General features: G+C 36.7%; 1 protein-coding gene across 1 annotated transcript; it reads right to left on the bottom strand.

Moving 5' to 3' along the window:
• Positions 1 to 16,827: 16,827 nt before the first annotated feature.
• On the bottom strand, positions 16,828 to 65,074 carry LOC134494110 (cadherin-19-like). The gene is made up of 11 exons (XM_063299056.1): positions 64,840 to 65,074; positions 59,486 to 59,588; positions 49,755 to 49,856; positions 46,846 to 47,004; positions 41,614 to 41,798; positions 37,578 to 37,834; positions 36,621 to 36,757; positions 32,468 to 32,589; positions 22,548 to 22,665; positions 19,035 to 19,286; positions 16,828 to 18,324 (listed from the first exon to the last, which is right to left on the bottom strand). The coding sequence occupies exons 1-11, from the start codon at positions 65,035 to 65,037 to the stop codon at positions 17,825 to 17,827; spliced, it is 2,133 nt and encodes a 710-aa protein (XP_063155126.1). The 5' UTR covers positions 65,038 to 65,074; the 3' UTR covers positions 16,828 to 17,824.
• Between the last annotated feature and the right edge of the window lie 7,015 nt (positions 65,075 to 72,089).

Genomic DNA, 72,089 nt, shown 5'->3' with positions numbered 1-72,089 from the left:
GGTGTAAGCAAAGTGCCCCTCCTTAAAAGGTAGAAACAGCTGTCCTCAGCAAGGCTGCTGTTAGAGTTTACCAGAGATGTAAGGCAAAGCTTCTGCTGTGAGTGCCAGAAAAGTGAAGTGTCTGTGTACATACGTCTATCTGGAGATCTCAAAGCAATTGTGCTGACCCTTCCAGAGAAAATGATTAAGGAGGGATACTTGGTTTGCACCAATGCACTCTGTGAAGTGCGTCTTCAAATGATCTGCACATCTGTATCTGTATCTGTATATTTTACTCTTGCAATCAAATCACATCATACACACATATTCCTACGGATGAAAAGAGAGCAAGTTTTCTTATCGCTCTATTTTCTTAAGCAGCTCATCAGTGCAAGAACCTCTGTGTTCTGCCTCACTATGGTAACTCTTTAGTAGTTACAATCAATAGATATGTGTCTCTCATCTCTTCCTTTGCCATTTCTTCCCTTCTCAACAGCAGCAGCTGCATATGTGCACATAATAGCCTTTTCTTAGGATTATACTCCATTCAGCTAGTGAAGTAGACTAATACAGATAAATAATATTTTTTCTTTAAGAATCAAGTTTAACTTTTCATGGACCTGGAGAGAATCCACTTGTATTGCCAAGCACTGGCCAGGTGCCAGAAAATTAGTTCTTTTAGGATCCAGAGACAATGAATACACTAGTAAGTAAGGAGATTTTAAGTTTTATTGTTAACTCTAGCAGAGAGATTTAAGCAGAAACACAATTTAGATCTGTGATGAAGCTCAAAGCTCAAGAGGCAATACCAGGGTCTTATAAGTCTGGCACTAAAACTTGTGACCCTGTTTCCATGGTACTGAGATTCAGAACTCAACCTTAGCTAGATGATGCACCTGCTCATCATGTGTCCTGACTGAAGTCTGGGATGTCTCAGAACTGTACAGATAACCTTGACGTTCTCCTACAATTGTATGAAGATTCCTCCCTTCTCTTTATTCCCCATAAGAGTGAAAAACAAGCCAGCTGAACATCATGATTCAAAATGAAATTCACTAGGTTGGCTGGCAAATTCTGGGTGTTGAAGTCCACCCAGCTGGAAGTTGCCAAGGTTGAGAAACACTGTTATAGAAGATTTTTAAGATGAAGGAGAAATTAAAAGATGTCACTTCCTCCTCAAAATACAATGGTTTTCTGCATTGCCACCACACCACTACAGATAATTAATTTATTTATTCCCTGAGTGGGAGGGGGGAGTGATAGAAAGTGGAAAAGAAAAAGGTTAGCCTTCCTAACATTTGTCAGGTACACATTGTCTTTCTAGAAGATTCATAGCACCTGCATTCTATATAGACATCCTCTCATTTTCTGTAGATAAGGACCAATTGTGACCACTTTAGGACTAAAGTAGTTGTGTCAACTCATAAAGTTACTAAGCATTTATTTCAGGAGATTTCTTCAAGGCCATCTAGTTTCTACTCCTCTCTGCATAATCTACTTGTTTCTTATTTTATTAACCAAGCTCCTTCCAGAGGGGGAAGCAATTGTGAACCATATTCTTCAGAATTCCCTGCACTGTGCAGTTTGCCATATTAGCTAACATTTCCCCAGCAGACCTAATCAGTAATTTAAAATGCAAGTTGATGAATAGCATTTCAGCATTCATGGAATAATGGTTAGTGCTGTAGGATGGACATTCATGGTGTGTGTGAAATTATAACATATGTGTGATGACGACATTGCACAAATGCTGCAGCTTACATACTTGTGTCAAACAAGAATGAGCAGTTCATGATCTTTTCCCCCACCAAAATGTTAGCAGTGGCCATTATCTTAAATTATTATTATTATTATTATTATTATTATTATTATTATTATTATTATTATTTAATTAAACTTGTATGCTGCCCAACACAACCACTATGTAAGGGATGAATCTTCCATAGGGTAATTATCCTGTTGGCAATGTTCATTCAAGTAAACTGCTGCAATGGGAAACATTGTAGGAGAAATGGAGCTGCATGCAACAAATGTAGGTTATTTCAAAGGTATCCAGAACGCCACTGCAGCAAATTAAGAATAAATAGGGCCAAGCAGCTTAAAATAATGTTCAAGGTTATGTATGCTTACTTACAGTTAATATACAAGAATGGATGCTTTTTAAACAACAAAAACATAAGCAGAACAGCAAAAAGGACATGACTTAATGGCATGGGGGAGTTAATAATCAAAGACCACTATAACTCAGGATAGTGTGACATCTATCCTGTGGCATTTGATTTTTTTCTGTATGTATTTAGATTTACATCCCACCTGTTCTGCAGGAACTCAAGGCAATTTACATTGCATTGCTGCCTTCTATTTTTTCACCCACTCTGTGGATTAGGTTGGGCTATAAAGAGAATCTGGCCCAGATATACCCAGTGAGCTTCCATGATGAAGGCTTCCATGGTACTAAACAATCTGGAGTTTGAGGCCATTGTCTCAGAATATCTTTACAGCTTTTCTGCATCCCTACAAATATGCCCCTTTTTAGGTAAATGCCATGCTGAAGATTCTTTCAGTGAGACCTGCTGATGGTTCAGTTCCACCGTGTCACAATTTTTCACTTACCTGAGATTTCACTAAGGGAACGTTTTCACTTCATGTCCCCAAAAGCCAATAGTTATTCACCTTCTACCTCAGATGACTGGAAGATCAGTAAAATGGTGGAACTCACTTTATTAAAAAAAATAATAATAAAGCAAAGGGAGAAGGAAGAAGCAAAGGAGGGAGAACAACAACACAAGTAACTGCTTGCTGGGTTTGGAACCAGCAATGTGTAGGTTACAAGGAAAGAATTTAACTATAGTATTGTAATAGTCAAGGTTGTTGTTGTTGTTGTTTTAATTGTATGGCATAGCGTTCATGCTGCTTTTTCTTGCTGGGAAATCCTTGTGAGGTCCAGCAGCCAGATGTGTAGACTATTTAGCCGTGACAAGTCACATTGCCTGGGGTGCACCATGAGGAGGCTAGTCTACATTGCACCAAGTTGGGCTGAGAGAGAGTGACTGGCCCAACGTCACCGAGCTGGCTTTTATGCTTAAGGCAGGACTACAACTCTCAGTCTCCTGGTTTCTAGCCCAGCACTTTAACCACTAGACCAAACTGGCTCTCATAGTCAAGGTTAATATGGGTAAAAAAACCCTGAGAAATAAATATAGTAGTAAGAAAGGATTGGGGGAAAAAAAGCTTTTAATTATACCCGGAATGTACTTTAGTCATCTACATCATGACACTTATAAAAAGAGTCTTACATTTGATGTTTGAATATATTTATGCTATGAAATCATGGCATATTCTTTTATGTGTAGCCCATTTAAGATACAGCAGTCACTGCAACTAATGAATAAAATCACCTGCAAACCTCTGCTCAAGGCTTACATTCTGTATACCATTTAACCTTGAAAATGTTTGGTTTTGTTGTCTCAGTGCTGAAAACAAATTTCCTTGTTTGTTTTTTTCTAGAAGGACAGAAATGATTGATGATTTCCTAAAATACAGCTTGCTTATGAAAACTCACAAGTGTTTGTGATAATGGGCCTTGATGCAATGAATCCACTTCTTTTAATTTTGCTCAACTAGCTAGCTCTTTTAAAATGCATTTGTTCCAAATTTATATAACCATAGTGTTCATTTTCTTGATCTTTGCTGTACTTATATGGTAGATTTTCCAAAATAAAGTTAAGAACTCTAGTAAAGCATACAATATATTATATATAATTCTATGTTTAAGATGCATATAGATTGTGTTCACACAGCGATAAGCCAGAATTTTTAAAGCCCTGTTTTGTTGAACAAGTCAGAAAAGTTTGGTTCATACATTAATCATAAGCTTAAAGCAATGAAATATAGTATATTAATTTACTGTTCTGGCCAAAACCTGGCTCACTTAAAACAACCAAATTACTTTGAAGATACAACATACATTTATTAAGCATGCAAACAACATCAGTGTACACTGAGCCCCCAGCAAAACATTGGCAGCACCTCTGAGCAAAAGGAGAACCACAGTTTATGTACCTTTGGCCTTCTACATTTCAAAGACAAGACAAAGAAAAAGGCAGAGACTGTGGAAATTACAGGATGGCATTGGAGTGTTTTTGATGAACCTATCTGGGTGACATTCCTATTATTTATCCCTTCCTACTAGGTCAGCATGCTAGCTGAGCTAACTTTGAGATATGGCCAGACAGTATACACAATGTGGTTTCTTGGGCCACTGGTTCCTGTATGATTCTTCTCCCTGCTGCCACTCAGGGTCAATTTGGCTTTCTGTGAATGTTTTCTTACAAGGGCACTTTAAGTAGTTCACATGTATGGAGTGGGTGATGCATCTCATAGATTTGGTAATGAATGCAGCTCACATGGGTATGGAGGGGTACCTTTCACCACTACAATACTCTCCAGTCCAATCTATTTTGTTTTCTTCAGAAATAAACCACTGACTCTTTTAAACTTCAGCCTTATAGCACAATATTTTATTAACCCGTATTTCCTCCCTCCCTCCCCTCCCTCCCTCCCTCCTGTTAGAGGAGGAACAATCCCAGGTATGTGGATATAACACTGGTGAAGAACTGTAGTCAACCACCAACCATGAGTATCCCTCATTACATTTCCGTACGATACTGGCTGGGACTGATGAGAATTATAATTCAGTAGCATCTGGAGAGCTATTATCCCGACTATAGGATATATGACTGCAGATTTAAATTCACAGTGATAATTAGTTTCTGCTATGTAATATTAATAATGATTATGTTAGTTCTAAAAAAATGACATAGAAATTAAGTAAAATTAGAACAGCAGTATTAGCAAGGTAATGGCTTATCAAGTGCTAGGAAACAGAAACTGTCCTTGGAAATAAGTAAATGGAACAATATGAAGGCGTTTGTAACCATTGCCTAGAAATATGATGAATCTGCATAAAAAGGGAGAGAGAGATTTAAGATGGCAAATTCATTGGCATTCAGAAAAATATGGATGCATTTTGAGGGAAATCCAGAAATCACAATCTTTTCAGCTGAAGGGTTCTTCAAAGAGACTTAATTTTGTTAAAGCCTTCCTTTTTTTTATGAAAAACCCTATGTAACTGCCACTGAAAAGTTAATCAGGATATAAAGTAGTAACTAGATATCAGGATTTCATCCAGTAGGTGCTAATCTGAAAAGAAGGCTTTGCAGCAGCATTCCTGCACTTAACAAACTAAGACCTGGACCCACAAAAAGCCATTCTGAGCTCAGAAAGAAAGAAGGAAAGAAAGAAAGAAACAAACCCTAGTAATCAGAATTTAACCTAATATAGGAACATGAAAGGATCTGCACACAGTAAAAGCAGCTTATGCAGTAATTCTCACTAAGCTCCTATTCCTAATGTCCTTAGAAAAGCACTGCTTAAAGAGATTGCAAAATTATTCTTGCCAGCAGCTAAAATTACTGCCAGCACAACATTATTTATCATCAATCAATCACCTTGATATAGTTGATTTATGCTAAATCAGTGGATTTCTGGAAAAAAAAAATCAAGAGACAAAATTAAAACACACATAGACCTGAAATGTAAATGAAATCACACACACTCACATATTTAAATCTATATTTTAAAATCTCTGCTTCTGGAATATGCATTCTTAAATGTACTTCTCCCTCAAACTGTCCATTTTGGAATGCATTTTGATATATGAGCATTGTTAACAAGGATATTTGTGAAGTAACCTTAACTTTAAATAATAGAGAGGTGCCAAACTGAACATCAGTCAGGAAATAAAAATTAGGTCACTTCATAGTAAGTTGCAAAAGTCAGATGTCTGTTTTGGAGCAGTAGCCTTCTCTAAATTTCCCTCTTGGTGTAACATCATTTCTGTCCCAATAATGTTTATGTTGTTCTTTCATACACATATCTGATAAACTGCCCTTAATCTGGACGAAACATGAGCAATTAGCTCTGGGACCTGATCTAAGTAAGTTTCTCCACAAAGTACAACAGTGAGCAATATATGGTACTCCAAATGTCATTGAATGATAGGACTATCCTTGATTACCAGTCATGCTGGGGTTGATCTAATGGGAGCTAGAACAATTGGAAAACCACAGGTTGCCAACTAGTTGCCAACTACAACATTCCATATCAATTTCCCAAGATCATCTAGACTTAACTTACATCCAGATGACATTTATTTATTTATTTGCTTGAGAAATAAAATAGTCCAATGTTCATGACAATGTAGCTTGTTCCATAATAATGATTTGTGGCTAACTATAACAAGCTGTCAGGATCACCGTTGCGATGCTCGGGACATTGCAACGGCTCGCATGACAATGCAGGGAAATGGGTCCCGGGCGGATTAAGGGAAAAGGCAACTAGGTAACAAAAGAGAGCAACAGGTGCTGGCAACAAAGTATCAACTCTAGCCAGAGGCACAGAAGAGAGAGATACAATGTTGCAAAGAAAGCAATTGACAAGACCAGACCACGAGGCGCGCCCGAGCTGTCAAAGAGGTTACGAACCTGATCGCCTGGCAATGAACCATCACCGGCCAGGGAAGCAATCAAGGAAATGCCCGGAGCACAGGAGGGGCTCCACGACCCTTCACCTACCGAAGACGGAACCGACGGGGCTCAGGGGCACACCCAGAGTAAGAAGGGGTGGAGCGCTGACCGGCGTGGGCTATTTAAATCCTGTTCCGGCACGCTCCACTCACTCTCAGCTTTCTTAAAGGGCACGCATACTGTTACTCAAATAAAACCAGAACCTAAGCCTACACTAGCATCTGTGTTTTTACTGGGTAGCAGGCAGAGCCTGACACAAGCTTCTTTTGGCATTCTAAGAAAATACTGAATGTTCATATGTACTATATTTTACCTAGTTCTTTAACCAAGATATGTTTTGTAACTTACACATGATCTGACTAACCTGACATTATGGATAGTCATTACTTTCTGGTTTTGGACAATTTGCTGTCACTCTTCTTTGAAAAAAAAAACCTTATTACTATTTACGATGGGAGTTACTAGAGTTACTCTTTGTAATTACGATTCTTCCTCAGTCTTGCAAAGTTGAAAGTCTGACTGTGGAAAGTCAAAGTTAATTTTCTCCCCACTATGAAGCTCCCAAGGGCTCAGTCACCACAATCCCAAGCACCATTAGCTGGACCTGCCCACTGCAGTATGAGTGGAACTATTTTTTTATTGTAAACCGCCCAGAGTCCCTTTTGGGAGATGGGCGGTGATAAATTTGATAAATAAATAAATAAATAAATTATTAAAGAATGATGCACTCGACTCCCAACCACTGCAGGTGGACCAGAAGGATACCATGGGTCCAGGAGGCGGGCCTTCTCTGCAATAGCACCTGCCCTTTGGAGTATCCTTCCCCTGCAAGTGAGATTGGCTCCCTCCCTCCTGGACTTTAGGAAACAGCTAAAGACCTGGTTCTGTAATTATGGCTGGGGCGGGAGGGAGAGTAGCCATTCTTGGGGATGGTTAGTTCCTTAGAAGGACCCAGCTCTGCCTGCAAATTATAAAGAACTTTTAACCATCAAGGTTTTTATTATATTTATTGTATTTGTATTATAGGGTTTTATAGTTTTATATTTTTATCTATGTTTTATTGTAAACTGCCCAGAGTCCCTTTTGGGAGATGGGTGGTGATAAATTTGATTAATAAATAAATAAAAATAAATAAAAAATGGTCAGTGGTACAAAACGCCACTGAAAGGTCTAAGAAGATCAAGATAGGCATCCTCCCCCCAGATAGATCCCAACAAAGGTCATCTAACAGAGCAATCAGCACTGTTTCTTTCCCATGACCAGTCTCAATCTTGGAAAGGATCCAAATAATCTGTTTCTTCTAGGATCCTCTGAAGTTGAAGTATATGTTGTTTTCTTGGCCACAGTACAGAAGTATGCCACTGGTTTTCTCGGGATCTTTTGTTTTTTTTTTTTTAAATAAACTTTCCAGTCTAATGCAGAGCTCTGGGATTTCTGGATAGTTTCCCATCCAAGAACTAATCAAATTATTGCTTAGTTTTGAGAGATACATTAAGACTGGCTAGATGCTGCCACCTATTGTGACTATGTGATGTTAGCCAATTAATTATGTGGTGTGTATTTGATGCATAGCCCCAAAGATACACAAATGGCATAGAACTGTTAACAACCTTTCACTAGTATTTAGCCCCTGTAATTTTATGAGCTTATAGAACTTCTTTGATTTTTATTGTTGAATATCAAGGTTTTCTATCGTTCTCTTGCACATGGATACATAATTGTAGGGGTTGTTTAAAGGAATTTACACATCTCCAAGAGAATCTTGCCTATCTACATATTCAGACTAACATTTATTTTTTGTAACTTATCTCTTCTCTCCAGGGCGTTATAACACATTCATTTTTATCACTGAGAAATATTAAAATGCTGTTGATCTCCTTGTTTAGTTCACTGTTATAGTTGAAAAAAAATATGAATCCTGTTTTGCCTTGGTAGAGTTTGTCAAAATCACTTTTTCCCTTATACATATAGAACATCTGATGTTTAATAGTCAAACTATATATAATTAAGATAGATTACTGCATAGGCCAAACTGAAGGCCTTTAAAAAAAAGATAACCTGTGTTTATTATTCTGCATTTCATAACTGAGATGTTATGGGTAGGGTTTCACTGTCCCACCAAATGACTAGGGGCCAGAAAAGCTACTTTCATGGCAGGACAGGATCATATTTAATTGCCAAGTTGATGTTACTCTAAAGAAGTTGAGCTGTGATAGCTTTTGTGCACCTAGAGTTTGGGTTTTGCATTTTTGAATGGCATTATTCTGGTGCCTTGACAAAAATATCTATTGTTTCTGTGAATGCCAGCAATTGCAAGAGACTTGAAATATGCTAAGAGTGGAAGGAAGCCTTAAATGGGGGAAGAAATAATATATTTTCTCTCTCTGTCTTATCTGTTTCTCTATCTACTGCTGGTTGAATTATAAAGAACCCAAAGGAAATGCAAAGGTGTATCCAGTATTAAGTCTACAAACGTAAATTGGCTAATAGAGAGTTTTGATGAGTGGCATGGACCAACTTGAATACTGGTATGATATTTTTTCTCCTGTACATTAACCTATGAGATGTATGACATCTCTAATTGACTCTAGTTCAGCCAATAAACTAGGAGAATATTATTGCAATCTGATCTTGTGGGATTCTGTGTAGGTAGATGTTCTAGATCTAGATAGATAAAAATCAGCAGTGGCTTGCTTGGCTAACAAGTCTGATCTCTATGATACTTTCCTAGCATTTTCCTTGCTCCTTTTTCCTTAGAGGAAATTCCAGGACAAAAGTTTCTGCCTCCTTTTGCTTGAACCACTTTAAAGTCTTCTGTATGTTAAAACAAATCAGTTTTTTTTAAATATTATATATATATATATATTTAAAAAAACATGTTTTATAGTTTGACAGAAATAGGACGTATAAGCACACAAGCATATACTATGTGACACAGAGCAGAAAAAGAGTAGTTGATCCATACATAGTCTGCAAAGGCCTTGTTGATTCCAGCTTTCTATGTATCTCAATGCAAGTATTAAGTAGTAGTGACTTTGATGATTGAAAACTTTTTGTCTAAGCATCAAAGGAGATCCATAAGTAGATTTGATCTTGTAAGGGGGAAGAAAAATTGAGATTGGAGCTATGGTTCAGGGAAAGGAAATCTAATTATTTCCCATGATGCTACAATCTTAATAGAAATTTTCCTTTCAAGGGCTATTATGAGCAATAGAAATAAATATTCAAGTAGAATGACTCCCTTTTGTTTACTACAGAAGCTTTATAAGATAAATAACTGAAAAAAAGTCTGTTTACCACCCTAGCTCCCCTACTCCTGGGCCAGAGTGCCCTCAGAAATGCCTTTGTGGATTTGGAGAAAATGATTTGGTGACTTCTAAATGTGTAATGTACAGGTGGACCCTGTAGAAACAAATAATTTGATACCCAGCTATGGAGGTTTTCAATAAAACTGTCATTTCTTTTAGGTTGTTGTTTATTTGTTTAGTCATTTCCGACTCTTTGTGACTTCATGGACCAGCCCACGCCAGAGCTTCCTGTCAGTCGTCAACACCCCCAGCTCACCCAGGGATGAGTCCATCACCTCTAGAATATCATCCATCCACCTTGCCCTTGGTCGGCCCCTCTTCCTTTTGCCTTCCACTCTCCCTAGCATCAGCATCTTCTCCAGGGTGTCCTGTCTTCTCATTATGTGGCCAAAGTATTTCATTTTTGCCTTTAATACCATTCCCTCAAGTGAGCAGTCTGGCTTTATTTCCTGGAGGATGGACTGGTTTGATCTTCTTGCAGTCCAAGGCACTCTCAGGATTTTCCTCCAACACCACAGTTCAAAAGCATCTATCTTCCTTCGCTCAGCCTTCCTTATGGTCCAGCTCTCACAGCCATTTGTTACTAGGGGGAACACCGTTGCTTTAACTATGCGGACCTTTGTTGTCAGTGTGATGTCTCTGCTCTTAACTATTTTATCGAGATTGGTCATTGCTCTTCTCCCAAGGATTAAGCATCTTCTGATTTCCTGACTGCAGTCAGCATCTGCAGTAATCTTTGCACCTAGAAATACAAAGTCTTTCACTGCTTCTACATTTTCTCCCTCTATTTGCCAGTTATCAATCAGGCTGGTTGCCATAATCTTGGTTTTTTTGAGGTTTAGCTGCAAGCCAGCTTTTGCACTTTCTTCTTTCACCTTCATCATAAGGCTCCTCAGTTCCTCTTTGCTTTCAGCCATCAAAGTGGTAACATCTGCATATCTGAGATTGTTAATGTTTTTTCCAGCAATTTTTAACTCCAGCCTTGGATTCCTCAAGCCCAGCATGTCGCAGGATGTGTTCTGCGTACAAGTTGAATAGGTAGGGTGAGAGTATACAGCCCTGCCATACTCCTTTCCCAATCATAAACCAGTCCGTTGTTCCGTGGTCTGTTCTTACTGTTGCTACTTGGTCGTTATACAGATTCTTCAGGAGGCATACAAGATGACTTGGTATCCCCATACCACTAAGAACTTGCCACAATTTGTTATGGTCCACACAGTCAAAGGCTTTAGAATAGTTAATAAAACAGAAATAGATGTTTTTCTGAAACTCCCTGGCTTTTTCCATTATCCAGCGGATATTGGCAATTTGGTCCCTAGTTCCTCTACCTTTTCTAAACCCAGCTTGTACATCTGGCCATTCTCGCTCCATGAATTGCTGAAGTCTACCTTGCAGGATCTTGAGCATTACCCTACTGGCGTGTGAAATGAGTGCCACTGTTCGATAGTTTGGACATTCTTTAGTGTTTCCCTTTTTTCGTATGGGGATATAAGTTGATTTTTTCCAATCTGATGGCCATTCTTGTGTTTTCCAAATTTGCTGGCATATAGCATGCATTACCTTGACAACATCATCTTGCAAGATTTTGAACAGTTCAGCTGGGATGCCATCATCCCCTGCTGCCTTGTTATTAGCACTGCTTCTTAAGGCCCATTCAACCTCACTCTTCAGGATGTCTGGCTCTAGCTCACTGACCACACCGTCAAAGCTATCCCTGATATTGTTATCCTTCCTATACAGGTCTTCTGTATATTCTTGCCACCTTTTCTTGATCTCTTCTTCTTCTGTTAGGTCCTTGCCATCTTTGTTTTTGATCGTACCCATTTTGGCCTGGAATTTACCTCCAATGTTTCTAATTTTCTGGAAGAGGTCTCTTGTCCTTCCTATCCTATTGTCTTCTTCCACTTCTACGCATTGCTTGTTCAAAAATAATTCCTTATCTCTTCTGGCTAACCTCTGGAATTTTGCATTTAATTGGGCATATCTCCCCCTATCATTGTTTCCTTTTGCTTTCCTTCTTTCTTGGGCTACTTCTAGTGTCTCAGCAGACAGCCATTTTGCCTTCTTGGTTTTCTCTCTCTTTGGGATGTATTTTGTTGCCGCCTCCTGAACAATGTTGCAAACTTCTGTCCAGAGTTCTTCCAGGACCCTATCTACTAAGTCCAGTCCCTTAAATCGATTCTTCCCCTCCACTGCATATTCCTTTGGAGTATTAGTGAGCTCATATCTAGCTGATCTGTGGGTCTTCCCTAATCTCTTTAGTCTGATCCTAAATTGTGCAAGAAGAAGTTCATGATCTGAACTACAGTCAGCTCCAGGTCTTGTTTTTACCGACTGTATAGATGTCCGCCACCTTTGGCTGCAAAGGATGTAGTCAATCTGATTTTGGTGTTGTTTATCTGGGGAAGTCCATGTATAAAGCCATCTCTTAGGTTGTTGGAAGTGAGTGTTTGTTATGCAGAGTGAGTTGTTTTGGCAAAATTCTATCAGCCTATGCCCTGCTTCATTTTGTTCTCCCAGGCCATGCTTACCTGTAATTCCAGGTGTCATTTGACTGCCCACCTTAGCATTCCAGTCTCCCATGATGAAAATAACATCTGTTTTAGGTGTGTTGTCCAGTAGGTGCTGCAGATCCTCATAGAACTGCTCTACTTCAGCTTCTTCAGCATCTGTGGTTGGGGCATATATTTGGATCACTGTGATGTTACATGGCTTGCCTTGAATTCGAACTGAGATCATTCTATTGTTTTTTGGGATTGTATCCAAGCACTGCTTTAGCCACTTTACTATTAATTATGAATGCTACTCCATTTCTTCTGTGGTCCTCTTGTCCACAGTAGTAGATCTGGTGGTCATCTGATGTGAAGTGGCCCATTCCAGTCCATTTCAGTTCATTGACACCCAAAATGTCTATCTTTAATCTTGACATCTCACCAATAACCACATCCAATTTGTCCTGGCTCATAGATCTTACATTCCAGGTTCCAATGGTGTGTCAATCCTTAGAACATTGGATTTGCCATTCACCACCAGCACCGTCGGCCGCTAGCTGTCCTTTCGGCTTTGAGCTAGCTGCGTCATCACGTCTGGGGCTAGTTGAACTCATCCTCTGTTCCTCCCCAGTAGCATTTTGACCATCTTCCAACCTGGGGGTCTCATCTTCCGATGGTATACCGACATATCTCTGGTTGTACTGATCCATTTAGTTTTCATGGCAAGAATACTGTGGTGGGTTGCCATTACCTTCCCCAGGGATCGCATTTAGTCTGACCTCTCTGTCATGACCTTCCCGTCTTGGGTGGCCCTTCATGGTTTAGCTCATGGCATCATTGAGGTGCTCAAGCTCCAGCACCACAACAAGGTAACGATCCTTTACTGAAGTTCTTTTTGGTAACAGCTTTATTTATTTATTTATTTACACTGGTTTTTATGCTCTGCAGTCCAGAGACTCTGAGTGGCTTACAGCAAATAAATACAGAATGAGGACTAAAACAATTACTGTACAGGACAACAATAACAACCAGCCCAATGTTGTTATGCCTTGATTGTAGTATATTCTATCCTAACCCCAAATAACCACATAAACAGCCATATTTTAACTTATGTGGTCTGAATATCCTGCAGTAGGCTGTTCCAGGGGAGGGAGGCATTACTGAGATGGATCAATTGCAGGATCCCTGCAGACATTCTTCAGTGGTAGGACCATAAACAAGCCTTTTTTCCCTGATATTGTTGGGTGCACAAATTCAAGCCAGAAAAGGCAAATTCAGAGTTAGCCATTAAGATCTCTAAAGCTGATGGCCAGTACATTGAATTAAACCCGGTTGCTGATGACAGCCATGCAACTTCCATTAAATGAACCCAGGTTGCTATAACTCTTTGGCTGCTGCATGCTGAACCAGCTGAAGCTTGCAAATGATCTTCATGGGTAGACCCATGTAGCTCAAAGTGCAATAATTCGGATATAAAATAACAAAGAAATGAGTGATCATGAGTAAATCCTCCTGTTCTAGGAATGGTTACAACTAGCAGGAAAAAAAATGTAATTGTGAAAAGAGTTATCCTCCCCCTGCTTTTAAACAGATGCCATGAGCCCTAGAGAAACCCCAGTTTGCAGGCTAGCTCTTGATGGGGTGTATTCCCCCAAATATTTGGGGGAATACACCCCATCAAGAGCTAAAGGTATTTCTGGAATCAGAGTGTTTTCATATTCACAGTAGCTCCATCAGTCTGGGATTAAGTCTAATATCCTAACAGCTTCTGTGCCACATCATCTGCACAGCCAGGCATGGAGATGTACAACTGGGTATCACCTCCACATTAACAATACCTTATTGCAAGCTGATGGATGACTGTTCTCCCCTGCTTTGTGTAAGGTGAAAAGCCCTGAGACCTGTGATACCCCAAACAAAGTGTCCTAGAACTTGATCTCCCCCTTCCCCATCAACTGGAACTGACTGCTTGGGAAGAAGCAATATAGTGTTCCTCAACCAATCCTCCTAGCCAGTCCAGAAGGATCCCATCACTGATGGTACTAAAAGCATTTGAGAGATACAGCAGGATCAGGAAAGTTGAACACCCCTACCTAGTTTTGCCAGAAGTCATCAACAAAAATGAATGTGGTTTCTATCTCAGATCCACTAGATTGCCAGTGCATCTTTCGTCCAGTTCTAATTTCTAGTTAAGTGGCAGGCAGAACATTCCTTTATGGTGCACTTGCTTTTCTACTGTTGCATCACTTACCTTTTAATGGAATGGGGAAAAAAAAAGAGAGAGAGAAATGATTGACTTTCCTTATTACAATGCCAGCTTCAGATTTTGGAGAAGTCCAGTTTATTACATGATGCTGGGGCCATAAAACAAAATACCTAATAAAAACAAGGTAAATAAATAAGATATATAACCCTTTTCTCACTGGATCCATTTGAATGCACTGGATGTTTTTTAAATTGTTACATTCTGTGCTAATCATCCACTATAAATTTTAAAACCATTATAGATTTAGGATCTTTTTCAATTTCCCAATCTAGATTATAGATTAAGTGACAGAGAATAATAGTTCAAAGCCAATTTTATTCTGGCTAGAGACTGTGCAAACAAACAAGCAATACAGTACAGTAGGGAAATTTAATTTAATTTTGGAGAGATGTAATGGAATGGGATCATTTCCTAAAGAGCTGGATTAACATTAATGCATTTTACTATCATATTATCTAATGTTATACATAACATTTTATGTCAGCATTTTAGAGATTTTTAATATTCTGATAATAAAACTGAGTGCTGCAGCTAATTTTATATTCCACAATAAAAATAAAAATATCTGAGCTGAGAAATCAGTCATTTTTAAGAAGGGGAGGGCTAGATGTGAATAGCATTTGGTTTTATATAACACAGCTGATTAGCACAGTTAAACTGAACACTGTTTTATACTTGAACTTGTTCAGTTTTAACTTTTTCAGGTTTCTGCCAGTGAGAAAATTAATTGCAACAAATTTCTAAATGAATTTTGAAAAGTAACAACTGTGAATACAAGTTGACTATTAAGGTTTTGCAAAGCTTTGAAAGGATCTTTCCGTTCATGAGATTCTATCAGATCATCCTTTTAATCCAAATCTCTCTGAAGTGATTCAAGACATTGAACTGAATCAGGAGCTTTAAATTGCTTCAGTGTTCAATGATGATTTAGAGATTCAGCATATGCTTGATGGTAGCAGAGTCTTAAACATTATTGCAGATTTCCTTCTATATAGGGGCCAAACTGGGGTCTGAATGATGTCATGGACTCTCATATTGACATGAGTCATTTAATTTTATCTCCTTCACCAACGCTGCCTATCAAAGTACTTGGGGAAATAATTGTTTTGCTGTTTGTGTTTCTCACTTTTCAGTTAGAATTTTTTAAGGCAGGTCTGCTTGGAAGGGAAGAGACATCTTTGGGTTTATTCTGCTTTTTCTAAAATCTGGTTTGTTCTTTTCCCCAAATCCGTATTATTCCTTAACTGCCAATCTATTGTATTGTCTGAACAGTAAGACAATCTCTGCAATTCCTCTGCTCTTTCAGTTTCCCTTTTATTCCCTTGCATTCTCCCCTCTGTCCCTTCAAAATATTAAACAAACAGGACAAAAAGCCTGTTTTTCTTTGCCTTGGAGTGAGGCAAAAAGCCTTGGAGTGAGTTTTCTTCAGCAAATGAATGAGTCTGAGATAAAGTGATTGCTTTTTAGTCTATTGCATATAAGAGAGTCTTTATGTGTTATTGTATCATATACACAGAAGCCTGCCTGCCTGCCTGCCTGCCTGCCTGCCTAGATTGGTAAAATGAGTACCCAGCTTGCTGGGGAAGGTGACAACTGGGGAAGACAATGAATGGCAAACCACCCCACTATAGTCTGCCAAGAAAATGTCGCGAAAGTGGCATCCCCCCCAAGGGTCAGGCATGGCTCGATGCTTGCACAGGGGACCTTTCACCTTTCACATACATAGAAGCCATAATGTACTTTCTTCTCACACATACTTTAAATTGTTTCACAATGTGACTAACCTTGCCAATAAGGCAAGCCAATCAACCTGTAGGTCCTAAGCAGTAAATGTTCAGATGATGAACTCTTTAATCTTTAGCAAAAGCTTTATCTATCTATCTATCTATCTATCTATCTATCTATCTATCTATCTATCTATCTATCTATCTATTTATTGGAGTAAGATTTTTTCTGCAGTGGTTCAGTACAGTTCACTATAGCAATTTGAAGACTGCTGTAGTCTTTTCTTTTCCTAAACCTATTACTGCCTTAAAAGAAATGCAGGGAATATTTTAAAATTTGATTGTGGTAGAATTCTTGAAGCGACATAACTAACACTTTGGATGGTTAATAACCTATATAGGTGCTACATTGTTTGCTTCTTTTCATCCCAAGTGTAGCAGTTGCAAACATGTTGATACTTTCCCATAATATCCCATTGTCAATGTTTTAAAATTTAATCAAATATTGAAATTCAAATCAGTTTGAATTCTTTTACCTGATTCTTGAATCACAAATTCAAATAAAATCTTACAATTGTTGCCTAATTCCAGTCCAGTGATTCCACAAATTCTACTAGCAGTCCATCCTTTTACTCTAATACATTTTAGAAAAATAAAATTTAGATTCTAAAGACTATGTAGAGTCATAAGCAACAATCAAATCCTAAGTTATGTGTGATATGAAACTGGCTAATTTATCTGGAAAACAGCTGGGAGACTTAAGACAAGTGCAGGAAAGTGTAGCATGTTTGATTTGGAGATTTAACTAGAACTGAACAAAGTAAAACACATTTTACTTTGATTTTCCTCCAAGTCTCCAGTTCATCCAAATTCTTTTTCATGTTTCTAAATTCATTCATATATAATTCCATATAATTGCATTTATGTTATAAAACAAAGTATGCGTGTATATATTAGTTTATTATGATATTAAACTGTAGTCAATACAGTATATCTACATTTTTGTAAGCAGTTCAAAAATTGAAATTCTGCACTCTAGAGGATTTTTTGTTTTGCTGAAAACTGTTTCTTAATATATATATATATATAGTTTCTGCTCATAATCTGAGATCAATATTTTAGTAAGAAGATCTTTGCCAAATAAAATATCCCTATGCCTGCTAAGGCATTGAAAATAATCTGAGAGCAACTTTTTAAGGGAAAAAGCACAATTTTGTTATTTATTGCAGCATCTTTTTTTCCAAGAGTGGATGTGGCTGATCTCTTATTCCCATGTGCTGATGTAATTTGTTTTCAGTTGTGATGCTGTGTATTAGAAAAGAATGTGCCAGCAATACAGTTTAAACAGTAAGATTTGTGCTGAGTTTAACAGTGCTTGGCAGAGCCATCAATTTCTCTGTGTTCTGAATTTTCAGATTACCCCAATCATCCTTCCAATTCCTTCCCACTCTTTAGGTATTAGCAGTTCTTAACACTTCACCATTTCTGCTGAACTGTGGCTATTCATGCTTCCTGTACTTTTGAAGTGAGGCCTTAGTTCAACAAGGTAATCATAACTGTCACCCAGAAGAGATCCCACTGAGTTTGATCCCAATGAACTAAGGGACCCAGCCAATGAACCTGTTCCTTCAAAAGCAAAAATCTGGAGGGAGTCATAAGGAGGAACATCTGGATCACAGTTGGCTTCTTCTAGCTTTTGATTAATGAAGTCCCGGAATACTGCACTTTCAGGGCCAACTTGAAGAGATTGCCTGTAAAGACTCTGGATCTCTGTTGTAATATTTCTTCGTGGCTTGTGATTTCGCAGAATAGTTTGTGGTCTCAGTCCAGAAATATCAAAAGCCTCAGTGTCCTGTTCTCCACCTCCTTCATCATCATACTTAAAAATATTTTCTCTGAATATTTCGTTCTCATGAAATGGTGCTGGCTTTGTTTGGTGCTTCAAAGCCACAACTGCTAGAACAAATACTGGCAAGCAAGCAAATGAAAAAGGAAGATTAAGAAGTAGTTAAGAATTCCACAAAGCACAAACCTGAAAATCCTAGCCAACTATGTGGTTAGTTAAATTATGGCTGTGATGGAATGAGGCCATACTTTGAGGTGTCAACTGATAATCTAAGTCATGTGCAAACAGATGTTTAGATGAAAGAGTGTGACTGATGAAAATGTCTAAAAGTAATTGATATATTATGTTGGGGCTAGATAGCTTTCCATAGAACAGAGCGGGTGAAAGTTGACTTTCCATTTCTTTTTTCTCCTGATCAGCCCCCAGTGTCCACTGAAAATAAGCTTCAGTGAACTGTGGAGATTGGTGAACATTATGAGCTATGCTTGGTGGAGGGATTGTATTCAGAAAATCGGACCAAGGTCATTGTGGAGTGTTTCCAGCAAAAGCTATCTACATCTGTTTTCTACAATTTTCCCTTCTCCCTTTCTTCCAGTGTCACAGCCCACAGCACCCTGCTTATTCTCCACAGGAGAATCAGGGGGTGGGGGTAGTGGTGGCGGCGGCCCTGGAGGTCGGTAAGAAAAGAGGGGCAGAAGAGATCAGACGCTTCATTCCTCTTATCATGTTCTGGATCCAAGCCATATCATCTACCAAAATAAGCAGCATAGTCTAAACAATGAAAAGTTAGCAAAGATGTATTTTGCATAAAAGGAAAAAAAAAAAACCTTACCTAATATTATGAGTAGGCAAGCCACAATAGCAACTAAAGCTTGTACACTAATCCCCATTGAAATCAGGAACGCTCCATATCTACATGACAGAAGGCTAACTTCTTCATTACAATCACACACAGTGACTGTTAAGGTGCTGGTGCTGGAGAGAGGAGGGATTCCATTGTCCACAATTAGTATTGGTAAGGGAAAAAGAAATTGTTCAGAATGATGGAACTGAGTTCTTGTGGTAAGAATTCTGGCTGTGTTATCTGTAAAATAATAATTTAAAAAATCTATTTATTTGGACAAATCAATTCACGTGCAAAATAACAATTCAAAGATTGGGCTAAACCACGTGTAATTAAAAGATGTGGAGAAACAATGATACATCTATTTTTACTTAAGAATGTCATTTTTTTTTTTTTTTTCATTTTCAGACTGAATAATGTTGGTAGAAAAATGCAGAATATCTCCTTGGCACTAGTAAATTCTAACCCCCCCCCAAAAAAGTAAAAAAATTAAAATGTATAACAAAATCCCCAGACTTTTATTTCTATAGTATCTAACAGTTCTTCACTTTCTCTGGACAGAGGAGTTGGTGTATAAACTACTTTTTGCCACTATTACGTCACTTTCCACAATTCCTGACACCATCTTTATGTGTTTTTTTTTTGATGAATACGTAGAATTTCACACAGGACATTTTAAACAGATGATATCTTTGTTTAGCCTGAGCCTCTGAGCTTAACATTTTGTGTTTTATTCTTTTTTGAAAAAAAATATGTTTTTGAAAATGCTTTAAACTGCACTTGAATGTTATATTTATTTATGAGTAGCTAGGGTAACTTATGTTATAAAATGGCTATATAATTATAACACTAATAAGGCTGTGAAAACTTCCAAATATAGTGCTTTGAGTAAAGTACCCCTTCAAAGCTGCTTTGTTCAGCAACACAAAGAACAAAGCGAATCTGCCATGTTGCTTCAGTTTCCATTACTCTGTCTGCCTCCTTTTGCCTCTAGACATGATGGAGGAGGCCCAAAACAACATGAATTGCCTTGATAAATCATATTATTGCTGCACCACTATGAAATGAATGATGGGCATGCACATAGGCTACGAGTAATGAAATGCCTTATGTAGGCTGCTGTCACTGTCAGCACAACTAATAATGGAACCCTAAGCACTGAACTTAGAGGACTTATCAATGTGCTTAGCCTTGAGCTGCACATTAACTAAAAGCCCAAATCAGGCACTAAGTACAAATTACAAAATACACATTTCACCCATGTAGTATCAGTAGTCCTTTAGTAAATTATACATAAATAGGATGGATGTGAGATTGAAAACACCATATTTTTTTATGGGACATGTTAACCAAGTCCAAAAGGTGAACAAGTAACTTCTTATTCACGGCATAGTGAATAACTTTCCAAAAGTTAGCTTTATTGATTTATTCAACTAGCCAGAACATTCATATAATTAGCAAAGTTGATATGAGCAATGCATACTTTAGCTGAATTTGAAATAGCTCTTTTTCTAAGTCTCTGAAGGCTACCTTTAAGCGATCTTCTTTCCTGCAATTTCATCAGCTGTTGAACTTAGGTTTTCCCTTTAGATTACTTTCGATTGGTGTCCCCTATATGATTCTTTCTCAGCTTTTGGGATCAATACAAATGCTGCATAATACTGCAGCACAGAAAGTCATCCACATTATGACATCAATAACAAGGACCTAAAAACTAAGTTACATAATTATGAATTCTCTCTTTCCTCTTAATTTCATTTTAGCAAATAAAAATGTAAGCAATTATTAATATTAAATCTTTGCTTCATTTTAAATCCATCCTCATTGCTTTTCTAATGCCACCTAGTACTTGGCAACTTTACCAGATAATGGGAAGGTCTTTACTACTAAAAACTGCCATATTTAGAAAGCAAATACAAACAGATCAAATAGGTTTCTACGCAGTTTTTTTAAAAAAAGAATCCCAAGTACAGATTTGTAAAACAGCTCTTAAAATAAGAGTCTCTTCAATTATACTTTTAAATGATGCCAAATATAATATCTTAATACCTTATTGGACATACTATCAAGTCCAGCGTCCTATTTTTCAGTCATCCTTTTATAGAATTTTTTTTTCTATAGAAAGAGTGTAAATGTAACAGACCACAACTGTTTGTCTTTTATACTTGATATACCTGATTCTATACAGATTCAGCTGTCATAGCTAAATAGGTTAACAGGGTATTTTATAGAGAATAACAACAACAACAACAACAACAGCAATAATAGCAATAATGATGATGATGTAGTGATGAGAATTGTCTTTTCTGTCAGCTGTTCATATACTTCATATGAAATATGAGAATAATCTTCATATGTTGGAAATCAGTAGTCTGATCCACCAATAGACAATATTCCTTATTTAGAAAGCATTTCCTAACCCTGGGGGAAAGAGTTATCTCTCAAAAATTAATAACAGGGAAGGAAAGAGCAAGCAGGGGGGAAAATGATAATCTCAAAGGACAGAAAATTTGAATAAATAAATAAATAAAAGGCTTGTGTCTATAAAAGTACAGAGGACCACAGAAAATGAATTGGTGGGGAGGGGGGGAGTACAGTTGGCTTCAGGCCTGGTAAAGTTATTTATACTAGTGGTTACCACTTCAGGTCATGGATAACTTAAGCTTCTTTATGCATTGTAGGAAACCTGTATGCTGTAAACCTTCTGTTATGACCCTTGCCTACTAAAAGAATAGGCACTAATAATAAATCCTGTTTGGAAAGCCAGAGACATGCACCCAGCTTGACCAGTATCTTAAGTCATGTATGACCCAGTCACAAAGGGTTGGCCTCTGCAAAAAAAACAAAACAAAACAAAACAGGAGAGAACAGATAACATTTCTTAGATAGGAATTCCTCAGGGGTTTACAGCCTTGTACTTTAAAGCAATGGATAACAAGAGTGAACAGAGTTTATGACTTTATAGTAGAGATGACCTAGAGCTTAGAGAAAATAGCAGAAATAAATTTGGGGAATAAAAGCCGGGATGCTGGTTATAACAAACCAGAGGAAAAATATTGGGGGATATGGTACTTTCTTTTGTCACCTCTAAGTCTTCCCTGAATAATTCCTTTTCCTGCTGTGGTTGTCTGTTTTCGCTATCAATCACACTTCACAGCAGTTTCCACCCAAAGCTCTTCCAATAATCCAAGTCAGTGTAGATAAGTGCATAGCACCTCTGATGACCTTCTAGCCTCTGGATAATTATATATAAGGAGTGAGAATTTATGATGATGTGGACAATCTATGAGCCACATCTCTAGCCTCTACTCAACTTAATGCACTTATTTTATCTTAGCTTCCCCAACTCTCTTAAACTAGATCACTAGACCCTTCAAGGCTATTTTTCAAAGTGCAACCCGTCTTTGATACAAAAGTTTGTCTATTTCTGGCCTGATACCTAAAAAAGAAGAAGTGAATATACTTCCTTTAAAATATCTCAAAACCATGTCTAATACCTACTTTCATTATCTTCAAGTTCAAAACTGGAACTGTTTTTGCCTTCTTCCATCAGATAGAATGAAAAATGATGGTTTTCCATAGGATTGTCTTTATCCACTGCACTGATTGTCTGGATGAGCTAGAAGCAAACATCAGTGAACAAAGCTTTTAGTGCCAAAGACTATTGCTTGCCTTTTAACGCAATGGGCCACAACGGCATGCAACATATTCTATCCGATTAACAAGGTTACAATTGTGCTTCTTGTCTCTGAAGGGCAGGAAATGTATTAGCTGCTGCTACAAACTCACATCATTTAGTTCAATCCTTTTAGGGCTGTTGATTTTTTTAAATGTCCTACAGTTATGCCACTTGATTTTGTATTGATTGGAAGGAGATAAACACTACATTCTTGGGGTACTGCAAATTACTTTTAGAATAGAAATGCAGAGGTTGACTAAAGTTTCCATAAGCAACAAAGGGGGGGGGATGTATAAAGTATTCTACACTTTGTTTTTCAAGATGAAAAGTATAATTTTCTATATTTGAACACATCCTTCAGTACCAAAAACCTATTTCCTTCTAGCCCACAAAACCTCACTGGCATCACTTCAATGATGTATTATAGTTTCTATGACCACAAGATTGTGACAAGTTCATGTGCTGAATTTTTGATTCTTTTAGATTGTAACAGATTGATTACGGGAACATGCATTTGTGTTTTTAAAGAAGCAAAATAGTCCCCATTGCCAAACATATCAAACTAGATTACCATTTGTAAGAAAAGTCAAAATTAGTATGTTTGCATTAAAAATATATATAATTTCATCATATAAACATGCCATGTTGCAGTTGCCATAATGAGCCATCATTTCCATTGCAGAAATAAGTACTTGCTACCATTGTCAGTTATTTAGTGAACTGTACACTATTTTGAGAACATTCTTTAATTTCCCATTTCAATTCAATATTATTGGGATATTTCAACACAATTACCATGTGTTTCTTTGGGAGGATAAGTCCTCTAAAGCACCCCTTAACGATTAATCAGTTGGCATTTGAAAATCTAATTTTACTAAAACCAGATGACATAAACATATTTCCATTCATTTCAATGATGTTTTAAAAATGTTCCCCCTTTTATTTAAGAAAAAAAAAAAAGGAGGGGTAATAACTTGACTTTATCACCAGGTCCTATAGTGCTTAAGAAGTAGTGTGCATTTCTTGGTATGCCTGACATAAAAGAACTGTTATGATTGCATTAGTGACATACATTTAGTTCACCCATCACCCATAGAAAAATGTGCTTTGGCATAGCATATTTTGTGCACCCAGTCATTTGTTTATGAATTAGTATGTTTTGTGTTGCCTTGTGGCTGAATCAGCAAATTGCAGTCAAAGTACTGTTTTAGCAGGAAGTATGAATGAAATGGTTGATTTGGTCTAACAGAATTGCAATAGGTGGCAGTCCAACTTCCCTATCTCAGCATTCCTCTCACAGACTTTCTAAGCAGCATTTCCCATTGATATGATTGCATGATTTAAAGATGATGGAGTTAAACAATTTTAAATATATTGTACCTACACTTTGGGACCATTGTGGTGAGAACAGTGGCTAACAGATGTCATAAATAAATAATCATCCCGACAGAAACCATAAAGAAATAGCCACCCACAGACTGTTCATCTCTTTCCAGCAGAAACGACAGCTGGTATCCTAATGCTAGAGAACACGCTGTCTTATTCCCTTTTACACACACCTGGAAGTCCATGGGAGAGTAGCAGGGAAAAGGGGGGGTGAAAAAAAAGAGCTTGTGAAAGTAAGTCCCAAGGGCTCAGTAAGAATTAAGTACATTGTGAGGGAGGTCCTTTGGGAAACCATACAGACCACCAACAAAGAGACTGTTGTATTTCCTGTGTTTCTAGGGAGGCTTTTATTATATACTACAGTTTAACGAACTTATTTCCTAACTTCCAACTTGACACTTATCACTAAACATATACTACATTAAACTATACTTACACTAACACCTATGTGTTTATCTAATTCCTAAACACTCTCTGGATGATTCTGTTCTTTGTTGCCTGAACTTATAACAAAATCCTTAGTCTTCAAGTCAGCTAAAGTTGCAGTCAGCTGCTGTTCTGAACTGCTACTGAAGCATTAGCTTTGCAGTTGCTCAATCTGGGGTGGGAAAAGGGAGATGCTTTACCAGCTTCTGGCTGGCTCAAGGCACTCAGCATCTCTGCTGGGCTCTGCTTCCCCTTTCAGCTTGTCTGTTGTTGATTTGCTAAGGTCCAAGCTGGCTCCTCCTTCATCATCAATCACCTGCTAAGCTACAGGTTATCCCAACAGCTGCAAATCCGTCCTTTCTGCTCTCCCACTCAACACAAACCTTTCTCCTACACACCCATGCTCAGGTGCTACCAACATTTTCCAGGGGAGAAGACAAAGGGAAGGAAGGACTCATGCTGTGTAATGTGTAAGATACAGTATGTGTAATATAAATGCAAGATAGCCATTGGTCAGAATAGTAATTCACATGGCAAATGCCTTTCTTTTCTTTACCGTGAACATAGCTATATGAGTAACATCAGTAGCCTGCAAGATATTCCTAGCATTATAATCCTCAGGTGTGGATGCATTTTAGCATTGCAATCCTATTCGTATTTATCTGGGTCTCCCACTTCAATCATTGGGGTTCTCTAAAAGTATATTTCAGATTGTAAGTTCATTTTTGCCCCTTGTTTTTGGTGTGCTTTCTCCCAAATAAGTGATAAAGAAGATATTCTGGCACTAGTGGCTTTTGTTTCTTTGTTTCTTTTTCTCTTTATAGCAGCAGCAGTGGATTATCAATGAAACAGCTAATAAAAGTTATATGGTTGGCACATGTTTTTCATAGTTTCTCTTTCTTTGATGTGTTCCTGTGCAAGCAAGTAACACTGCTACTCACACTCAGAAAGAAAAGATGCCCAGGGTTAAGTACTGGGGATGTAGGAGATGTGTTAATCTTTTTAATGTGCTCACATGTTTTGTTAGTTTTATACCTATGAGAATGTAGATGTGGATAGATGATAGGTACTCAGTTAATGTCCAAATGTTTTGTCTCCTACCTCTTTCTTAATTGAACCTATGAAAGCTTCACATCATAAAGCAAGACAGAGTTATGTTAAAATATGCACTGAGTATTTATTAGCATATATTGTATGTGTGTGCTCATGCATAAATCATTTTTGGCAGAATTGAGCAAAACCAGTGAGTTAGTAAGACTATGAATTTTAATCTGGCTGAATTAAAAGTGGAAGAATGGTCTAGAGAGGTAGGATATTAAGTTATTTTCAGCACTTCCTTAGTTTCCTAAAACAGAAGTGGAGCCACAGTTTATTGGCTGAATATGTGATTTCCGTGCAAAGTGTCCCAGGTTCAGTTTCTGGCATCTCCAAATAAAGCTGGGGGAAAACAACAACAACCACCACTTCTTCCCTGCAACTTTAGAGAACAGCTGCCAGCCATTATTGACTATGTAGGATTAGATGGACCAATTACAGCTTTCCATGCTCCTAATTTGGCATCTAACAGCCAAAGGAGTAGGGAACTGCTTAGTAAACAGCTGGATTTTTTTGCATCTTTTCCCAGACTTAAAGATTCTTCTGGCAATGGAAGAAGAAAAAGAAAATTATCTGTATGATCAAAGTAGCTAATGACATTCAATAAATAATGACACCCCTGGGTTTGAGTCAGGAAATTGGTGATGAAAGAAAGTTAAGCCCCTACTTTCCAGGTTAAACTGGTCTATAATCTTGGATATTCTACATTGTGTTCAGTTTGGTCTTAGATTAATTACTTAAAGATAGAAGATCAATGGATAAGCCATAGACTGAATTTTTAAAACAACAATAGTACTCTAATTATATTTGGATCAAGGTTTGGAATGCAAAGGTAATATAGTTAGATTATACTTTGGAAATGCAGCATCTGCAGTTGGTTTATTGATTGTGCTGAAATCTAATTGCCAAGAACTGTGTTGTATCAAGCCTCATTAATCTGAAAACTGAAATCATCAACAAGGCAATGAAAAAGACAACTAACTAACTGGGAATCTGCCTAACATTTGCTTAAACAGATTATATGTTTGCAGTAGTGATTCACTCAGAGAAGGTCATTCCTACTAATTCTAGCTAGAGAAAATTTTCCAATATATTCCTATAAGTTGTCATTCAATTTGATAAAAAAGAATTTGCATTCAAAATTGTTTTGAGAGAGAAAAGAAATTTGGAAACACTGTCATGGTTAGAGTAGAATTTTGCATTTATTTAGCAATGAGATGCTCTTCATCTTGTGTCCTTCATTTTGCCCTTGTCTCTTCATCAGTTTACATCAGCCTGGATTCTTCCTACATTTTCAGTAAATCCTAATGGAAGCCATTGTGGTGGAAAAGCTCCCATTAGGCTTTTTCAGCAATTATACTCCTGGACAAATTAGGATAAATTGTCTACCCAATATCTTTTTGGAAAAGAATTTGGACAGGTTGATTGGCCTATCTTTAATGTCTACCATTACAGAGAGCAAATGGCCACATCAGGCAGGTGCTCAAGGGAATGATGAAAAAGCCACATTTTAAAAATATGTTATCAGAGTTGTTTTTAACTGCCAGGAAGGAGAAGAGGTTTTTCAGGGATGTTTTATTTCTACTTCCAAAATAAATTTGCCTGTTTGGTCTTGATTTGGCAATTTGTCTTGATTTGGCAAGATTGGAGGATGGCTGCTAAATCTCATTCTTGTCTGGTATACTATACAATGTAAGAAGTGGTCCAGGTTTGGTTTTTTAAAACTTTGAAATTATCCTGAAGACTTAAGTAGTGGTACTACAAGAGAAGCTACATGGAGGCACCTAACTGATTGTGATTAATCTTGAAAACATTAATAGGGTTGAACCTAGATAATATTTGGAAGGAATATCACTAGCTGGCCTAGTTATAGACATGGTGACCCTAAGATATGAAAAGCTGAAGAGGCTCTGTATGGCAAACGCTAACCGAGAATAACAACAAACAACTGAACTGGACAAGAATGCTACCAAGATGCATAATGAACCCATGGCAGGGTGGGAAAGAGCTCTCTTTTATCAGAAGGTATGAATGCATACAGAAACAAAGCATATTGTAATTAGGGTCACATGAGACATATAGGATAGCTTAATATATGGAGATGATCATATACTGTAAGAAATTATAATAAAACTATAAGAAATGAAAAAATCTGACATTTTCAGAGCTCCCTTCAGATTGTGAGTCCCTAAGAGGTAGCTTGTTTAACTTATGCCCAAAACTAGCTCTGATCACTAGGAAATCTTAGGGCTATAGGCTAATATCATATTCAGGGTTCTCTCAGCTGAGAGTACATAGTCCCTAGCAGAGACAATAATCACCCCAGGTTTACAGAAAGCAAAGTATATAGGAAAAGGTAACCAGTTCTTCTGGAGATGATGGAGCTGACCATATTATAGATTATGGCTAGGTTTTAGATGGCTGCTGAGACCACATCTCCCTTTTATGCTGGGGAAGGAAGACAGAAACCTTAATTCAGCAAATGTCCCTTGTGGAGGTGAGATTGATGATGTTCGTCAGAGAACAGGGAGTAAAGCTTATTGTCCTACATGAACAGGGTGCTTTCTGTAACAGTATCTGATTATGGAGGTTTGGTTTACTCCAGCTCTAAAGAGTTGTAGATATATAACAAAAATGTTTTGTTAGTTCTTTGATAGACTGTAATGTATTTTAATATAGTGTTTACTCAATTCATTTTTCTTACATTCTTGCATTTTCTCTATATGTTGTCTTGATAGCTCAGGGGAAGAAAGCTATTTATATATGAGGAGGAGGAGGAAGAGAACAAAGTAAATGATTAACATACAGTAGATTTAATTTATCCAGACTGCTCCTCCATTTTGTATATTAAAATCTTTGACTTAAACTGTTATTGTTTACAACATTCAGGATATTTCTTGAAAGGGAGCTAATGTCAAGTCAACAGGCTTCATTTTTATTGTAACTGCTGAATTATGTTAAGTGTTAGATAAATAAGTGTTGTTTTGCTGTTTCTGACTGAAAGTGCACACTTTCACCTACTTTACAATACATTAAATTAATAAATGGTTGAGTAAATTGCCATATTAAACTCAATCTACAGATGATCCTCAAATTACAGGTATTTGTGTCAAAATAAATATATATAAATGTAGAAAGATACAGATAAAGTCAATGTTTTGTCTTTGGCTGGATCTAACTCTTGTATTTAAACAAGCAAGAATCATATCTGCAAACCACAACATTTGCTACCACAATGTTTTCAAAGTGATCTGGGAGAACAGTTTTCCCCAACGTTTTAAGTGTTCTCTTCACCCTCCATGGTAACCACTAATGTTCACAGCATCGGTCTGTGGTAATTTTGGTTCCCAACATACTTTTTTTTTTTTAATATGGACATGTTATAAGACAGTCAAAAACACATAGTGGTAATACATCAGATATGATGATGTCAAAATCTATACAGCCAATGAGATCAGAGTTGAGCATATATTTAGAAGATGTATGTAAATATATTAAGGATAGTAACATTAGTATATATTATTGAACATTGCCCCCCAAAAACTCATAACAATTGCTCTGTACAAAATGCACAAAGTATAGGTAAACATGAACTTTTTATATGAAAATTTCTGCAAATTAATATATATTGGGTGAACATATACAAATATATTTTGTAACTTGTTCATTTTTTTAAAGTAATTTATTGGAAAGAAATAATCAAGTGTAAAAGTAACATGGACTAGTTTTATAATTATCTGTATATCCTAGTTCTATATGAGCAGGATCACAACTGGAAGCAATATTAATAATAAAAATACTGCAATATCCTCTGTCAAAAAAGAATCAATTCTAGCAAAGACAATGGTGAAGGATTTCTCCCTGCTTAGTCCTACATACAATAGCCAAGTAGGAAGTATTTTCAACAGTTTGCTTTTTACATTATTTTCCTACTGAGAGACTTGAAGCAGAACATTCCAGTCCTTTTTCTGTATAGTACCAGGTCATCATAATTCTTATTGAGTCCGATTCTTTCCTTTGTAATACCTTAGATCAATTTGGCCCCCTTTTATATTGTTTGATATATTGTTGCCATTCTGGCATACTTGTTGGAAAGTAAGCTTTGTTGAAGGCAATAGGATTTATCTGCAAACTGAAGCCCTTGTGTAGATGTGGTGACCTGCCTGCCCTGCTATTTCAGGTGTGACATTAAGCAATAGAATAAGAAGTATAACTGGCTGGTGTTTCTTGTTCTTCATGCTATGACATCCAAAGGGCATCTTTCCATCTCCTTTAACAGAAATATATTAACTTTTTGTTTTGTTTTTGGTACAAGGAAAAAATTCAAGGACAACTTTAATTGATGTAGTTAGTGCTTGGCCACCTACCACTGACAACAACAGATTTATGCCTTCAAATGCAGAGCTGTCATTAATCAATTTAGTGCAGCTACAAAATTCTTTTAATCCCAGTTGAGTTTTGAAACTAAAGGTTATCTGGGGCTATTCCACATCAGGATTTTATACCGGTATTGTGATATCTGTCTCATTCCACAAGCATCACACACAATGTAACTGACAATCTGTTCTGGGACTTTTTCTTTCAATAGATTCTGCTTTCCCACCAAATTATATTCATGATTATTTTTCTGATGCACTCGAGTTCTGTCTATTCCAGTATAGTGACCAAGCTGATTTGGAATACGGATCTCCTATCTTTTCCTTTGACCTTCAATACTGGGCAAGAAAATAGTAGGAAGGAAATGTATAGATGTTTCCTACCCTTGGCTACTCTTCATTTATTCATGCACAAATAGAATAGCAGCTTCAGGGATGGTTACGGTAAGGTGCTAGTAGTTTTTTTTTTTTAAAGGCAATTTGGCAGTTGTGTCAAAACAACTGATTTCCTGGAATCCTCCAAGTTTCTGTGCCACTTTCTTAGTTCTAATCCATAAACTGTATTAGAATACAATATCTATGGTGTAAATTGATCAGCAAATGACAAGCATAAAAATGCCTGGATATATTCACCTTCCTGTATCATCTAGTGAGAAGTCAGTATGCTTTTGGACTGAAGTCTTGTATTTGAAAAAGGAGGCTATTATGGTGGATATAGATAGTTCTTGTCAACCACATCTAATGAACAGTTTCTCCTTTGGGATTGTTTTTAACAATGAAAGTATATGATGTCCATAAATTATAAATAATTAAAATAATTGAAGCAATCTTCAATTGTTCTTAATCACATGATGCTATGATTGTATCTACTGAAGACACAGACACACAGAGATAAAGCTTTGTTGAAGGCAACGTTACATCAAACAGTGAGGCTTTCTATTGCACAAGTAAATTAATTTAATATTTGAAGTGGAGTAGAGGGATGGTAAATTGTTTTGATTCTTAAAATTATTAGGATTTTATGAGTGCCTCTACTCTGTAGGTTTATAACTCTTGCACAGAACCAAGAGCCAATCAAATTATGGCCCATAGGTGAGCAAAGATTTCAGCCAGTCAGTGCTCAGTTTTGGGCCAGTAAATGAAAACTCAATGAAATTGAGATTATTCTGCAGATACATTTGCTCCTTGCAAATGAGTTTTCCCTTTATTTATTTTTTTGGTAAAAAAAAAAAAAAGTTGTGAAAGGACGAATTCGGTCCCACCAGTGATTGAATGGTGGGAGGATCAATTTGTTCCACAAGCAAAACTTGGCACTCGTGTGGAAGTACCCAAAGAAACTACAATTTATATCAACAGCTAAGCCAGCATTGCAAGGGGTTGAGACTAAAATGACAAGAAATAATTCAATAACCCTAAATTGGAGACAGAAGACAATGCAGCTCAGTTACTTTTCTGGAGATGGGGATTACAGCACCTCAATATTATTTTAATTTCAGGTCTTGAATATATGCCCAGTTTAAAAGCTCGGTTCCAACAGTGAAGGATAAAGCATAGAGCGGAAGTAAAGGACAGCTAAGCAGAAAATAAAAATCACAATATTTGATTGTCAATAACAATAAAACTCTATTTTTTTAATCCTAGCATGCAACCATTTTGGAAAGACAATCAGAACAGAATATGGCTGTGGAGGCAGAAGAAGACTGAGGTCAGAACAAAGCCTCCCTTTGCATTTCTAAGGGAAAGGAAAAAGAATAATGTTATAATGAGGTAAGTCATTGTCATGATCACCGTTGTGATGCTTGTGACATCGCAATGGCTCACATGACAATGCAGGGAAATGGGTCCTGGGCAGATTAAGGGAAAAGGCAACTTGGTAACAAAAGAGAGCAACATGTGCTGGCAACAAAGTATCAACTCTAGCCGGAGGCATGGAAGAGAAAGATACAATGTTGCAAAGAAAGCAATTGACAAGACCAGACCACGAGGCGCGCCCGAGCTGTCAAAGAGATTATGAACCTGATCGCCCGGCAATGAACCATCACCGGCCAGGGAAGCAATCAAGGAAATGCCTGGAGCACAGGAGGGGCTCCACGACCCTTCACCTACCGAAGACGGAACCGACGGGGCTTGGGGGCAAACCCAGAGTAAGAAGGGGTGGAGCGCTGACCGGCGCGGGCTATTTAAATCCCATTCCGGCGCACTCCACTCACTCTCAGCTTTCTTAAAGGGCACGCATACTGTTACTCAAATAAAAACAGAACCTAAAGCCTAAAATAGCATCTGTGTTTTTACTGGGTAGCAGGCAGAACCTGACAGTCATCAATGACAGCTGAAATAGTTTACATCAAATTTATGTGTGCTCAAAAAAGTCTTATAATATTTCCTACAAATGGAAAAGACAAACACTGGCAGATCTCAGGAGAATTTCAATACTTTTTACAAAGTAATGTTAGTCTTACCTGTCCAGATCTTGAATTCTCACACACGTAAGTCTCATAGTATTCCGCAAATTCTGGTGCATATTCATTTGCATCAAGAACTTTAATATAAACACTTACTGCTGACATCTGTTTTGGGTTTACTAAATCAAAATAAAACGAAAATAAAAAAGCACAACAGAATAGAAAGTCAACAGCTTGTTCTCTATTGTCAAAAGTTGTCTCTGTTTTCAAAGATCCCTTGTGAGGAACATTGTGATCCTTGGATTTTAATAAAAAAGTGTCATGTATAAGACAATATCCCACATTAATATATGCCACAATAAAATAATCATGATAAAAGCAATAATACAGTATTTTGTATATCATTATGTTTTGTATATCATATTATTATAAAGAATCTTCAATAATAATGTAAGAGATGATTCTTAAATGATCTAGTACAACCTTGTGAAGCACAAACATTAATTCAGGCACATTCTGTATTTGATTATTGCCATTAGCAATTATTCAGAGCAAACAAAAAATGTCCATATTCCCTTATGACTTCAGAAACAATATATTTCTGGAATTAGGAAGGAAGGAAGGAAGGAAGGAAGGAAGGAAGGAAGGAAGGAAGGAAGGAAATCTTGAAAGTTATTGAGTGCATATATGTTAAACTCAAATACTTTTGCACAGATAGGTCTTTGTTTAAGGTAGTCAGAAAAGCACTATGTAACAGTGAATTGCCCTGCACTTAAATAATCTTAATTAGCAAGCTGTACTTGATTTGTGAGCTGAAAGCTAGACAAATGTATGAAGTCACACTTTTTTCCTTAATTGCTTAAGTGAATTAAAGCTCCATACAGTTCAATTTGCTCTGATATAAGCTCCACTGAATTCAGTAGAGCTTAGACCTATGTAAGAAAGTATCCAAAAATTGCAATCATTATCTTCTACTTTTTAAGATACTTTTTTACTAGTGAACAGTTAAGTATATAGTAAAAGAAAAGATTGTTTGATTCTTCACTAAGGGGAAAGGGGAAAGTGTTTCTGGAAATAATTTCAACTCCTGGTGTGTGAGAATCTTATATTGTGCCAGTGTGCTATAAATGCATACAATAATATTAGAAATTTGTACTTTGGATAAAGAATTTATTTTAAGCATCTATGTAGCCTAATATGAAAGCTACTATGAAATTATGCAGTCATTTAACAATGTTCTGAAATGTTTTGTGACTATTTATGACAAAGATTCTATATTAACTAATATGCAACTAATGCGGCTTATTTTAAGAACTGAAATATAGGATTACAGAAATTAATTCACCATTTAGTGGGAAAGCTGTGCAATAAACAGGCATAAAATGTTATTTCCAATTACTGTAATGCACATTTAATATTTGAATTATTTGAATTATGAAAATATCTATTTCTTCCTCCCTTCCCCATCAAAGTTAGGTTTTCCATTCACATATTTATTTTATTTCTCTCTCTTTTTAGTTAAAGCTGATTTATAATTTATAATTATAAAGCTGATTTATAACGTGTACAAAGTGTGGCACAATTACAGAAATTATCTTTCTCACTTCAAAAAAATCACTTCCCAGATGATCAAGCAAATCAATGCATGGGTACCTACTGTATAAGGATGTGTGCATTTGGTTGAGGCAAGTTCTGCATTCAAGTGAAGCTGAGCAGCTCCACCAGATTTGTAATTTTGTTCCCAACATGTACAGTATAAACTACTTGGCATTTTGAATAGTTAATTCAGGTAGTCTTATTTGAATAGATTATTTATGTAAGAGTTTAACTAACTCTTCAAAATTGTTATATTCCTACAAAATCTATAAGACCAGGTGGAAGTGAAGAACAAGGCAAGTACTTTTATGATTGGCAGTTGTAAATTCAAATATGGTATTTTTTTTTAAAAAAAGTTATTTTTCTCTAAGTTTGTTGTTTGTTTATTTCCAGTTATAGTACTTTTGGAAAGGATGTAGGTATCAACTGAGTAGAAAATAAGTATCTAAACCTTTATTATTATTATTATTATTATTATTATTATTATTATTATTATTATTTATTCATCACAACCTCCTAACCAAAGTGCCTATCATTCTGAAATTTTGTCAGAAGTATATCTACATGTCAGTTGTGCCCTCTGCAACAGGGCGATATGGGGGATGCCTTAAAATAGTTCTTTCTACATATCCCCAGCATTTATGTGTCTGAAATTTGGCAGGTTTCATACCATATACCAAGACCCTAATGTAGTGTTTTTCAACCTTAGCAACTTTAAGATGTGTGGACTTCAACTCCCAGAATTTCCCAGCCAGTATAGCTTGAAGTCCACACATCTTAAAGTTGCCAAGGTTGAAAAACACTGCCCTAATGCTTATATTAGGGGTAAATACAGAACCTTGAAAGTTGCAAGAGGAATTTCAACACCTCATTTTTTAGTGAGCTCATTAAGGTAGAGTGTCTTGGAACACCTTGAACTGTTTCTTCCCACATTTCTTGCCACATGGACTTAGTTGCAATTTTTGAAATAAGCTAACAAGGACCTCTCCTCTCTTGTCTTCTCTTTATGTCTACCTTTCCTTCCATTACTCCCCTAACCTCTCCAACTTTTAATACCATCTGAAGATACCATAACTCTAAAATAGAAACTGAATTAATGTTTAGGTCACTCTTTGGTCAAACCAATTCTGACTTTCAGTTTTTACCATTTTACAATATGTAATCCCTTTCAAAAGTCATCATATGAAGTAAGCATCACACATGTACTAATAAATGGAAATGTGTATTTCTTCCCACTGTCAGCATCAGTGACATCAACTACCATAGAATAAGATTTTGTACATTCCACAGGCATATTTTATTTTAATGCTGGCTGATTCACTTAGTTTTGTCTTGTTTTCTGTATTTTTTAAATACTTTTTTTTAATGGACTGAGTTATTGTTACCTGTTTTGAGCAGTGCATATGCAATAGAAGAGCAAGACATAAGTGCTTATTTAAATAAATAACTAGTAGAATTATAATTAGATAGATATGACTTTTTATAATTAAGAATATTTTATAATCAAAGTTCTTCTGCAATGACTTTGTTTAAAGAACTGGAAAATCTGAGAATAAGAATGAAAATAGTCACATAATGTCTTGATATTAAGTCCATATAAAATTCACTATTTTAGTATACTTAAAATTCTGCATATATTCAGCTGAGATTCTGGAAAAAATGCATAATTTCTCTTTTTAGTTGGCTGAAGTGTTTGTCTGCATTATCCTTTTAATGGAAAACCACACAGCTTGTATTTTTGAAAAGAAAAATCTTAATATAGCTAAAATTGTTCCCTTATGATTTGCATTTACCTTTTTATTATGAGGAACTAAGAGTTTGGGAGAGACTGTTCTAGATTCAAATCTAAGTACTTTAAAAAGAAAAAAAAAAGGAAGGAGGATGTGACATCTGAAAGGCAAGATGACTTACAAACAAATGTACAAATTAGGCAATTTGCATTTGATTTTAAGACCACATCAACAGGTGAAATATACATAAGGGATGTTTTTTCAGTTCCAATTGTATAAAAGTCTAACTGACTGAAGCCTCACTTTCAGAATTAATTTTCTGACTGATGTTCAGTTAAACTCTGGGTAATTTTGTAACATTAAAAAAATGTGAAATTAACCATAGTCTAATGTAACATAAGATCCTGTATCAAGAGGGCAATTTTATATCCTGCAGTGTCCTGCATTATGCCATCCTACCTTAAAATGGTAATTATTTCCCTTATATTACATTTCATTTTTTTTCTTTTAAATATAATATTTGATGAAAGAAGATAAGTTTTTAGATTTAACCACAACAGACACATCCCTTTCTTAATTCTACCTTTTGAAAGAAGCAACAAAGAAACAAGAGTTCTCAATTTCAAGAGATGGGACCTTTGGAAGATAAGTGTTATGAATAGATATTGGTATCAGAGACATCCCACAGGGGTGGCCAAATTAGTCAAGTTGGTGGTGGTAACTGCATGAGCCAAGCCCACCCCTTTTTAACATGCATCATAACAAGGCAGGGCTTCCACCGCACAACTGCAGCTGCAACCTTGGCTTCTGTGATATCCCCCATCCCTGCAGGTGCCCCTGCTTGAGGCATATTCAGGATAGGTCCCTTAAAGCCCCATACTCACTTGATTCCATGGCAGTAACAGTTAGGTTGTGCCAAATCTGTTCCTCTCGGTCCAGAGGTTCAATTATACTGATTGTTCCATTGTGGGCATTAATGGTGAAAAATGTCTTTAAATACTTGCTGTGGGCAATAGAATATCTTCACATGAAATTTAAAAGAAAAAAAGGAAAAGAGAGAGAGAGTTTGGAACACAATTCCTTCAGAAAAAAGAATATATAAACTATTGTCCGTCAAGAAAAGAGAACTGTGCAGCCATGAATATGGATATGTGTGCTTTGGCTATTCAGAAATCACGAAAAATGAACACTGATAAGCATTTAAAATTCACTGCTGCCAAGATAAAAGCTCTTCTCTTTTTCAACTGAAATATGTTCATACCTGTATTAGAGTGAACCAAATCTAAAATGCATTATTCATTCTTCTTTCACAGACAAGCTCTCAGCAGGTGAAGGACTCGATTAAAAAGAAACAGTGAAGTGCCACTTGTGAAGTGACTCACACTGGCAACTAAGTTGGGCTACAGCAGTACATTTTTTTATTGTGGCTGCTTTGAAACAATGTCAGAGAAACAATGTAAGAGGAGAAAGGCAAAAGAAAAACTACCACTTCCATTAAACATAAAGGATAGAAAACACATGGAACCAGGAGAACAAAACCAGTAGATTTATTTTCACAGGCTTAGTAACCCATTTATTTTGCTTAGTTTGCCCTTCCTTCCTTCCCGACCTCACAGAGTTCCCTTTTCCTGAATCCTAATGAAGCAATAGATGCAGTGCAAGCAAGAGGTTTATCTATATTCTCAGTTCTGATAAATACCTACATTTATAATGTTCAGATATGCAGTACCCACAGACCTACACCTACAGCTTTGGGAAGTAGTCTTCAGTGGCACTGAAAATCTTATAATTATATTGTGTCCAGCCATATCCAGTCATATCTTCTAAGGTTTGGGATGTACCTTATTGGATTATTGATGTCATCTGGATCTCTGGCACTCACAGTTCCCACAAATGATCCATTCATGTTGTCTTCAGCAACCTCCATAAAGAATTCCTCTGATACAAAAACTGGAGGTTCATCAGTATCTTTCACTATGATCCTGAGAATAGTTTCATCTTCAAACTTAGTGTCTTTTTCCAGAAAGCGCTTATCAACATGTCTGTTAATACCTTTAACTTTTATTTTGTATACCCTTTGGCCCTCATAATCAACTATCTGTGGGAGAAAAAAGAAAAAAAGAAAAGAACATCCAACACTTTCATTCAGCTTCTGAGAAATTAACAACAATAAACAGCTGATTGAGAAACAATGGTTCACTTTCATAGGGGATGTTTTTTTAAAGTAAGCATGTTACCTTTATTTGATTTTTTTCCCCTTAGGTGAAGAACATATTAGTATAATCCTTATGAGCAGTTTTTACACTTACCTTTCTTACTAGTTGGTTTGGTAGTATAAGTTAACCTGTTGTGTTTCATCCTGTCCAATGTTCTGACACCCTTCTCTGGCTTCCCCACCCAAGGGAAGGGAAAACATCATGAACAAATCCCTCCAGTGGGCTATTTTTTCAGGAAGCATGGGGAAATAGGGAGGAGGCAGAGTTATGGAGAGATGGATAACTTCTGTGGGGAGACGGTAACAACAGCAGAACACATGGTCTCTTTCCAATGCAAAATTAGAATGACTTCATAAAAAGAGCAGCAGCACTATGCTTGACTCTTTTGAAATAACAACTGCAACACCAAAAGCTCAGAAACACAGCAAGTAAAATTCTAGACAGAAAGTTAGTTTGGTATAGAGGTTAAAGGCACAGTGGGAGAAACAGGAAGACAGTGAGCTCTGATCCCACCTTAGGCACGAAGTTCAGTTAAGGTTAGGCAGGTGACTTTGGGCCAGTCACTCTTTCTCAGCCCTAGGAAGGAGGCAATGGCAAGCTACTTCCAAAATGATGGCAACAAAATTTCAAGGACTTGTCCAAGTAGTTGCCAGGAGTCAAGACTGATTAGATGACACAAATCTAAATAAGTTTTAAAAAAATGATAGAAACATATTTCTGAATGAGCCATTCCTCACCTCATTTACTTGATTTCCTCGGCTTCATAGCAGAAATAGCATCATGATGGATACAGTTTTATTTTCTGCTTATCTAAGCATGAGTACATGGAGAGTTTAATATATTTGTGTTTTCCATTTCAATTTGATAGAAGGAGATGATGTCTACTGTATGTTGTTATTTTGAAAGGCTTCTATCCTTGAACATGGGCATTTCAGAACATCCCCTTTTGTCAACCTTAATATTCTTTAATATTGCTCCCCACATTTTTATTATTATAGATTTTGTTCCTTAATGTGGCAGTAATCATACATTTTTTTTTTTAAATATTTGGGTGGATTCTCAGTTAGTCATACTTAATTTACACCCAGTGAGGCTCCATCAGTAGTGGCCAATTTAGTTCCCACTGATTTCAACGAATCTTTTTTTGTCATAATTAAATATGAATCCAGTTATTTTTTACATAGCATTTGATGCATTTTGCAAAATATTCATCAAGGTCATCATGGAAGTTGAAGGGATGAAGAATCCTTTAAATGTCAGGTGATTAGAGAAATAAGGGGATTAGTTGGTTGTCTTTGAGGTTGTAAGTGACATAAAATTTGCTCATGTGTTATACTTCTACTTGAATATATATGTCATAGTAAATAATGCTGTGTGATAGCACAGGTCAGTCACATGAACTGTTTTTCCAGAGGTATAATGAAAAAGAGATGATAAGCAAGTGATATGCAGTATGTTACAATGACATCATTTACAATGGCTGGTGATTTATTATTTATTTGCTTGAATGTAGTAATAATATAGGCTTACTCTACTAAGGTCTTCCCAGTTGAAGAAATACTTAATTTAAACCAAAGGAATGTATATCCAGGCAGTCTTGTAAAGGGTAATGTGTTGGCCTTCTTTGCCTAACACAAATTGTGTCATAAATGTTTTTTTTTTTTTTTTTAATTTAGTCTGGTAATGTAAGTAGCTTGCAAATGAGCAAGCAAGTTTTATTGCTGTGGGCCCAGCTACAAGAGATATTATACATTAGAAGGGCCATAAGCCTATGTTAGACCATTTGCTTTGCATGTAAAAAGTCCCAGGTTCATTCCCCGTATCTCTAGGGATACATGGAAAGCTGATGTAGGTAAAACTGGGCTAAACAGATTGGTTCAATACCAGGCAGCTTCCAATTTTTTCTATAGTGAAAAATACGATTTTTCAAAACATAAAGAGACAGAATATGCATGGTGGTGTTGATAGATACATGTTGGATCTATGATAAAGTGAAATGGGGCTTTAATTCTTTATTTCCAACATAGTTCAAATCAAATCAACATTGTGGCTCAGTTGCAAACAAAACTAGGGTGGGGAAAAACTCTTTCCTTCACTCTTCAGTAGCTATCTGTTGTTTCCCTTTTATCTTTAAAAAGAAAAAGAAAGGATAAAGGATTAACCATCTTATTAAGACCAGTAGTAGAACCTTGAGAACTAGTTATATTAGTTAACCTTGTAGAAGTCTGGCTTATGTTTCAGTCTGATTACAATCTGTTTCATTAGCTGTGCTCAGTTGTACTAGTAAGTGTAATCTCCTTATAAATAACTCCTCCACTTCAGAATACAAAATCAGTAAAATTTGCAAATGACCTTCAAAATATCCTTAAAAAAAAAAAGTCTTCAAAAATACAGTTTTCCATCCTGAGCCATCTCAAGCCCTTCTCACCATTTGATCTAACTGTGCTTCATTCCCATCTAGTAACACCCCAGTTCTGATGGGTTGCAGCATCTGACATACCCCCTCCCTCCAGTGGTTGGTTGTTGTCCTTTACAGCCATTTCATCCTGGGCTGCTGAATTGGGTCATTGTGTTCTCTGCTGTTTCCTTTTATTTATTTCCAGTTGAACTAATGATAGCCTATAAAGACCACAGAATACAGTTTCTTGGCTGCTATTTCTTACTTTTTTTCCAGCATATCTCTGTCCTATCCTTGTATGTTCTATCTGGCAACCATCTGATTTCCACTCATTCTATATCCACTGTAGTATAACATTTTTTAAATACTTAAGTTGCAACACAGGCATGTTGGAAGGAAGCTACACAATAACGATGAATACTACTCCTTTGTTACTATGGATCTGGATCATTAGTTCTTTATTTCCCCCAAATTTCTATGAGTCTACAGTGGAATAAAGGAATAATCTGTGTCCTTTGGTTTGATCATTATACCATCAGAGCAACAATAAGGTGAGTAATGAGTGGGAACGCAGGGTCAAGCCATAGAATGTGTGAAGGGGGTGTAAAACATCCATGTGTGGAAATATCTGGGAAAGCAAAGGAAAAGAATGGGACTGTTGAGAAGGAAACAGTTCCTAAAAGGAAAAGGTAGACACTGGGAGATCAACAATCTTGCTATTCTAATCTATGTAAAGAAGGTCAGCCTTACTGGCTAGCCTTCTTTACACAGATTAGAAGGGGAATGACCAGTCATGGCTTGAGGTAGCTGTAGAAAGGACTGAGCATCAACCCAGCTCCATTGCCAAACCATTACAATCCAGACTAGAATTTTAAAAGCAGCATGGGAGGTAAGCAGCTTAGCCTGCAGTGCAAAATTAGCCTTTGTAAGGACTGCACAAAAAGGTTATTTCAAGTCAAACCAATAAAGCACATTTCTTGAGACAATCTGAAGCCAGTAGAGTTAAACAGAACTTTCAACTTTCTCAGTCAAGAATGATTACAACTGTTTCTTTCTCGGTAAGCAACAAATAAGCTGCCCTTTTTATGAATATGTTGTGTTGAACATGCTAATTTAGGATGAAATCTTGGGAAACAGAACGGAATGGCTTTTAGATTTATCACAACTTCTCCCCATCTGAGACTATCATGAGTAAACATGTTTGATTTTGCCTGTTCACTGCCTGCTGAGATATTGTTGGTTAAGTAACAGATGACATCTCACCTTGTTCAATATGACAATTCCTTCTTGAGTCTCATTATTAGTAATGATATGAACAATATGAGGGCTATCTTCTTCTATGAGATAATCCATGGCTGCATTCTCTCCTATGTCACTGTCATTTGCCATAATTTTGCCAAGGATGATGCCCACAGGAGCTGCTTCAGATACGTTCATTTCATAGCGCTCTTAAAGAAAAGGCAAGTATCAGTACAAGCCTGACGAAATGGTGAATGTTCATCTGAGAACAACAAAAGGTAAAATGTGATCTTTTCTAAGAATTAATTAATTTTATTTTTGTATCCCGCCTTTATTATTATTTTTATAAATAACTCAAGGCGGGGAACATATCTCACACTCCCTCCTATTTTCCCCACAACAACCGTGTAAGAAGAATTGTCTTGTTATGTAAAACAAAGTTGTAACAAATGTTTCTCTGTTTGTGGTATTAGCTCATTGTCTTTAGTAGCTTTTGACTGTTTTAATTTAACCATTCTTAAGTTTCAAAAGAAGTAGTTGTATACTCTTTTTTTAAGTATTGCAATATGAGAACTGCTAACTCTCTTCTGTCTGCAGTTTTTCCTTTTAACCTGACAAGTTTATGTCCTTGTTTATTATTAGAATAACACCAGTGAACAGTAGAACATCAAAATGTATCAAACTTTTTAAATTCGAATACCAATCAATTCCCAAATCCATTTTCAAAGGCAGAGATTAAAAATAAGCAAAATTCAACCAATTTTGATTGAAACATCCAGCTGAAAAATTGAGAATTCAACATCTTTTTAAAGAAAGGTTTGATTCATGTTAGTCTATGATTTAATATTCCCTGTATTTCCTTAAGTAAACTAGGAACAATCTTTTGAATCCTAATTACTCAATCCATGGTTCAAATGGAGAGATTAATTGGTTTAAAACCTGAATCAAAGTACAGGGAACAGCTACTTTGTCTCAGTTTCAGGCACTGTAGGATTGTGTTAAAACAGTCATTGTGATGCAGCTTCTGAAAAGGAGGAATTATCACATTGCCAATGTGGTATTTAGAATATATTTTGGTGTGCACATTTAACCTGCATTTTTAAACATACCATGTTTGACTCCAAAATCATAAGCATGTGGTTAGCTGGATATTAATTTTTATTTTAAAATTTTACATTCCTACTGGTCACTGACACACATCCTATAGAATATTGACAAATGAAAATAATCTAATATATCTTAATAAAGTCAAATTATCAAGTCAAACTCAGCAAATTCCTCATTTCAAATACATTTTTATTTTTTTATTTTCTTTCTATGTGTTTTAACATCTTGTATAGGTTTTCTGTGTCCCAATCTCTGTTCCAGGTTCTGAAAGTTTTGTTTTTTTTTTTCCCCAGTGACTGTCATGAGTACTGATGGCGAGCAGAGGGGGCCTCTATCCAGGGGGGAAAACGCATGCGCAGTACTGAGGAATTAAGCAGCCATTCAAAGAGAGACAGATCAGACCCGCCTTAGCTTTTGGGGTTTATCTGTCTGGGTTTTCCCACGCTTCTTCAGTTTGTTAGGATTTTCTGTCTTATGTAGCAGTAATAAACACTAGAGACCTACTCCTCGTCTCAGTGTGATTCCTGACTGTTAGGACAGTGACAGAAACTTCAATTTTTCTATTTCTTTTTCAGGGTACCTTATTTTATGTTTGCAAGGCAGCAGAATGACTATTATTTTTATTATTATTATTATTCCTCAATTATCCCTCTACATAACTTTGTCTATCAGCATCCACTTTCTGATCTGAAAATATCTGAAGGAAAAAAAAAAAAAACTCACATTAGCATTTATCTGAAGTGTGGAGAAACATGAATGCTGCAAACTATTTAATGGATCACTGTATAATAAAAGATTGTACTAGCCACTTTGAAATTAAGGTAAGTGGGAGAACCTCACATCTTGAAATTTTCCTTTGGGGAAAAAAAATCCAACATTTTTTTTTACATTAAATCAATCAAGAATGGTCCACAGATGTACTGTATGTTTGGCATAAGAGTGATCTGAGTTATAGGTAGTCTTTGTTTAACAACCACTCATTGAACAATCATTCAAACTTTCAACAGTGCTGAATGAGTGGTTGTTATGACCAGACCTCATACTTACAGCCATCGCAGCATCTCCGCGGTCACTTGCTCAGTGCCTGGCTCACAATGATGTCACAGAGTCCCACGATCACATGTTCATGATTTGTGACCTTCCCTGCCAGCATCCCACAAGTAAAGTCAATGGGGAAGCTGACAGGAAGTTGAAAGTTGCAGTCACATGAGGACCTCGCTTAATGACAGCAACCAGGACTGCCAGAACTGCTGTAGCTAAATGGCATGGTCATATGATTTTTTTTTTACTTACAACTGTGTCGCTTAATGACAGAGTTTCTGGTCCCAATTAGCATCATTAAGCAAGGACTACCTGTATTACTCTCTTTCCCTGTTATACCCTATATTATCTTCACCTTTTTTTGATTAACCATATCAATAGATTGCTGTGTGTCATCCCTGCCTCCCCTGGAAGCTTTTTTATACTCAATCACACTAGTTTGGCTTCTGGTACCAGAAGATGAGATGTCCTCAAAGGCCTACTCTCCCCTTGCTTCTACCTGATTCCCTTTCCTCCATTGTCTTTTCCTAATTGGGAAATGAAAGGCCTGGTCTTCTAATGTGTTTCCCTCATTCAGAGCAACCAATTATAAATATACCAATAAAACCCCCAAAATCCAACGTAAGTATAAAAAGAAAAATAAAGACAAACGCATCAAAGCAACTAAAACAAAGGTTTCATCACGTAAAAGTCTTCTGCTCTTGCATATGCAAATTGAGCTTCTTCTGAACTCTTTTATTCAAATTGCCTTATAAGCGTACCCATAATAAACTAAGAACAGAGAGTTTTCTCCCCTCCCCCTTTTTAATTAGTGATCATGTTATGTGGCATTATTTTGGTTTTTTTTTTTTTTTTAACTTAATTTCAAAATGTAATTTTGTGGATAACTGTGGGCCATCTTTAGGGAAATTTATATAACACGACTGCTCTTGTTACTGAGGCATGCTTGAGAAGTTTATAGGAACTCTCCCTGGACAGGGGTTGAAAACTAATGCTATAAATTTGAGATCCTATCTCTGTTGTTAAACTAAGGTGTGCTTTAGTTTTCATGAGCTAAACTCTGCTGGACTGCTGTAAACCGCTTTGCTTCCCATGTTACTTCATATTTGTTTATCACTTGATTAGTTCATCCTCATAAGATTTTTGTCCTTAGAGAAATCTTATTTTATCACTTCAGTATATCAACATATACTAGTCTGTCTGTATGTCTGTCTGTCTATCATCTATCTAACTAGGTTGCCATTCCAAGAGAGAGAGAGAGAGAGAGTCATGTGTTAATTTTTCCATGTAGCTTTTCCTCTTTTAAAGCTCAGCATGTAATGGTTCTGAGAATATACTGGGAAGCATATTTTCATGAACTTCTACCCTGCTAATTACATTCTCTTTTCAGCAGTGGGTAATGGAAACAAGGGAACCATCTCTTTTACTTTCAGACTTTGAAAGCAAGGCCAGCGGTTCTCACCCTTATTTTTCATTGGCTTTGTGATATCATCATGTAGTCAGACCTGAGTACTTGTGCAGCAATTGTTCAGGTAAAGGAAGACAGAAGAGGAGATAGCTTTAAAGAGGAAGCAGAGATGAAAATAATTGCTTTCAATACCATAATTATTGTTTTAGGAAATGTTCTGAGCTTCCCAAGGCTTTTTATATATGCCATCTTGGTGCAACATTCGCATAAAATAACTGCATTGAGTAAATTAAAGTTATTTAGTTATTTAAAGATAGTTTATTTATTTATTTATTTAAATTTAATAGCTGCCCAACTCCAGTAGATTCTTTAAAGTTATTTAGAGATAGATGATGGCAAACAAGATAAATCTTACTACAAACAATCTAATGTTGGGCTTCTTCTATGGAACAGTGTGTTTTTGGTATGACCTGGAAAACTCAGGTGACTTTAAAAAAATAATAATAATAAGGCTGATATACCATGTGGATGCTACCTGGGAAAGACGCATTGTCTCTCTATTTTATTTATATTCTGGTGACTTTTAGGGTAGACTACCATAATCCAGTTTATCTAAGACTTCTTATAGAAATGATTAGGAAATTACAGCTAGAACAACAAATGGTTGCATTCTCAATCCACTTTAAAGTGTTCATTTAAACTTGAAATGTTGAGTGAGCTGCTTTCACTTGTAACAAGCTTAGTTGACAGTAAAGGTCCTTCTCAAATATTGTAAGAGAGAGATTGGCAAGTACAACCTTAGAGAATGTAAGAAAGGGGATGGTGATGATGATGATGATGATGATAATTATGGTAGTGTTCCTAAAATCTAAGTGAGTTTAGAAGCATTTTCAGGCCTCTTTTTCCCACCAGGAAAGATCTGTAAATCCACTTGCTTTTCCTTAAACTGTATTTTTAACTGTATTACAACTGGTTTTCATGGTAATGTTTAGTATTTATGTTTATATTGATTATTTACTTATTTATTTATACATTTATTCACCGCCTATCTCCACCTCATGGGGGACTCTATATTATATTGTTTCATTTAAAATATGACCATAATGCAAAGGTTTCATTCTTAAAAAGACATTTCAGTACATAAATGAAAATTGTAGCGTTGACAGTACCTATGGATACACTGAATTTTAAATTAGTGACAGTTCTGCTTGTCATTGACAAGGACCTGAAATAGTATGAAGCTACCACAAGCTCTTCCTAGTTTGCTTCTCTATTGTGCATTAGGATATCTATTATAATTATAATTTTCTTGGTTTTAAAATATAGTTGTATTTATAGCATGTTATTCTAGGTCTCTAAATTGCTAAAACCATAACTTACTAATTTAAACCAATTCAGAGCTCCTGTATCTGTCATATATGACTATGGAAATAGAAAAAATATGACTATATTTACTAGATTAAAAATTATTCTGGGAAATGTTGGTAAATAGTAGTTACATGTCAGTACTAAGAATTCACTGGCAAAACAACATTGCTTAAGATTCCTTGGCGAGGATCATCAAGGTCAAACATCATTATTAAATACAGATACAATATAAAACTAGCTTTCCAATTACAGTTAATATACTAGGCATACAGCATTTTATTGCATGGGTATTTAAACAGGAGAAAAAAATTAAGCAAATATAGTCAACTTACTCTGTTGAAAACGAGGAGGGTTGTCATTAACATCAGAGAGATTGATAGTTACTGTTGTTGTTCCTGAAGCTCCACCAATTTGCTCAACTGTAGCTTTGATAACAACAAAATACTTATCTTGGGTTTCTCTGTCTCCTGGATAAGCTGTTCTGACCACTCCTATAAAATACAGAAGAAGTAGAGAACAGCCAACGTTACAAATAATAAACCAAGAGAGTGACCTGGATAATTCTTTTACACTGGATTTACAAAAGAGGTTTGTTAAAACTTGGATGAATCTTGTGAGAAGAGGTAAAAAAGAAATGAAAAGAAATCAAATTCTACATTATTTGAATGGACTAAAGATTAAGATTGTTAGAAGTAAAAGGAAGGAATATGAAATTGGTTCATTTGGTCAAGGTTAAAATAAATATGTTGTTATTTCTGGCAACCTTAATGGACTTTTGCTGACACCAGGACTGAAATGATTTGTTTATAGATAACAGATGGAACATGGGATGAAGAGATCTTTGGCCATAAATTAGGTAAAGGTAAAGGTTTCCCTTGACGTAAAGTCCAGTCGTGTCCGACTCTAGGGGGCGGTGCTCATCTCCGTTTCTAAGCCTTAGAGCCGGCGTTGTCCGTAGACATTTTCCAGGTCATGTGGCCAGCATGACAACACGGAACGCCGTTACCTTCCCGCCGAAGCGGTACCTATTGATCTACTCACATTTGCATGTTTTCGAACTGCTAGGTGAGCAGGAGCTGGGACTAGCAACGGGAGCTCACCCCGCCGCACGGTTTCGAACCGCTGACCTTCCGATCGGCAGCTCAGCGGTTTAACCTGCAGCGCCACCATGTCCCCTTTTTGGCCATAAATTGTTGTTGTTTATTCGTTTAGTCGCTTCCGACTCTTCGTGACTTCATGGACCAGCCCACGCCAGAGCTTCCTGTCGGTCGTCAACACCCCCAGCTCCCCCAGGGACGAGTCCGTCACCTCTAGAATATCATCCATCCATCTGGCCCTGGGTCGGCCCCTCTTCCTTTTGCCTTCCACTCTCCCTAGCATCAGCATCTTCTCCAGGGTGTCCTGTCTTCTCATTATGTGGCCAAAGTATTTCAGTTTTGCCTTTAATAGCATTCCCTCAAGTGAGCAGTCTGGCTTTATTTCCTGGAGTGTGGACTGGTTTGAGCTTCTTGCAGTCCAAGGCACTCTCAGAATTTTCCTCCAACACCACAGTTCAAAAGCATCGATCTTCCTTCGCTCAGCCTTCCTTATGGTCCAGCTCTCGCAGCCATATGTTACTATGGGGAACACCATTGCTTTAACTATGCGGGCCTTTGTTGTCAGTGTGATGTCTCTGCTCTTAACTATTTTATCGAGATTTGTCATTGCTCTTCTCCCAAGGATTAAGCGTCTTCTGATTTCCTGACTGCAGTCAGCATCTGCAGTAATCTTTGCACCTAGGAATACAAAGTCTTTCACTGCCTCTACATTTTCTCCCTCTATTTGCCAGTTATCAATCAAGCTGGTTGCCATAATCTTGGTTTTTTTGAGGTTTAGCTGCAAGCCAGCTTTTGCACTTTCTTCTTTCACCTTCATCATAAATTAAGAGGAGGTAAAAAGTTACTAAAATTGTTTATACCTGTGGTGAAGGTAAGAAGTCTCTTTCTCTTTCTTTTTCTTTCTTTCTTTCTTTCTTTCTTTCTTTCTTTCTTTCTTTCTTTCTTTCTTTCTTTCTTTCCCTTTACATTTTTTACTCTTTCTATTTTCTTTCTTTTAGTTTGTATTAGTTTTTACTATTGCAATTATAAACTTTAATACAATTATCTTTTTTTAAAAAAAAGAGAGAACACCATCGTGGATTAGATCAAAGATCCATCTAGTATAATTTATAATAATCCAGTGGCCAACCAGATGTCCATAGGAGACTTCTGACTGGCCACTGGAACATGAACCCTATCATGTTCAAAGGCAATTGGGATTCAGAGGCTTCCTGATGCAGGAGCAAATAGTAAATAGTCAAGTTTGTGAGATGGGTAGCTACATTCATTTAATACATAAATACAAAAATGATTTTATTTATTATTTATTTATCACAGTCATTATTAATGGTGTTATTCTCAATGGCTTTATCCAAAACAATTGCTGTGTTTTGTGACCAATATTTCACAGTTTAATTGTGTGCTACCTGCATTTTTTTTTCTTTTTGTGTGCTCTGAATTTCTGCCATTCAGCTTCAGTGGAATTTATCTTGGATTCTCACATTAAATACAGTGGGAAAACCTGGCATATTCACTTTCTTCAAAGTAAAATTTTACATCTCTGTCACTTCACCCCTCATTTAGCTTCTAAGATAGAGAGTTCTGAACATTATAGCCTTTCCACAAACAGAAGCCCCCCAGCACCTCAATATAATCTTGTCAGCCCTAATTTCCATTCTACACTTATTTTGAAGTGTTGTGGCCACAGACCATTCCAAATGCTCTTGCATTTTATTTTTAAAAGGAACTGGATGATACTTATCAACATAAACTCTTTTGAGCAGAGCAAATTTCAAACCAATAGTGCAGGAGGTTTTATTTTACAGTAAACTTACATTTCTGCATGCAGATAGAAATCATATAATTTATATTCAGCCTTGTAATTTAATTAAGAAAGGAAAACCTAAATGTTATGATATTATACATTCATTTACTCAAAGGTCGATAGATTGAAACTAGATGATATGATAGCTCAAGCCCTTTATTCAGTAAATAATACTGTACATGTGGCTTTCAGATTAAATGTATAATCTTGCTAAATTAAATCTTGGGTATTTGCTTTGTGGAATAATCTCAGAAATGAATCTGATAAAAACTCTACAGTACAATATACTTAAGTGATTTATTAGTGATACTTAAGTTAGCATACAGAAGATAAACAGTACCTGAAGTTGGTTCCACAGAAAAATAGGGCTGTTCTGGAAGAATACTATAAATCAGTCGAATACCTGCTACATACGTTGCCGTCACCTGAATCACTGACGTACCTGAAAAAGTATTGGATGAAAGATCCAGCTATTATGAAAATACTTGCTTTTGGAAAGATAATTGCTTCCCTCGATTATGATATGTTGTTCTATTTTGAATATAATATACCTTCTTTTCAAGTTTTTTGGGGGTCTGAGTCAGAAAAGGCCAATATGCAGACTTCCAGGGAAGAAATGGTGGACTGAAGATGGCTCTGTGAAAAGCAGAGCCAACTATTGCGGCTAAGAACAAGGAGCCGACAAGTAGATCAGCTCCTTCGACCCTCTCTGGAGAAAGAGGATGTGAGATTGCTGATGCTGCATTCCATATGGTTGTTCCTCATGAGGACACTGCAAGGGAGAACTGGGAGATGAGGGAATTTGCCATTCTTGCTCCAGCTGCAGTCAGAGCCTTCTAGAGATACGAAGTTCACACTTCCTTTGCTAACCACCTACAGAAATTGCCTACTAACTGATTAAAAAAGTTGGACAACTTCAAAATGGCAAGGCTGGAAACACTGGCTGAGTGCCTTCAGTCCTTAATATAAGAAAATGAAACTATCTTTATAAGCTTTAAGAATTCAAAATAAAGAGCAAAAAGCAAGACAAGATTTTGGCTATAGAAAGTTTTAAATGGATTAAGGGCTCATAAAATGCTGGAATATTTGATTTTGAATATTAAGACTTTGAAATTTATTTTAAAGAATAAATGCATTTTTGTAGGAAAGAAAAATTATTTTCGATATTGGAGACATAACAAGATAAGCAACTTATAATGGTGTTCAGAGATATTGTTGAGAAATGGCAATGGGACTTTGACTCAACAATGTCAGATATGTTGTGTGTTTTTATGAACACCCTGTTCCCAGAAGAAGCTGTTACACCAGAAGATTTGGAACAAAACTTATCTGATGTGATTATGGAGAACAAAGTGAACCAGAATTTATCACTGTATATATATAAACAAACAAACAAAAATCTTATGAGGCTCTAAAAATTAAGAAGGAAATAAAAATGATAGTTCAAGAGAGTAATTGGAATAATTTCTTCCTGCTGGACTTAAAAAAGAGGCTTGTTGAAGTTTGGAAGAAATTTGAGACAAGGGATAATGATCATTTGAACAGATTAAAGAGCAATATTGTTTTATGTAAAAGGAAGGAACATAAAGTTGACTTATTTATTCAGGGTTAAAATGGGATATGTTGTTACTTTGGGGAGTTCTTTCTGGACTTGCTGACATCTGGACTGGAAAAGACATTGAGTATTGGATTTGCTTAGAGTTAAGAGTTGAGATATGGAATGATGACTTTTATATTTGTTAATGAATGTGAATATTTTGGGGCTCTGTTTGGAGTTTTTGCTGACACCTGGATTGGAAAAGATATTATTGGACTTGCCTATAGTTAACAGTTGAGTTTTATATCTGTTAATTAAGAGGAGGTGAAGAGATAATGAAACTGTTTATACTTGTCATGATGAAGGTGGGAAGCTGCTTTCCTAGGTTTTTTTTTTCCTTTTCTTTTTCTGTATTTTCTTTCTTTTTTCTTTCTTGAACTTTTTATTCTCTCTATTTTTCTTTTTCTTTTTAGTATGTACTATCTTTTATTATTGTAGTTAAGCTTTAAATAAAAATATTATGAAAAGAAAGGACAAGAAAAGGCCAATATAAAATATAAAAGGCAAAATAAATGCCACTAACATCACAGTCCTTAGATCTAGAAATGCAAACTTGTTTTACATTCCTTTAGGTCATGAAATATGATCTGCAAAAGTGGCACTCCCTCTTTGAAATCCTTGGAAAATATGTCTATTTCATGAATGATGAGAAAGTAGAATCTTTCTTTATTTGAAAGAAGCACTGCCTGAATTTTATCCGTTTGTTTAGTATTATATAAAATTTGTAACACCTGCCTTTTATTGAATCTCACGTTGTGAATGGATAATGAAGCTGATTTTGACTGTCCATGGCAGTAAGATACAGCTTCTTTGTAACTATTTTATGTTCTGTATTTTTGCATTTCTGTGAGGGATGAGGGCCAATATGGTCATAAAAAATGAACGATATCAGGGATGCAATGACAGTTTGAGTATAACGTGCTTTAAAGCTGTTTCACAAATCAACATGTCACCCTTGCTTCTAAAAGTGAAGTCGTGTGCTGCTTCACTTCATTTGCTCTATCTTCTCTGACATTCTAGAAGCTGGAAGAAGTTTCCAATAAGCTATGTGAAGAAGAATACATTTTGGTGCATGAGTAGACGTCATTCTTTGGAGTTGCCAGTCAAGACTTTGGGGAGACATGGAACACACTGAAGAGAATCATATCATTTGGGGGACTGATGCAAAGTTATGCCATCCACACCTGGGCACATAAATAAATCCATACCAATTCAGAAGCAGTGCCTATAGATACAGTGACCATATTTTCAGGGAAAAAATAAAGGGCAACACTGAAAAAGGGACAAATCTGAAAGAGGTTCATAAGGATAAAAAATAAATAAATTTCTTATGTTTATAACTTTGCTTTACAAAGGAAATTCAAGAGAACCCTCCCCAAATACCTTTAGAAAAACACATATTCTAATAAACATCTCTAAAATCAAACAGCATATATAAGTTTATTTTAAAAAGACAATTCAATTTCCTTATTTTTCACATGAATGTGAAAGATTGTTTATTAAGTGGTACCATTTGTATGGTAAAAGTTAAATGACCAAAATAAAGGACAAAAGTGAGTTTTTTGAAAAAAATCTAAAGGACTGCTTTCTGAAATAAAGAACTGTCCTTTAAAATAAAGGACATATGGTGACTGTACCTATAGAGGGCAGAACAGACTTTTCAGATAATTGGATATAGGAAAGCAGCTCCAGTTAAGCCTTTTTTCAAGGCACATGCTTAGGATGGAGTCACTGAAGGATTCTGCTTCCCAATGTATGCTAGTCCTACCTTCATGGCTTTGAGGTCACTATGTTGAATAGTATAGTCTAGAGCAGTGTTTCTCAGCCTTGGCAGCTTGAAGTCCACATATCTTCAATTTGCCAAGCTTGAGAAACACCGATCTAGAGGAAGTCCTACTCATATTTGCTTAAATCATATTGTTTTATCATACTACATGGTGAAAAAAATATTTTAAATGAAATCTTAGTGAGAACTCATCTCCCTATGGCCCAGGTCTTAGTGTAAGAATATGGTGGTAGAATATGAACAATAATCATAAATGGGAAAGCAGAGTATATCTGAATGTAATTGGACACTCTTTGCAATAAATAAATTAGAAAAGATACTCCAATTACATTGATTTACTGTCATTTCACATGGAAGTAGTAATCCTGATGAAAGGAATTCAGGTTAAGGAGCTTGAATGGATGTTGTTACTAATTTTAATACTCTTCTCAACATTTACTGGACATTTCTTTTTTAAAAAATCCCATTGTTCCTTAGTTTCTGTTTGTTTTAAATTATATTTTTATTGCACATTAACCTGAATGTCAATAAATTCTATAAATCAGTAAAATGAACAAAAAAAAATCATACAAAAAAGTCAAGCTGCTAAGCTGTGGGTTTTTTTTCCTCTCACTCCCCTATACTATTTCTGCACTAATGGGCACCCTTTTTATACTTTCTGCTTTTGAAAATACATGTATGCATGTGAGATGCTCTGTTCTTTTAATTTTCCACTTGCAGTAGAGTGAAGAGATGGTAATACAAGATTCAGGTCAGAAAAAAAAAAAGAGGCAATTGCACTGCATCAATCCCTAATTTAATGCCTGTGGTATGGCTTGAAAGAAAGAAACTCCAAACAAGCAATGCAGCTATGACCCACAAGAAGATTGTGATAGCTTTTCATATCCTTGAGGTCTGTAATGAGCATTTTCTGCTGAAGAACAGATACTACAATCCATCTACTGAAGACAATTTCATCTCTACTTGGGAGTTGTCTGTGTCCTATATCTAAATCTGATACCATCCCAAGGGCCTTTTGGGAGATTATACCCATGAAGAAATATTCCCAAGCAGTCTCTCTCTCTCATTTTGCTGAGTTTATGTCCAACTCATTTCTTACCTAACTTTTAAATTTAAGTACAAATCAACATCCCTGTCAGGTGAAAGAAGACCTACAGCATTTGCTTAGAGCATCACATTATTGCATCCTGCTATTGGATGTTTCACCTATCAATTCATCAGCAGAGCCCCAAAGGATTTTTATTTTCTTATAAAAAGCTATTATCTGTAAAGAAGTTGATAGGGAAGGTGATTGTTGTCAAACCATTAGAAAATCCCCAAATATTTTTAAACAACTTCTGAACTGTGTCATAGGTAATCTATGCTGTGGATCTCATATTGGTTACCAGTAGGTTTCTAGGTACAATTTAAAAGGTTTGACCTATAAAGCCCTTTATCGTTTGGCACCCATTTACATTCAAGACCATATTCTCCCACTAGAATCAGAGGCAGTTGATCTTGCTGGGAAGAGCTGCTGGAGGTTCCCCACTTTCAGGAGGTGAGGGGGTTGAGGCTTAGAGGAGCAGGCAGTACAAGTCCTCTGGAATGTCTTCCCTATGAAAACTTCCCATTTTAACTACTTTCCATAAGCAGCTAAAAAATGGACATGGCTTTCTGGATTGTTGGCTGCTGGTGTTGCTTATGCTTTATATATGCATGTTTAAATGTTTCTAATTTTAACCTAGCTATGGATGTTTAAATGGATTGATTGATTATGTGTCATCAAGTCACTGTCGACTCCTAGAAACAACATAGATTTTCTCCATAATGATCTGTCCCTAACCTGGTTTTTCAAGTCTTCCAATTGTGCACTCATATCCAATGTAACTGAGTCCATCCACCTTGCTGCTGGTCATCCTCTTCTTCACTTTTCTTCCACCTTTCCCAGCATTAGACTCTTCTCCAGAGAGATAAGTCTTCCCATCATGTTTCCAAAGTAGGATAATCTGAGCCTGGTCTTTTGTGACTCGAGTGAGAACCCTGGGTTGATTCATTTAATGATCTATTTGTTTTCTCAACTGTCCACACTATTCTCAGGAGTCTTCTCCAACACCAAAGTTCAAAAGTGTCAATACTTTTCTTATACTGCTTCTTTAAAGTCCAACTTTCCCTTCCACAGGGAATACCATGGCTTGCATGATTCCAATCTTTGTAGGTATAGATGCATCACAGCATTTGAATATATTTTCTAAGGCCTTCATAGCTGTTCTACAAAGAGCTAGTCTGTGTTGCATTTCTGGGGGTGTTGTTCCTTTATTGTTGAATATTTTAATTGTTACTATATACCTTGTGAATTGTATATTTTGGGGTTCTCTCAGGATTGCAGCAGAATATAAATTTAATAATAAAAATAAACAGAATGCTATATGTATGTCATTTTGTTAAGAGAGCAGTGTATATGCTTAATTCAGCTTCAAGATTCCGATTCACTGGGATACCTGGTTAATTAGTGATGTTAAGTGGAAGGGACACTCCAATTTGAGGAGAATTTAATTGAAATGAGCCACTGAGTGGCATTCCAGCATGCAATGTTTTTTTTTTTCCCTTCAAAGCATTAGATCAGAAGAGTCACACTGCCTCATTCTAGATGCAAAGAGCCTCTATCCATGTCCTTTACACATGCAGGGTCCCTCTTCCACTGAAGGAAAGCAGCCAGCCAAATTGTGTTGATGTCAGCTTCACTGGGGCCAAGTGACTTGATTTTCCAAGTCAGTGTGCCATCTTGAATTACATCATTGTAGCAGTCAAGACAGATGCAGTTCCTGAAAATAGAATGGAGGTGCCTTTGGCCAGGTCATTAGAACAGTGTGACTTTTTCAAGCTTCCCTGTAAGCCTGGGGGAGGAAAAAAAAATCTGCTGGAGCTTTAAAAGCTGCATTATTTTTAATGAGTGGACTTCTTAAAGCAGCCGCATTTTTTTTTTCCAACCTGAAAACATTTGGCTGTTTTGTAGCAGAGAGGTATTGTACTCATGTGATGTTGAAACATTTTTTTCCCTAATCATCTTCCAAGTATGCAAACCCTTATTGAAAACACTCAGTATGAATACCATGAAAACTCCAGGAGAATTGTGGAGGGGAAAAAATTCTTTTAAATGAAACTTCAAGCCCACTGAAATACCCAGTATGTATGGCACATTCTAGTCATGCTCATTTTTAGAGATACACTGTCTTCATTGACATTTAAGCTACATAACTATGTTTTGTGGAAAATGCTAAATGCCTTAGGGAATGCTATACTGTTCCATTTGCAAAAGATGTCATTTACTTTTATGCTTTCCTCGGGTCTAATGAAATGTATATGGGGAGGAGAAAGCAGCAAGAAAGTGTGCTGAATCTTAAAACAAATGTGTATTTATATTAATGTAGATATTGGTTCTTGAACAATTTTGCCCACCTTTGACTGGTATGCCAGTTGTGGACCTTTTTGTAACAAGAAATCCATATGACAGTGATTTATGCTCTTATCACCTCTAATTTAGACTACTACAACACTCTTTTAGGGCTACCTTTGAAGACCACTCAGAAACTACAATGCCAGCTGGTGGGTCAAAACAATGACAGAGTAACACCTCTGCTACTTGTGGTTGCCAACTGGTATGCAGTTAAAAATCCTGGAGATTACATGACTTGGCTCTGAGCTACCTTTGAGGCCATCTCCTCCAAGAAGAATCTTCCTGTCCTTTTGTTCTTTTTGAGAGGAGATGTTTTTGGTTCCTATCCAGCATGAGGTTAAAGGATATGGACCTGGAGGTACTGTAGATCTTCTCTGTTCTAGCCTTCCTCTTATGAAGCAGCTTCCTCTCTGAGGTCAGATTGGCTCCTTCCATGCTGAGCTTTCAAAGACAGTTAAATGTTGTTATTCCATTGGGCATTTGTTAGTTACATGTCTGGCTTGTAGACTTGTTTTCTGTGATTACCTTGATATTTATTTTTGCTTTTTTATTTTTATTATGAATTTAATTGATTTTTAAAAATCTGTTAGAATTGTTGCTGTTGTAAACCACCTAGAGGTTTGGAATGATGTAGCATAGGAATATGTGCAATAAATAAATCGACATCTCTTGGAACTAAATATGTTACATATGTTGAAGATATTACAACATCTGAAAAAGAACTGAAATGTATTTGAATGCACTTTAGGCACAAAGCTGCTGCTTCTCCTTCTCCCTCCTTTTTGTCACCTCCAGATTCAATTATCTTGAAAACTGTCAGAAACAGAGTGATCCATACTGGATCAAGGGCTCACAAAACTGCCCAGATATATCTTCCCAAATACCATGCAAATACTAAGAAGCAAAACAGTTCATAGTGGACAGTGAGAAGGCACAGACAGAAAGATGGAGCTGTAGGTTGAATCCAGTGCAAATTGGAAAGGCAGCAAAAGGAGCTGCAACTCTCAATCCAAATTGCTGGCAGCTGACTTCTGGTTAGAATTCATGTTGAATTAGATGTCTCTGAAGGAGTGGGGACAGCATTGCAGTGGAGATCAGTGGCCAGATGGAGAATTCTGGCCAGTGAAATATCTCTGGAAAAAAGAGAGATTGTGAGAACGCTCACATGTACTCTGCACAGCTGCTCTTCATGAGTAGACTGCAGGAACCAAGGTTTTTGTGTTCAACATATGATTTGAGTGGCTGGAAGTCTAGGGATTTTGACCAAGCTCACAGTCACAATGTAGCCTATATGGACATAAGGTTTGCCGAGCCTCATTTCTTAATCACTTTTGGAAATTACTTCTTAATTACTTTTCACCTATTAGAAACCTTTGAAGTGACAAGTTTTATAACACTCACTGGATGAATTTCCTTCAATCTTTAGCAAAAGAAGTTTTAAATACAAGTTTAAAGGGAAAAAAAAAACTTTTTTGGGGGGGGATAAACAGGAAAAGGTGATTAGAATGTTGATTTTGGAAAGTTACAAATGTATTAAGGGTCCAGATAGATTTGAAATAAGATTTTGAAATTAATTATAAGAATCATTCCCAAGGGAAAATACTGTTTTAAATTCTTAAACAAAAATGATAGGATGAGACTTTGAAGGTTGGACACTAGACGGAACCAGAAGGAATAAAGGTTACAATTAAAGGAGAAGAACACTTAAATTTGACTTATTAATTCAGAATGGACCAAACTACTTTAACATTGAATGTACTGAAAGATATTTGTGAACAGTGGACCCAGAAGTTATTAAGAGTGTCTGCCTCTATAGATAGACTGTGTTTAAAAGGTGTTATGGAAGAGGAACAAGTTTTACCGGACAAGACTGAGAATGATTTGAAAGTGGATTTAAAAATGACAGGCTACAAGAATGATATGGAAAAAAGATGTTACACTGGACATACAAAAGAAACTGGCTGATGTCTTAATAATTAAAAGGGACATACAATTAACAAACTAGAAGATTGACTTGGATAATTTTCCTATATTGGATTTACGAAGGAAATTTGTTAAAGTTTTGAAAGACTTGGTGAGAAGGGACAAAGAAAAAAAGGAAAAGAAATCAAGTTCAAGGACGTTATTTGAAGGGCTTAAATATTAAGATAGTTAAAAAAAAAAAGGAATATAAAGCTGGTTTATTTGATCAAGGTTAAAATAGAGATGTTGTTATCTCTGGTAACCCTTAATGAATTTTTGCTGACCAGGACTGAACAACATTTGTTTATGGATAAGAGATGAGATATGGGAAGAAGATATCATTTGTTGTATTTTAAAAGAATGTGATATGTTGCTAAAATTGTTTATACTTGTTGTGATGAAGGGGGAAGTTATTTCTTTTTATATTTCTTTTCTCTTTTTTTTACTATATTATTTTTTCTTTTCTATTTTTCTATTTTTCTTTCTTCTTATCTGCACTTTCTACTTTGTCTTTGTATTCTTTTATTCTTTTATTTTTTAGTTTGTATTAGTTTCTATCTTTTTAATTTTAATGCTTAGTAAAATTATTATTAAAAAAAAATGCTGGCAGCTATCTTATGCCATTTTCAGTGGGGCTGCACAAGCCAGACAAAGTGGACTGGTTCTATTTTGCTCTATATACTTACCAATACTTGTACAGGTAAGCAAACCTGAGTACAAATCTCTAGAGATGGGAACTGCAACTTTTTCAGGCCCAGGGCATCAGAATATATAGGGTTTCCTGGATTCAATCCCTGGAAATTTAAGCCAAATGGGTTTTTTTTTGGGGGGGGGGGTTGTTGGAGGAAGAGATCCTAGAAACCCAGCCCCTGAAATATTATTGGGCCAGATTAGCAAAGAGTATTCTTGAATGCTTATTTTAAAAAAGCAGAAATCTCCAGAAAGTTGAAATATAGAAAATGCTGTGTCCAGAAAATCCAGCCTCAGGGTATAATGTAACATAATCAAATCAAATCAATTTTTATTCAGTCGTAGACCAGCAAATAAAACAGAAGATTGACATCTGATTAAAAACACTTTTAGAAAAAAAAAAACAAAAAAACTTAAAATTCTAAAAAAAGATCTAAGAAAAATTAGAAGAGATATTGCAGCGGTAATGGGACATATGTTTAAAGTACAGTATCCTTGTGAAGTCTGGATCCTTGAAAAAATGCACTCCTGCAGCAACTACAGTGCTTATTTTTTCAGTTCCAACACAGCATCAATAGAAGGACTAAGTATAAGATGCCATACCTTCTAGAGACATTTCAGGAACAGTGGCTTCGTAAGGGCCATCTAAGAACTGTGGGCCATTATTGTTCAGAGAATTATCTTGCTTGTCTAAGTCAGACTTCACCTGAAAAAAAAAGTAAGAAGTTTATTTGCAAATATCATTCAAGTAAAGCTTACTGTTTTCAAAGTGAAATCAAGGGGATAGAGATAGGCAGGCAGGCAGGCAAGATAGATAGATAGATAGATAGATAGAGAGAGAGAGAGAGAGATGATAGACAGATAGATAGATTGATTGACAGATTGTTATATGATAGATTGCTTTTAGATTGAGATTCATATTAACCTGAGTGTGTTAAGGGCTCTCTTTCTTGGCTATATTAACATCCATGCATCGTTTACTTGGTGACCATATATATTTATTTTGTACTTTTAATTGCTTTTAATTATTTTAATTGTTTTACAGTTTTTATTATTGCAAGCTGCCCACAGCCATTTGTTGAGATGAGTGGCTATAGAAAAGAAAGAAATAGAAATAGAAATAGAAACACAGATAATGCGGCATTTTAGTTGCAAAGCAACTGATGCATTGTTTGTCTGCCCAAATTTATTTATTTCAGAATTTTCTTCCTGGATCAGAACCACAGTTGCAGAACCACTCAGAGTCCCTATTCTAACTGCCCAGAGTCCCTCTTCTGGGGGGAGATGGGCAGTGGCAAAATTTAAATAAATAAATAAATTTGACATTTGCTGCATAATTCTTGCCAGTAGATTTATCAGCCAGCAACCATCTTTATCAGCCAGATCATTCATTTTGGATGGATACAAAAAAAGTGACAAGCCCAAGAGATGACAGATCAAACAACAACAAACAGCAGGACTCCGAGTTCTACCATTTCCCCCTCCTTTTCAATATCTACAGGAAGCCAATGGGTGATATATTATTGATATAACCCAGTTATACATCTCTGTCCCTGTCTGGCCAAGTGAAGCTGTTTTAGTTCTGTCCCACTGCCTGGAGCCTATAAGAGTCTGGATGGGGAAGAACAGGTTGAGGTTCTCTGCCAAGACACAGTGGGTATGGGTTTTGAGGCCCCCAGATCTGGAATTAGAGTGTTTCCATTTTGGTTCTGGATGGGGTGGCACTTCCCTGTTCAGACGTGCTGTGCAATGTGGCGTTTCTCCTGGACTCACAGCTCCTTCTTGAAGAGCAGGTGACAGCTGTGGCCACTGGGTCTTTTGCACAACTACATCTTGTGAGCCTGTTGCACCTATTCCTGGACTGGAGGCCCTGCTCAGTCATTCATGCCCTAGTCACTTCCTACTGGGCTACTACAATGTACTCTACATGGGGATGCCCAGAGTACCATCTATAAACTTCAGTTGATCCAGAATGCAGCAGCGTGAGTAGTTATGGGTGCAGCTTGTTATGCCCAGGTAATGCTGCTACTCTGTGAGTTGCACTGGCTCCCAATAGGGTGTGATTCAATGTACAGGTTATTCCCCTTAACACCCTACATTGCATAGGACTGAGTTACTTATGGGATCACCTTCTTCCAAGAACATCTGTCCACCCCACATGCTCCCATAGGGAGGGCATGTTCCAGGTTCCTTCTTTTAAACTTTTCCACCTCATGAGACCCAGGAAACACCTTTTCGATGGCTGCCCCTGTGCCCTGCAACAATCTCCCTCTCCAATATATGACAGGCCCCAAATCTGCTTGCCTTTAGAAAAGCTGTTAAGACCTGGGTTTTTCCCCAGGCATTTGGGTCCTATTGTGCGGAGTCCACTTTTGGTTGTATTTATTATATTTATATTGGTCACCATTTATACTGTGCATGTTATACTTATATAATCTGTATGTTTTATGTTATGTGGTTCTTTTAGCTTATCGTTTGCTTTTCTGTTGTATGTTGCTCAAAGTCATATTGTTTCTGTTGGGTGGCCTTATAAATATAGTAAATTAAAAAAATAAATTAAATAAAATCCAATTTAGCAATACTCTCAAGTGTGAATAAAGTTTCAATATGAATATTTAAATTGTATTGTATACCTATCTGAGGCTATGCCATGGCCCAACCTGGATTTTTTCTACAATGTTTCCTTCTCTTTCCCTTCTTTGCTGCTTTTGATTAATATAATCTATAGCCTGAAGAAGAATCTCCCTGAATATTTTGTAACTCTTTGGGTATCTTGGAAATATACATTTTAATACTTTATTTTTATTTTCTGTCTTAGATTTTTCCTGCTTTTTGTGCCTCCCACCAAATCAGTGTTGTCCTACCTTTGAACTATATACTCTGATTAACATTCCTACAACAGCATATGTCACAAAATAAAGCATATGTATCTTTATCTCTAATTACAAGTTCTAATTAAATAGCATAACACTTTTGGTCCTAGAGAAGAGCATAGTACACTAACTCAGAATGCAAAATGATACATGTCCTACTCTCTCATTGCTTCTGATTTATTTCCAACAAATCTCAAAAATTCTGGACTGGAGGAACTAAGTGTCTGTAAATATCTCCAAACATGACGTATAATTTAACTTTGATTTTCCATGCATGGCAAGTGATTTACAGGTTCCCCTGCCCATTGCACATCTGCCCAGCTTTGACCTTGATCCCACTTTTGGATTTTTGAGGCAGGAGAAGGCTGAATAACCTTCATGGACCAAACCAAAGATCCCTTTACTCCAGCATTCTGTGTCACACAGTAGCCAATTCAATATATTTGGCAAACTCATAAGCATGTAGGGAAGGGCAACAGATCTCTTGTACCTTGGGTGTTTAAAATTTATTACCAGTGATTCAGGAGGCTTTATACAGTCATCCAGACTTGTAGCACTGACAGTTCAACCCTCCATGAATTTATTTAGCTCCCTTTTAAACATTCCAAATTGGTGGCTATCACCACATGTGATGGTAACAAATCCTATAGTTTAACCTTCTTTTGTGTAAAATTGTATTTTCCTGCATTTTGTTTCAGCAGATGACCTCAGGTTCTAACAATGTATGAGAGGGAGAAAAACTCTGGATCTGCATCTTCTGCACCATGCTTGAATTTATACATCTTCATCTTGCCTCCACTACTTCACTTGACTCTAAGTTAAAACCCCCAAAAGCTTTTTATATAGGAGTTATTTTATCTGCTAATAATTTTGTTGCCAGTTTTTAAAAACCTCTTCCAATTCTATTACATGCTTTCTGAGGTGAATGACCAGAATTGTATACAGTATTTGAAATGCACTCTTGTTAGAGATGTATATGAGGATACTTTTATTTTTTGGTTCATTCTTAATGATTCCAAGTGTGAAACTTGTCTTTTCTTGGTAGTCACACAACTGCCGTAGTGAATAATAATTACACTGCACACTGAGCTAAGTCTCCCCTACCTTCCCACCCAACCAGGATGTCAGAATAAATAAACCATTGGTTTAATACATTAGGGTTAGTCTATTATTCACATTCAAAGGAAAGCATCAAGAGTCCTTATAAAAATTCCGTGCAGAAATTCACTGAAAAGAGATAAGGAAAAGCAACTTTTCTTCCCCTATGTACACTGTCCTTTATGTGGGTCAAAATGTACTGCAGTCACTTTCTTTAGTATTTGGATTAAAAATCCACATTTAAATTCCCCTACTCTTTTGTTGATTTTTTTTTAAAAGCAAACTTTCAGATATATGAGTACATTTTAAAAGGATACCAAGTTTGTAGATACATGCATTTTAATGTGAATCTCTCTTAGCCCCTTTTGAAATAAGTCATCATACTTCCACCATGGTTGCTTTGAAAAGCTGTGAAAAATAATTAAGGGATTTTGAGCTCTTCACCCTTTGGGCCCAATTAAATTTTAGTGATAGTTAATTAGTGGTTAAACTTTTTGCCATTCATTCAGCTTGAAAGTTGCCTTACAGAAAAGGTTGCAAGATCTAGAGATCAAAAAAATGGATTTAGGTTTGTTTTTGTTTACGTGTTTAGTCTTGCTTTTTTCAGCAGTGAAGGAGAAGACAAAAAAAGAGATGAGGAAGATTCGGGATAAAATTAGCAAATGTGCAACCAGTGTCTATATTTTAAGGAGAATAAAAAAATAATTGCTCATTATGGCAAAGCCACATTAAAGTAATGAACCATGCTGGCCCCCATTGCTGGCTTACTAGTAAAGGATTTAGTATTAATCTACTTCATTAAAAAATAATGATGAGTAAATTAGCCACTACTTAACATAATCAAATATCCACCTGAGTGATACTGGTAAACTCATTCCTTGTTGTTCTGTGTATATACTTTGATGAAGAACTAAAACTGAAAACCAATGGTGACAAAAGGCTGAAGTCAATTGCCAGTTGTTGATAATGAATTAACTCTTTTAGTTTAGAAGACAGAAAGGCTTGGTCAGTTCCACAGATTTGTTTTTCTGATTTAGGCATTCCAATGCTTGAGACAGATTTTCCAACTTGACACCTTCTAGAAGTATTGGAGCCCAAACTCCCAGAGAAGCCCAAATAACCCCAAGAGACTGGCAGCAATGAGGTAATGCCAGTGACCAGCTGGTGAAGCCCCAGAGAAGAATAACACCTTTAAAATGATTATATATATAAAAATAAAAATAAAAGCAGGAAAACTACTGCTGCTTTATGGATATTCAGTCATGCAGATGACTTGCTCTCTTGCCATTCAGGTGATATCACTTGCATTATCACCCACAGTAGTATCTGTTTGATGTCCCACTCCACCAGTTAAAATGATGCCATCTTCTGCTGTGTATAATGACCCTCCAGCATCTGGTGAAGCATTTTCACAGTGCACAGCACCTGTGGCTAAGGAATCTGAAGAAGAGGTGATTCATGGATGTGAAGATGCAGAAGAAGGTTGGAGCAGAGATGTGATGGCAATGAAACCAGAGGCAAAAGTATCAGCATGAGGCAGCGGAAGGATAAAGTGGTGGAGAAAAGGGAGTAAAAACAAGTGGAAAGAATAGCCTGGATAAGGGAATGATCAAGAAAGCCTGCACCCACAAGGCCCTTGCCTACCCCTTCACATGTCACAACCTCTCAGCAAAAATTCCCAGCTCCCTGGCCAAACATAGTTTCTGTGGAGAGAAGCTCTATGCCTAAATGAAAGCTGAGTCAGAACTGCTCCAGATTTTATTAAATTAGAACCTTTAGGAGAATAGTAGAGAATGTAAACTCTTGTTTCTAGACTCCCATATCGTTTATATGTCATTGTATATTGCTATACATACATCACAAGAAAGTTTCAAGGGAAATATTTTCTCACCAGGCCAGATTAAAGGAAAGCTTAGTGAAGCAGCCAGAGACTAATCAACACCTCCTCAGTCTCTTGCTAATCTTCCTTTAGAAGAGTTACCATACCTGGCCTGATTTCAAGGGAAGTGTTGACATCATTTCTTCCTGTGCAACCAGCAAGCTCCGAATGTGGCTGTGTTTCACACTCTGAGATCTCATCAAACCTTGTTCTATGTCCTTAGTATTACACTTGTGCATGCAGGGAAGACATGGCCCCAACTGAACGAGGGTCAAAGCAAGAGAAACCCATTTCTGACAATACATGCTGATATTCCCTTTTCAATCAATATGCATCTGTGGGAAGAAAAAAAAAGTAACTCTTAGAAAGAGCAGAAACACTGTTTCTGTGTCAAATTGATGAAATTCACCTTAAAAAAATGGCATCCTTGATTCCATGTTTGTTTTTCAGAAACATGTAAACCCACAAATTGCATACAGACCAGAAAATCATCTTTCCTTTATTGCATCTGACCAATTAAGCTTTATCATTCTTATCATGCAAACTAACAACAGTTCTAAAATTTATTTGGAGCTATAAGCACTTAAAAGGAAAAATAAAGAGGTGTTTTTTTTTCTTTTTTGCCAATTTCAACTAATCCAGCAACAGAATATATTCACTTTTAGCCCTGTTTGTTTTTTTTCCTAGTGCAGTGTTCTCAGCCTCAGCAACTTTAGGATGTGTGGACTCCACCTCCCAGCCTGCTGGCTGGGGAATTCTGGGAGTTGAAGTCCACACATCTTAAAGTTGCCAAGGTTGAGAAACACTGTCTTAGTGTATAAATTCTATGCATAAAGAAAGGAAATGCTACAAGTCCATTAGCTCTGTGCTCTCTTTTGACATTCCCATTGCCTTCTTCATATGGAATGAAATTGTCCAGAGCCACCTCTCCTTATGCAATTTCTCCCAAAGAGGGAACAAGCCCGAGAGATGATTTGTGCTGTGACTTCCACATGAACAGACATGCCAATGACAGAGTGTTCGGGTGGAAGCTTTCATGCCTATTATCATACAGCATATACAAAGATTATTTCCCTGTGTGGGACTCAAAAGGATTTGTTTCGGAAGTTTGGTGAAATGGATTTCGTCATGTTGCACACATTCTGTTGCACACATTCTATTGTATAAACCTGAATGTTAAGATTGAAATTAGCTACAGTAGCTCTATGTTTACTTTCTTTTTGTTTTTTGGAGTGGGAGAAGTCTGTTACTTTGATAAAAAGATTGATCAGACGTGTCTTTTTATTTCCTTTTCCAATTTAGTTATTTTAAAAGGAAAAGAAGAGAACAGGGAAAAAAGACAAATGGAAATTACAAAATACCAATATTACATGGAAGAATCTACAAAGTAATATTAAAAAAAAGATAAAAGAAAATGCAAACTATTTCACTTTTATCCTCATGTATCAGCTTGGATTAAAACAAATATAAAGATAAGCTTCATAACAGTTTTATGCTTTAGTGCTTACAAAACTGTTACATTTCACTTTATTAAAATCACGTTTTAGATTAGCTAACACATCTACATGATAAAAATAAAGAACCATAGTTAAGGAGTTTAGAACCCTTCTTTTAAGATAATTTTCTCTCATGGCACCGAGATAGAATTTCACTGTAGCTTGGGCAAGGACTTCTAAATACCTAGACCACAATAAAATGTCACTCTCCCCACCTACTCTCCTGCTTGGATCCTAGGCCTATACCTACAGTGACTATACATCTTTTATTATAAATGACAGTCCTTTGTTTATTTCAGGAAGTGGTCCTTTAGATTTATTTATTTTTCAAAAAACTCACTTTTGTCTTTTACTTTGGTCATTTAACTCTTACTGTATAAATGGTACCACTTAATGCAGTCCTTCACATTCAGGTGAAAAATAAGGAAATTGAATTGTCTTTTTAAAATAAATGTAGATATTATTAGAATATGCATTCTTGTAAAGTTTTTCTTGGTTTTGCTCTTGAATTTTCCTTTGTAAAGCAATGTTATAAACATAAACAATTATTATTTTTATATCCTTATGAACCTCTTTCAGATTTGCCCCTTTTTCAGATTTACCCTTTATTTTTTCCAAGAAAATATGGTCATTCTACCTATAATACATAAAAAGGTTTATTGCAGAGTCATATGCCTGGAAGCCCAGAACCTTAACAAAACCTCAGAGGCCTCTAAATGTTGTTACAAACTGTACTTTTTTATGATGACTGATGTGTAAAACTATTAAAGACGTGACTGGAGAGTAATCAGGCCAACTATATTTTTCAGCAAATTCAAAGGTAAATTAATGTTATCAAATTTAGTTCTGCCCATGCTACACCCACCACTTTGGTGAAATGCAGCCTCTGCATGACATTCAGTGGTTAAGTGTGATTATAAGTCTGAGAAATGTTGTGCACCCTTAGCTATCTGACAGAGACATACAAGACAATTTAGCCTTCCATGTCCAAGTTCCTGCTCAGTGTAATAATCCACATTGAAACAACTCAGACAGATGATTGTATATGTGTGTGTGTGTGTGTAAAATAAGTTTCACCATGGTGCTCTATGTGAGGAAGTGTTACCCCCTTCGCTTCATTATTAGCAATTAAGCTGCAGGTGACTTTCAATTGCTTACATAAGGCAGTTCACAGTGCTAAACAGAATGGATAAGAGTGTTTCATACAATACTCTGTGTATTTACCAAAGGCCTTGAATATGTATTTGATTTACATGGATAGGTTTGGTAGGTCTGCCTTCTAAAACAGTACAAACTAATGTAACTTCTATACCATCAGTTCAATGGAAGAAAAGAAAATGTAGCCCTCAAAGTCATGGTTCAAAATAAAAATGGATAAATGGACGTTAAAAATTCTGCATTGGGCAAGGCCAGCTTTTTCACTAGATGTACACACCCAGAAGTTGCTCTAAGTGTTTGTTTGTTTTTTTTTCCCATGGGTGAGGTTAATAAAAAGGTGTATCTGAGGAAAAGTTTGAAAGGTAGCTGTTATATTTCTTCCAGTGAGTGTTAACCCCTCCGGATGATTCTTAGCACCACTTTTTTTTTCTAAGACAACACTCATTGAGGACACATCTTTTAGACTACACAGTATGAACTAGCTTAGAACTACCACTACAGCCATAGCTCTGACATTTTGCTGCAACCAGAGTGAAAAGTGAAGAAAACTTTTTACTTCTTTCTGCCCAATGATTACAGTGAGAGGAAAAGTCCCCTCTGGAAGTACTGAAGGAGTGAGAGGCCTTTGTGTGTGGGGACATCAATGTTTGCTCTAACCAGAGCTGGACAAAGGTCCTTTTGAAATTCTCCATCAAATTTGGGGGCAAATAAATTGGCTGTATTATTCCTCTGAATTTTCCCACAGTAAGAAGAAGGATATCCAACAATTTATCAAGGGCAGGACTCTTCTCCCCATGAAAATACCGAGTGGGGGAATTCCTCTCACAATGACTTCCCTTGGGATTCATGAAAGCAAGGGCATGCAGGGAGGTTGCTGACTGCTGGAGAACTGGCTCCACAGGGAAAACCAGATGATTTATACACACATTTGGCCACCCCATAACTAAAAGTTTGGTACAAGAACTTCATAATGCTCCCAAGAGTTCTCTTCCTCACTGAAAGTAATTTCTACTTTTCCCCCCATTAACTTGAAAACTAGCAGCAAAAAAAAAAAGATAGGATCTCTGCATCCAATACACCCAGAGTTTCATATACACCAATGGAGACCAGTTTCAGAGCATGTATGATAACAAAATTTTCCACTGGGGCCTCTGGTAGAATACATGTCATTCATCATGCACACCCTGTCTCCCTGCTAGAGAAACAGCCAGGACACTGTTTCAGCTGACATCTTAGGAAAGTTAGGATTGTAGACTTCCACCCCAAATTTTATATATCTCCTTACATGATGAATTATTTATACTAGGCAGTGTCTATATTCCATATTCCTTAAGTGCCATATGCTGTAGTTTAACTCTCACTGAACTCAATAAAAGAAACAGTATCAGGCCTGACTAACAACCACCACTCAATACATCATCATTTTCACCTACTTCACAAATGAAATAATTTCATTTTCTTCTCAGCAAATCAGACTGGTGTCATACTTAAACATCAGTCCTGGTTTGAGGGAAATATGTACGTATATAACTTTTCAGCTGTAAATTAACTGAAATATTAATCTCCCATTTTTGACAACAGTTCTTTTGTGAACTATTGTTCACACTAGACACAACAGTGTCTAGTGAACTTCAATTGTTATCTTACTTTGCATAGAAAATAATGTTATGAAGAGAAGCTTGTTAATATACTGATGACACATTCTGTAGATACATCTCTCAGATTAATAAGTATACAGAAATGATGTTCTTTCTCTACAATAAGCATCTCACCTGAAGACACTTGGAGGCAGACATCACTAATCCATGTGAAGGTTATAACTATCTCTGTGTCGGTTGAATCAGTTATAAATATGAGAAACAGCTGTACAAAGTTATACCAAGGTTTAGGATAGCCTCCAGATAAATATTTAGGAAAGCCTCTCCAAAGCTGTAGCTTGTAACTTGCTTTTTCCAAATTTCCAAATCACCTGCTCTTTATTAGAATGCATGTTTGAATGTTTCCTTTGCATATTTCCAATTTATGTATTTCTAGAATACAGAATATTTATTCCTTTATTTTGCACCATTTCATGGCTTTTCTTGTAACATAAATTGCATGCAAATGACAAAAATACTGCATGGATGCATGGATATGCAAATGTGCACCCCAAAACACATAATCTAACCATGCAAGCAAGACTTTGTAGTTACTTTGTAGAAGTAACTGTTGTGATGCTTAATCCTTAACTGCCATTTTTTTTCTCCAAGAGCATCATATGTAACAAAAGAGTGTGTTTTCCTTACAGCCATGCAGGTACTTAGAAATACCAAACAACATCAGGTATTGGTAGGAATTCCAAAGTGGGATCCAGACACATGTGAATGGATGTGGGAAAGATTGTGGGAAAGTTATTTTATGCCACAGATGTAACAAGACACAGTCCTCCAGATGTTGATATATAACAACTCTCAGGCAGCATGGCCAGTTGCTGTATCCCAGCAATATCTGGAGGACAGTATGTTGTGAAGTTATATTTGTATGCTTTTTTTTTTTTAACAGTCTATGTTCAGATAAAGGACAAGCAGTATATTTTACATCATAGAACCACTAACCAAATGTCCTCCATCTTTCATACGGAAAAGTCAGTACCCATAAGCAAGCTAGTGAGAGTTCCTAAATAAACATTTTTTTGTAATTTCTACATTAATCTCATTAATATTCCACATTTATTCCAAAAAGGCAAAGATTGTATTCCCCTACACATTTTAATCTCCCCCAAATCAGGCAGGATGGACCTGAAAGTGGAAGTTCAATCAAGTGCAAATCTGATTGAATGCAAATAACCAGGTGTGAATTTCTAACTGCAAGTCTGACTTGGGAGGCAGAAGGAATAGAAGACGATAGTAGGAAATTAGGGTTTCCCATATATGCAGGTTCTGTCCTTTTATATGATTTATTCCCACCATGGGAAAAACAGCAAGAAATCCCACACAGCTATTCTAATAGCATACAGATTGGAATCACAGTCTGTAGGTTTTCTAGATTTGATTTAATGGTATAAAATTATGTTTTCAATAAGAACAACAACAACAACAACAACACTCCAGGAAGAAAAACCTCTTATTATACATCCACACCTTCAGATAATTTAGAAAATTTACACTTTAAATGTCTTCTTCATTATCAAAATAATACCCAAGGAAAGAGACAAGCATAAATCAAAATATGTCATTTATGCATTTGTTAAACTGGTATTCTTTCCACAAAAGACTTCATTCAATTAAGAATTGTGTGCTAAGGATGAGTATAATGCCACTCACAGTTTAGGATTTGGTGAAATCTGCCAAGTAGGTATATATCAATAATAATGATGATCATCATCATCATCATCCCTATAATTACTGTATCAATAATGCTACTTAATTAGGCTTTTCATTGCTTTTCAAAAGCACTGTTCAATTTTTGTAGTCATCATGAAGGAAGAGCTGATGAGACACTAGCTTCTCCATATTGATTAAGAATTGTGTGCATAGTGAGCTAGAATAATGCTTATTGGAAATCGGTTGATTTTCATGTCACTTGAAGATATTCTTTTTGTTTTTTTTTGTTTTTACAAAGTAACGTAACATGAAACTCTTGTGTTTGCACCTTTTTGTTGCTGTTTATTCATTTAGTCACTTCCGATTCTTCGTGACTTCATGAACCAGCCCACGCCAGAGCTTCCTGTCGGTCGTCAACACCCCCAGCTCCGCCAGGGACGAGTCCGTCACCTCTAGAATATCATCCATCCACCTTGCCCTTGGTCGGCCCCTCTTCCTTTTGCCCTCCACTCTCCCTAGCATCACCATCTTCTCCAGGGGGTCCTGTCTTCTCATTATGTGGGCAAAGTATTTCAGTTTTGCCTTTAATATCATTCCCTCAAGTGAGCAGTCTGGCTTTATTTCCTGGAGGATGGACTGGTTTGATCTTCTTGCAGTCCAAGGCACTCTCAGAATTTTCCTCCAACACCACAGTTCAAAAGCATCGATCTTCCTTCGCTCAGCCTTCCTTATGGTCCAGCTCTCGCAGCCATATGTTACTACAGGGAACACCATTGCTTTAACTATGCGGACCTTTGTTGTCAGTGTGATGTCTCTGCTCTTAACTATTTTATCGAGATTTGTCATTGCTCTTCTCCCAAGGATTAAGCGTCTTCTGATTTCCTGACTGCAGTCAGCATCTGCAGTAATCTTCGCACCTAGAAATACAAAGTCTTTCACTGCTTCTACAGTTTCTCCCTCTATTTGCCAGTTATCAATCAAGCTGGTTGCCATAATCCTGGTTTTTTTGAGGTTTAGCTGCAAGCCAGCTTTTCCACTTTCTTCTTTCACCTTCATCATAAGGCTCCTCAGTTCCTCTTTACTTTCAGCCATCAAAGTGGTATCATCTGCATATCTGAGATTGTTAATGTTTCTTCCAGCGATTTTAACTCCAGCCTTGGATTCCTCAAGCCCAGCATGTCGCATGATGTGTTCTGCGTACAAGTTGAATAGGTAGGGTGAGAGTATACAGCCCTGCCGTACTCCTTTCCCAATCTTAAACCAGTCTGTTGTTCCGTGGTCTGTTCTTACTGTTGCTACTTGGTTGTTATACAGATTCTTCAGGAGGCAGACAAGATGACTTGGTATCCCCATGCCACTAAGAACTTGCCACAATTTGTTATGGTCCACACAGTCAAAGGC

This window comes from Candoia aspera, chromosome 3 (genome assembly GCF_035149785.1).
Source record: "Candoia aspera isolate rCanAsp1 chromosome 3, rCanAsp1.hap2, whole genome shotgun sequence".
In the NCBI taxonomy this organism is placed as follows: domain Eukaryota; kingdom Metazoa; phylum Chordata; class Lepidosauria; order Squamata; family Boidae; genus Candoia; species Candoia aspera.
This window is presented reverse-complemented; position numbering and strand designations above follow the sequence as displayed.

Excerpts from the sequence above, each read along its gene's own strand:
- LOC134494110 (XM_063299056.1), bottom strand. The coding sequence starts at position 65,037 with ATGTATTGTCAGAAATGGGTTTCTCTTGCTTTGACCCTCGTTCAGTTG. Across the intron at positions 41,799-46,845 it reads CCCTCCTCGTTTTCAACAGA|AGCGCTATGAAATGAACGTA; the intron begins GTAAGTTGACTA and ends CTTTTCTTTAAG. Across the intron at positions 18,325-19,034 it reads TTGCCTACTCATAATATTAG|TATTTGTTCTAGCAGTTGTG; the intron begins GTAAGGTTTTTT and ends CTTGCTTGCCAG.